Raw genomic sequence first — 72,089 nt, 5'->3', positions numbered from 1 at the left:
CCAGATGTTGACACCCTAGTTGGGTCTGGCGCAGGCTTACCTGGCTCCTCAATGTAGGCATTCTATACTCTTCCACACTAATGCTGACAATTAACCCATGGCTCCCCATCACTAAAAAAAAAGCTGGTCCAACGCACGTTGAATAACCCGGACACCTGCACACCTCTAGTTGGCAGAGGTATACACCCTTGTCCAAGTAGGCACCACAATTCTAGTCAGGGTAAGTCACAACACAATCCAAATTATCCTGTGCCCACCCTCTGGTAGCTTGGCACTGAGCAGTCAGGCTTAACTTAGAAGGCAATGTGTAAAGTATTTGTGCAATAAATCATACGGTAACACAGTGAAAACACCACAAAAATACACCACACAGGTTCAGAAAAATAGATGATGTTTATCTGAATTATATAAAGTCAAGCCGACAAAGATCCCATAAGCAAAAGTTCAATTATCACTTTTAAAAGTTTAAAAGAGTCTCAATCTTTAGAAATCAACATTTGTCTCTTTGTTATACACAGTACCTGGTATGCGTCCAAAATAATGACGCACGGAGACCACAGAGGAGGAGATGCGTGGAATAATAAGGTGTTGTGTTGGATTTTTTGGCGTGGCACAGACGATGCGTTGTTTCTTTCCATGCTGCAAGGGATTTGCATTGTTTTTGGGCATGCACTTAGTTCCTCACTGCGATGCAGCGATATTTTGACACCCAGGGACGATGTGTTGAAAATCCTTGATACGCTGAAAGGAGGAACAGGCTATTCATCGAATTTTCCATCACAAGGTAGGTGCTGCATGAATTTCTAGTCAGGAAGTCAGGGCTGCGTCGTTCCAGTCGGCTGTGCAGCGATTTCTCGGCCGCAATGCAGACTTTGCGTCAATTTCTGCAGGCGTTTCATCGATTCTTGACACACAAGGAAGTTCTTGAAGAGGTGAAGTCTTTGTTGGCCTTGAGGCTTCAGAAACAGGAGGCGAGCTCAATCCAAGCTCTTGAACAGCACTTTCGTGGAAGGCAGAGTCCTTCCAGGAAAAGTCAGAGGCCAGCAGGGGAGCTGGGCATCCGCAAGGCAGCAGTCCTTTCCAGCAAAGCAGTCCAGATGAGTTCTTTGGGCAGCCAGGCAGCTCCAGAATGTGGAGGTCCAGAAGTCAAAGACCCAGTTTATATACCCAAAAATGCCTTTGAAGTGGGGGAGACTTCAAAGAGTGGTAAAAGTTCCCTTTTAGCCCAGTCCTCTCTGCCAGGGTCCCAGTGGTTTTAGTGAACCATGCCACCCGCTACCCAGAGGCAATCCCTCTTAGGCGCTGACTGCACTGGTGGTGACCAGAACTCTGATGGGGATCTTTACCCGTGTGGGATTCCCAAAGGAGATTGTGTCTGACCGAGGCACAAACTTGATGGCTGCATACATGAAGTCCATGTGGGATGTGTGTGGGGTGACCTAGAAGTTCACCACACCCTATCATCCTGAATCCAATGGTCTTGTGGAGAGATTCAACAAGACTTTGAAAGGCATGATCACAGGTCTCCCTGAGGCTATGAGGCGTAAGTGGGACATCCTCATGCCATGCCTTCTCTTTGCTTATAGAGAGGTACCTCAGAAGGGGGTAGGGTTCAGTCCCTTTGAGCTTCTCTATGGTTACCCTGTCACTGTACCCCTATGCATTGTGAAAGAGGGGTGGGAGAAAGCTTCCAAGGCACCCCCTCAGGATGTGGTCATCTACATGCTTGCCCTTTGCAACCAGATGCACCGCTTCCGAAAGAAGGCCAAGAGCAACCTCAAGGCCAGTGTAGAGTTTATGAAACACTGGTATGACCAGACGACCACCCTTGTGGAGGTTCAGCCTGGAGACAAAGTATGGGTGATGGAGCCAGTAGAGCCTCAGAGCTCTCCAGGACCACTGGACTGGCCCATATGAGACAAAGGAGCGTAAAGGGGAGGCCACTTACTTAGTGGATCTCCAGTCCCTTAGTAACCCCCTAAAGGTGCTCCATGTGAATTGACCGAAGCCAAATTTTGAGAGGAGTGAAGTCAACATGCTCCTGGAACAGATGAGAATGTGGAGGAAGAGACTGATCCCCTCCCCTACCTCCTCTCTGCCTAAGAAGGTGATGGGTCAGTGGAGGATGTCAATCTCTCCGACTCCATGACCCTGGACCAGCGAGGGGACTGCTACCAGCTGCCGGAGGAATACTCTTCCCTGTTTTCCCTCACCCTGGAACTCACATACTTGTGTCCATGATATTGACACAGGAGACAGTCCCCCTGTAAAGAATAACATTTACAGATTAACAGACATGGTGAAGGCCAGTAGCAAGGATGAAGTTGCCAAGATGCTGGCTCTGGGGGTAATTGAGAAATCCAGCAGTCCCTGGTCCAGCCTTGTGGTGCTGATACCAAAGGCTGCCCCACCGGGTGCCAAGCCAGAAGTTAGGTTCTGCGTGGATTACCGGGGTCTCAATTGTCACTAAAACTGACGCTTACCCCATCCCTTGAGCTGATGAGCTCATAGACAGGCTAGGTGCTGCCGAATTTCACAGTACTTTTGATCTCACATCATGGTACTGGCCGATTACCTTGACAGAGGGAGCCAAAGAGAGATCCGCATTCTCCTGAGGGACAGTACCAGTTCAGAGTGATGCCTTTTGGTTTGAAAAATACCCCTGTTCCCTTCCAGTGGTTCGTTAACAGGGTCCTGGCTGGTAAGGATTCGTTCTGCGCTGCCTATCTAGACGACATTGCCGTCTACAGTTCCAGCTGGGAGGAACACCTGCTTTACCTCCAAGAGGTGCTCCAGGCCCTGCAACAGGGAGGCCTGACCATCAAGGCTAGTAAGTGCCAGATTGGGCAGGGTTCTGTGGTGTACTTGGGGCACCTAATAGGTGGTGGCAAGGTGCAGCCCCTCCAGGCCAAGTCTGAGACAATCATAGCCTGGCAACCACCTGGAACCCAAAAAGAGGTGAGAGCCTTCCTCGGCCTCACTCGGTACTACTGTAGGTTTGTTAAGGGTTATGGCACAATGATGGACCCCTTAACAGAACTAACTTCAAAAAAGCAACTTAGATTGGTGATTTTAACAGAGTTGTGTCAGAAAGCCTTTGACTCCCTAAAGGAAGCCATGTGCACGACACCCATGCTCAGGGCCCCTGACTACTCGAAGGAGTTTATCGTGCAGTCAGATGCTTCAGAGCAAAGCATAGGGACGGTTCTAGCACAGCTGAATGAGGAGGGCCTAGACCAACCTGTAGCCTTTATTTGCAGAAGGCTATTACCATGGGTACAGAGATGGAGTGCTATTGAGAGAGAAGCATTTGCTGTGGTATGGGCACCGAAGAAGCTAAAACCATACCTGTTTTGGACTCATTTCCGGGTGCAGACAGACCAAAGGCCCCTCAAATGGCTCATGCAGATGAGGGGTGAAAATCCTGAATTCTTGAGGTGGTCCATCTCCCTAAGTGGGAAGGGTATGCCCAGACGTGGGTCCCGTGCTTCCCATGCCACTGGATTCAAGCTAGCCTGGCTGATGAGGGGTGAAACCCCGAAACCGGTCCCAGGATGCTTGTTTCCGGTCCAGTGAGGACCTGGCTTGGCAGTTCGGTCTGGACTGTTCCCATGGGGAACAGGGTCAAGACTGATTTGCATATGGCTGGGTCCAAACTGGAATGGCATGGGCAGCAAAAAAACGATGGATTAAACCCAGATCTATGACTGGGGGTGAATGTTTGACAATGTTCAGCATTCCGTCCATCACTTGTTGTTTTTGCATTTGTTGCCCTAAGTGGGAAGGGTATGCCCAGACGTGGGTCCCGTGCTTCCCATGCCTCTGGATTCAAGCTAGCCTGGCTGATGAGGGGTGAAACCCCGAAACCGGTCCCAGGATGCTTGTTTCCAGTCCAGGGAAGACCTGGCCTAGCAGTTCGGGCTGGACTGTTCCCATGGGGAACAGGGTCAAGACTGATTTGCATATGGCTGGGTCCAAACTGGAATGGCATGGGCAGCACAAAAACGATGGATTAAACCCAGCTCTATGACTGGGGATGAATGTTTGACAATGTTCAGCATTCCGTCCATCACTTGTTGTTTTTGCATTTGTCGCCCTAAGTGGGAAGGGTATGCCCAGACGTGGGTCCCGTGCTTCCCATGCCACTGGATTCAAGCTAGCCTGGCTGATGAGGGGTGAAACCCCGAAACCGGTCCCAGGATGCTTTTTTCCAGTCCAGGGAAGACCTGGCCTAGCAGTTCGGGCTGGACTGTTCCCATGGGGAACAGGGTCAAGACTGATTTGCATATGGCTGGGTCCAAACTGGAATGGCATGGGAAGCAAAAAAACGATGGATTAAACCCAGATCTATGACTGGGGGTGAATGTTTGACAATGTTCAGCATTCCGTCCATCACTTGTTGTTTTTGCATTTGTTGCCCTAAGTGGGAAGGGTATGCCCAGACGTGGGTCCCGTGCTTCCCATGCCACTGGATTCAAGCTAGCCTGGCTGATGAGGGGTGAAACCCCGAAACCGGTCCCAGGATGCTTGTTTCCAGTCCAGGGAAGACCTCGCCTAGCAGTTCGGGCTGGACTGTTCCCATGGGGAACAGGGTCAAGACTGATTTGCATATGGCTGGGTCCAAACTGGAATGGCATGGGCAGCAAAAAAACGATGGATTAAACCCAGATCTATGACTGGGGGTGAATGTTTGACAATGTTCAGCATTCCGTCCATCATTTGTTGTTTTTACATCTATCATCAAGGCTAGGCGGCCAAAAATGTCCCTCCAATATTGGGCAATGGTGGAACACGTACATGTTCCGTGGGTGAAAAAAAACAGTGACATGTGGCATTTAGGGCAGCTTGGAGAACAGGTGTGGTCAAGCTTTGCCAGTGAAACAGGGGTGGTGTTTTGGCAACGTAGGAATTTATAGTGTGTTAGAACTGTCGGCCTTAGAGTGGTCATCCCCCAACTTTTTGCCTGCCTCCCTCCACTTTTCTGATACTGTCTGTGCTGGTTTTAGGACTCTGCACATTTTACCACTGCTAAAGCGCATATGCTGTCTCTCTTAAACATGGTAACATTGGTTCATCCCCAATTGGCATATTTGATTTACTGATAAGTCCCTAGTAGAGTGCACTATGTGGGTCCAGGGCCTGTAAGTCAAAAGCTACTAGTGGGCCTGCAGCACTGGTTAGGCCACCCACTACAGTAGCCTTTCAAACATGTTTCAGGCCTGCCACTGCAGAGCCTGTGTGTGCAGTTTTACCCACCACTTCAACCTGGCAAGTGTACCAACTTGCCTGGCCCAAACCTCCCTTTTTATTACATGTAAGTCACCCCCAAGGTAGGCCCTGGTTAGCCCAGAGGGCAGGGTGCAGTGTATTTAAGAACTGGGAGATGTACTTTTGAGTTTAAAGTGTCCAGATAGTGAAAAACTCTTAAATTCGTTTTTCACTATTACAAGGACTATCTCTCCCATAGGCTAACGTTGGGATTACCTTGAAACATCTTTTAAATGTGATTTCCATTGGGAGAGTTTGAAAAAGTGAGTTTGGTGTCTCTGGACTCACAATTCAAAAATACATCTTTTGGTAAAGGTGGTTTTTAAATTGCTGTTCTGAATAGACCACTCTTAGGGCCAGATGTAGGTAAGTACAGGTTTGCGACTCGCAAATTGCGAGTCTTAGCGACTCGCAATTTGCGAGTTGCAAACCCATATGCAGAATGGTGTCCCTGACACCATCTGCGAATCGCAAGGGGGTCGCAAAGACCCTCTTCATTACTATTAAGGAGGTGGGTCGCAATTTGCGACCCCCTTGCGATTCGCTGCACTCACAGGGATGGTGGCCTGCTGGAGACAGCAGACCACCATGTCTGTGACTGCTTTTTAAGAAAGCTGGTTTTTTTTTTGTATTGCAGCTCGTTTTCTTTCAAGGAAAACGAGTTGCAATACACTCGAGAAAATTAAACTTTTTTGTTTCATTTTTTCAGAGTAGGTAGTGCTCCATAGGGCCACTGCCTGCTCTGAAAAATATTTTCAGAGCCACTCACAAAGGGGAAAGGGTCCCATTGGGACTCCTTCGCTTTTGCAAATGGGTTAGCACCCACTTCACATGGGTGCTAACTGCAAATTGCTTTGCGACCGCGTTCGCGGTCACAAAGCAATTCTGCATCGCAATGCGAATTGCAAATAGGAAGGGGAACACCCCTTCCTATTTGCGAGTCACATTCCCATTTTGCGAGTCGGTAACCAAGTTACCAACTCGCAAAATGGGAATGAGCATCGTCCCAGGGGCCCGCGATTCCCCTTTCCGCCAGCCTTTTCATGGCGGTTCATACCGCCATGAAAAGGCTGCCGGGAGGGGGACTCGTAATCCCCAGGGCAGCGCTGCCCTGGGGGATTACAACCGCCGGGAAAAAAAGTGTCGGGAAACCGCCGGTCCCAGCATTGCGACCGCGACACCTCCGCCGCGGTTGTAATGTCCAAGTTTGTACCGCCAGCCTGTTGGCGGTACAAACTCCAAAACAGCCCTGGCGGTCTCTGACAGCCAGGGTTGTAATGAGGGCCTTAATTACTCAAAACTGGAAGAATTCTCTATGAAACGAAGCGTCTCAGGAACACTGCTCATTCTCCTCAGGATGACAGTTGAAGCGCACAACTCCCAGAGAGAAACAGCTGGAGGGAAGCTTCAGCACAAGACTAAGGTAGAAACACTAAAGTGCTGACCTCACAAAGATTTGAGGCCACCATCTTGAGTGGCAGTTAAACCTGAAGAAGCTAGTTCTAACAATAGCCTCCGCAAGAGCCACCGGGAGTGAGGACGCCGCTGAACCAGTGTGGGTACAAGGAAAAGGGGAATCGTTTTTGCTGAGGGAAGAACTTCACAGCACTGGCAATAGTTTTCCTGACAGCGTTCCCCTGTTGGAGACCTGGCCAAGAGCAGGCCCGTCTTCACCTGTCATCGACTGGAAGAGGCTGGGCCATCCCTCTTGGTTCTAGGTTTTTATATTAGCGCATGGTGAGTCCCTTGTGTTGGTGTGCTGTTTTATGTGCTTTCTGTCTGGGCTTGTCAAGGGGAGCAATGGGCAAGTACAAGCTAACTGGGATAAAGACAATGCCAATGCAAAACCAGCTGGCGGCACTAAGCTTGACTCTTTTCTGGCCCAAGCAGTTGGAGTTTTAGCTAAAGAAATTGACCTTGCGGAGAGATGCTTATCCTTAAATATGGAGGAGCGCCATAGCAATTCTTCATCTGGACAGCCAGTGCATCATTTGAATGTGGGAAGTGAGGACCCCCTGCAAACTGTTGCCCACCCTCCAATGTTTCTGTTATGCAAGCTCACTCACCAACAATTGACTTGCACAATAACTTTGATTTCATGAATGTTAGTGACAACGAGGCGTCAGCCAAAGGAAAACGCAAACCCAACCAAAGGGGTTTACCTAGGGCATCTAGAGCTCAAAGGAAAAATAATAGGATTATAAAGCCCACTCCACTGCTGCCCAACCCAGCTCCATCGTCTGCTAATGATATAACCAATGAAGCTTGAAACATCAACTAAGACTGGGTTCTTGAGAATTTCATACAAAAATAAACTCTTACCAGGAACAGCATTTAAAAGAGGAAGTGTGTTGTATGAGTGGACTATTTATGGACTATGGTGTTCTAGTTCTAGAGTTAGGTTTATTGTTTGTAACGTTCTTTAAGGTGCTGTAGGAGTGGCCAATAATAGATCAATTCATAATGGTAGCCTCCGGTCTTGAAATGAAAATTTAAATTCATGGTGGTTGCATGCGCTACTCCATTGGTGGTTAGGATACGTAGCCTGGAAGATGCCATTACCCAGTTAACTATGTCCCATACAAACTTGTTGGCCCAGCGGGCCTCTACCCAGCCATCCATGTCTGACCTAGTTAGGCCTTTGGCTCTGAGCTCTGCCAAGGAGTCATGTCTGTCATTGACACCCAGCCCCCATCCTCACAAGCTGTGGATGAAACATGTTAGCACGACAATACTAACAGACTGTTAACATAACAGTTATTAGGATGTTGAGAACTGTAAATGAAAAGATGATCTTAATTTCCACGCCTTTAAGATATATGCTGAGACAGTCATCACAATGTCTTTTTCATCCGAGCGCATGCAGAGCGCTTCAGCTTCCTTACATTTCCTAACACCATGTTTTTAAAAAAGTGGTTGTGGATACAGTTTTCGAAGTTGAATCACAAAATGACATAATAAGAGAAAATTAGCTAATGTTTCTTGACCATCAAAGGGACAGGGGCAGCAGTCAAGTCTCCCTGATGGAGCTGGATTCCACCTTTTGGTCACTGAGATCACCGGTAACGTGCCTATGCGAAATATAAGATAAAGAGATCTTTTTTCCTCAGGATAGCTACTATCCAAGAAGGTAGCTGGTTTAAGTTCTTGGTTGAATATAAAGTAGTGCTTTAACAAGGGACTGGATGAGTTACAAATCCTCAGAATCTTATAGTCCCAATATGCATTTATGACTGCAGCGAGGCTAAGTTTCGTGATTTTTTCTGGGTAGAACCAGAGTTCTTCTAGGGCTTGGCGGCCAGAGTAGTTGAAACATGATTGAACCAAGGCAACTTTTGATCCTTTTGTAAGTTCATGATGTCAATCATTGCAGCTTTGTATGATTTCAGTTCCTCTTTGGACCAAATACGAATCCAGTATCTTATTGGAGCCAATGTTACATAATCTCAAATTTTTCCCATTAGGAAATCTGTTCTTATTGCATCCATAGGTATACCCTAACCTAGACAGAGCAGTCGTCGTATGAATTTGTTTTCAATTATTTGTGTTGCTGGGACCTTTTTAAATCCCCAGATCTCTGCATCATACAATGCAGCAGCCCTCACTTTCATTTTGTACGCAAGCAGTGCGGATCTTACAGAATGGTTCTCCGTGGATTTTGCAAATCTAAGTACAGCACTGGTTTGTTGCGCCAAGGAGACTTTGCTTTCGTATACCTGTGGGTTCCAAAGCCAACTTATCATCCAAACTGCATTCCAAGTAGTCATAGGTCGCTACTTGGTCCAGAAACATTTTATTAGCCTTAAAGGTAGCTCACAACTTCTGTTTTTGGTTGAGAATCATAAATTTTGTTTTACTTGCATTAATCATTAAATTCCTTGTTGCACAAAAAGACTCAAAGCCTTTTAATAGACGATGCATCAATATCTCTGTTCTTGCCAGTAACACAGCATCATCTGCAAAGAGCAAAACGGGTATACTTTCATTAGCTAATTTCGGCACATCAAGGTTTAAATCCTTCAGTTTTTGACCTACTTTGTTTATGTAACAGTTAAATAGGATTGGAGCCGGAATACACCCTTGTTTAACACCTCGCTGGATTGAAATCTCTGCCATGTATTCATTTCTCGTGCTGTATCTGACCCTCGTGGTGTTTCCTGTGTGTAGTAAAATTAGCAACCTTAGAATCTTTCCTGGGATACCCATTTCCATCAGAAGTTGCCAATAATATTTGGCGAGCCACACTGTCAAATGCTGCTTGAAAATCAACAAATACGAGATACAACAGGGAATTTTTTAAGAAGATATATTTGGAACAGATTATATTCAGCTTGAAGACTTGATCTATTGTGCTTTGGCCCCTCCTAAAACCAGCTTGATATGTCCATAGTAAGTCTCCTTCTCCTATCCACTGATCTAGCCGAGATTGTATCAGTTTGGGAAAAAAAATCCCGACACTGTCAAGCAGTGAAATTGGCCTGTAGTTGCACACCATGTCCCTTGGTTCCTTTTTATATATTGGAACAATTATTGATTTTTTCCATGAGGGCAATATTTCCTCGAAGGACCAAACACTATTATATAAGTGAGTTAAAACTGGTAGCCATAGGACTAGATAATTACGATAGACATCCAAGGGAATTCTATCTGGGCCTGCAGCCTTATTCGGTTTTTGTGAGAGGATGGCTTGCACAATTTCTTTCTCACTAAATTCTTGCACTAACACCCTACTTCAGGGTGTAACGTAGACCGTTTGTTGTGACTTAATCCGAGGGGTGCTGTTGAGAACTGACTGAACCGTTGTTTCATATTCAGGCACCTTGGACCACTGGGTCTTTACCACACAGTTCTCAAGTAGCCGCATTAACTCGCTTAAGTTGTGGTCACTACCTTCCATCACTTGATTGTGACCTTTTAGATCATTAATACTTTCATGTGTAATCTTATTCTCTCCTCAGTACAGAGAGGTGAAGTGATCTACCCAGAGTTGAGGGTTGATGTTCAATTCCAATTTTTTTTGCGGTCCATCACATCCCCACCTGATTATTTCCCATAATATGTTTGAGTTTTTCGCCTAAATTGCATTTAGGAGGTGTCCCCAGAGCTTTTGTAGAAAAGTCATCTTTTTGTATCTTAGTAATTTCTTATATTGTTGCCTGCAATATAGGAACTGGTGTTCATTGATATTACTTGAATGCCAATTCCTTAATGCTTGTGATAGTGCCTTTTTTTAATTTTGGGTACTCGTCATCAAACCACCCTTGAGTGACCATTGGAATGTTTTTGACATTCTTAGCTCTTTCCTTCGAAGATTGTTAAATTTGGCAGGAAGAGGGAAACTCTTAGCTCTTTCCTTCAAAGATTGTTAAATGTTTGCAGGAAGAGGAAAACCTCATTGCCTGATAGATCTAAAATTGTGGAGAATGATGACATCCAGATTTCACTAGGAGTGCTGATGTAAGGTTCGCACTCAGCTGCCATTGCGATATTTTTCCTATTTGGTCTCAAGGCTATTATTGGGAAATGTATTTTCTATAAAGGAGCAGGTTTCCAGGAGCACATTTCAGTTGGACCGTCTCTATTAACAGTGGGTCATGATCACTTTCGATACTATCCACTACTTCCATATCCATGATATAGTGCCAAGCTTCAATGTTTATTGCCATGTAGTCAATGATGCTTTGACTTTTTCCAACTCAGAAGGTGGGTTTCGATACTTTATCTGATTTAGTTCTTCCATTTAAAATATGAATCCCACCTTCATTTAAGACTTTGAAAATGTGTTCTTCTTTCTTTGAACCTTGGCATCATTCGATTGGGAGGATCGGAATATTCCAGACATTATCTTCTTCTAATAATGATTCATCCCCTAAGATAGGATGCGGATTGGTGTTGAAATCACCACATATTATCAGAAAGTTATTACAAAACTGGAAAAGGTAGCCGTCCATGGATCCAATTGTAGATTTCCACTGATCTCCAGTTCTTCTCTTTAGAATATGCTCCTTGAGCAGATGAACTACTGGCTTAACTTGAACCCAGCTAATAGGTGAAAAATACACATTCACTATTTTACTGTAATTGTGTGGCTATCTTTGCATAGTACAGTATGGGTTGCTACAGAGTTTTCAAGTAGCGATGTTCCAATCCAAATGGTCAAACCCCCTATTGGTCTACCTTTATTTTGTTTGATTGCAGGTAAGTGAAAGTTGGAATACCCATCTAGATCGATGGTGTTGCTAGAACACGTTTCCTGGAAGCAACTAACATCTTGTTGTTTAATAAATTCTAACCAGTCTTTGCCTTTAGGCCTGCAATATTCCAATTTAAGATTTTTAGGGGTGGTCTAGTTCCATCTTTTATTTTTGGAAAGTCCTTTTTTGCTACACGCTTCTATACGGCTGTTTTTCGTATGTGTGTTAAATATGCTTTTGTTGTTCCTTGGGGTTTTGACTGATAAATCTGTTACTCAGATTCATCCATTTCGGTAGTTGTCGATTGGAACTAATTGCTCCCTGCAATATCAAGCCGAAGTTATCTTTAGGCTCGTACCTACTTTGTAAATTTTGTGTTTGTGCTTTTTCAAGAAATATGGATAGATACAGTTCCTTTGGTGGGATGTCAATTGTTATACCCCAAATCTTCATCAAACTGGACTGATTTAGGATCTCATTTGCTATCCATGATGAAGCCCAGACTGTTTCTGATGATTCCCCACTGTTTGACTCTTTTCTTTGTATACATCTTACTGAAAGAAAATCATTAGTTGTTACATTATGCAAGCCTGGCAGGGACTTGACAGGGTATAAGATATTACTCTGGTTTCGAATAGCTTGGCTCCCTCTTAAAAAATACTCAGGGGAGAACATGATCGTGACTTCCTGGTCATTGTTCCCTCCAAAGTGCGACTCAGTATGCTTGCAGCCTTTCTGTGTCTGGCTTCCTCGATGCTAGCATTTGTCTCTCTCTTTATTGTTAACATCAAGTGCAGGCCGCATGGGTGCTGGCCCTTCCTGGTCTTTGCTCCGTCTGTGGTGCATCTCAGTATACTTACAGCCTTCTCATATTTGAGATATTTTGAGCCAAACTTCATCTTTTACTTTACTTTTAGCATCTGCGGTCTATGGTCATTAACGTTGCTGTAAATTGCTTGGTCAGCTCAAGTTGACTGTCAAGTTTGAGAGACTGGGCCATAAGCCCATTTGCAACTGAGTCCAATGTTACACACATGATTTTCATAATGCTGAGAATTGGTTGGTCTAGGGGAAAGTAATTTCCATTCTTTTGGCTTTGCCCATATTGATCATTGGCTGTATTTCCTTCCAAATGCTCGTCCTCCTCATCCCTGGGGACTTTTAGGTTATTACCATCCAAGAAAGGTAGGTCTTCCAATGTTATACTCTCCAGTTGGAGATCTGCATTTTCGATTACAAAGTTGTCAAATGAGGAAAGCTCTGAGCTAAATGAGGCAAAGTTCTGTCTACACAATGTGGGGTTGTCTTTTCCTACTCGGCCTGTGGGACAGGACTGTGACGCAAGGGGCTTTGAAGACTGGATGGTTGATGATTGATCTAATTCAAGCCCTTTCACATTTGTATTTTGAATTACTACTGTCTCTGTTTGAGTGCTTTCTGATTGGGTTGTTTGGAGGAAGTTACCAGGCTCTTGTGATTCTGATTGAGCCAGAGGATAGTTCCTAAGTAATTCCTGACTCCTAGTTTGTTCACCTGGTAATAGATGCTCTTGGGCTGCCACTTCCCGTACTGGTAATGTGCTTCCGATACGCAATCCTTAATTAATAAATGATGCATTCATTGGAAAGATTGCGGTAAGGATGTTTCTATTTGCCGGGCCCCTAGTTGCTCCAGTTTGGCCCCAGTCAGGTTAGTGTCATCATTTTGCCCCTGTAGCTGCACTGAGGCAGCACGAGACATTGGATACTGCGCCTGCGACCAGTCAGCACTTGAATTAAGATAGTTGTAGTAATTTGTTATAGTATTTGCCTGGCAAGTATGTCTATTCGAAAGAGGCAGACAAGCCTTTAAACTCTGTTTATGCAGTACTTGGTTGATTTTTCTTATCTCCTTATTTCCAACCGGGTGTGCTGTTATATTCTGCTGTTGTCTGCTTGATGCATTTAGGAGGTAGCCCAGGGTTATAGTACTTCCCTCAGTTTTTCCACCGGCCAGTATTACAAATCCAGTATCATCGACCCCGCCCTGGCCTGTTTTTCCAGTAGACACAGTGTCATCGGTGTCGTCAGTAACAACACGGGTTGGCAGAAAGAGTTTCAGACTGGACGTCCCAGCCTCCATCTCCACTACCTCCTTGCTTTAAACACCTAGGCTTCTGAATTTAGGCCCCCTTCCAGCAGTCTCTGTTTGTCATGCAGGTTTTACTGGGGTTGGATACATGATTCCAGGTTCCTGCTCTAATTCCTGCACAGGTTCCTGTGTGGTTCGCATATGGCCTTTATTATGTGCACTAGCGCTTCCTTATCCCTCTTTAATTTTCCCTTGTTCCATAAATAATGGAGGACCGTGACCTTTTTTTTTCCTATGGCAGTTCTTGGTGAGTTCTTTGTTAATTTCACATAACTTTTTGATAGTTTTTAACAGCTTTTCAACAGCTTTTTAACAGCTTAACAGTTTTTAACAGTTTTTAACACATAAGTGACTAAGGGACGTATGTACGAAAGCTTTTTTCCATAGACACAGAATGGGTAAAATCCTTTGGTACATCTGGCCCTAATTTTCTTGGTCTGTCACTCCTCCTCCTCATTCCCTTGCAGTCACTCTCTTACTTGCTTACTTTACTTTACTTAGCTTGCTTGGACCTGTCTCCTACTCTCTGCCTCAGCAGCTTCAGTGACACAACACTTCCCTTACGAGTGGCAGAACCAGACCACAGAGCTGTCAGGTGCAGCAGTCAGGCAAGCAGATCCTCAATCCTCGCCCCACCAGGCCGGGCTGCCAATGTCAAGACCTGGCTGGCTACCTAGCTGACTGGCTAGCCATACACAAGGCTGCAACACATGCCACCACCACAGCAGGAACAAGGGGAAAGCTGAGAAAACCTCCATAGGCGTGCAGACGGGCCAATGGACTGAAGGGTGGAGGTGGCGTGCGGAGCAGAGGGGCACAAGCAGCAACCTCACCGCCCAACCCAATGCCTGCTCTGAATAGCGCTGCACTCCTTGTTTCACTTTTGCTGCGGAAACACTGGCCACGGCAACACCAGTGGCAGCAACCCCTGCAGCAGCAGCACTCCCCCTGTGGCTTTCTTGCTCCTCGTCTCCTTGCCGGGAGCCACCCGGCACCAACATCCGCAGCATTCAATGCCCAACACGTCTTGATTCTGTGTCTCTTTGTACTCGGCACCTCCCTAACCATGTGCTTTGCATGGAGAGCATACGCAAGCAAACATTAAGAGCTTATGGTAATGCCTTTGGCTGCAGCTGTGTTCCACTTTTATGTCTGTATAGCCTAATAAAAGATTTATATGATTAAGAGTGCAGGTTCAAGGAGCAATAATACACTGTAAAAAAAATGGTATGCTATCCAAGAAACAAAGATATATGTATTGAGATATGCCACAAGGCCGGGGTTTATGAAAAATCCAGTCTTCAGGCAGAAAATCATTCTGACCATCACAAAGTCCTACTTGGATCCAGAATGAAAGTCAATTTCTGAATATTGTCCAAGAGGCTGGAAGTCGGTACAGTACAATATAAGAAAACTTAGTCCACTATTGTAAAGCCAACCAGACCCTGCTGTCTAGGTCTCTCAGTAAGAGGCACAAGAAAGCAAGTAGCAAATCGCAACAGCACCATGTTATCAGTGAATACACACATATAAATGTAAAAAGGTCACTTGAAGTGTTAGAAGCAGATTTGTGCAAAACCTATCCGTACCCGGTGTATGACATGCTTGGTGTGTAAAACTGGATTTAGAGGGAAAATGTAAGAAATGCTGCATTAAGGAATTGCTTCTGGAGGATATTGTGGGCTATATGTAGACTACTGAAGCACAAGCACGAAAAGGATTAGAAGGCATACAATCTGAAAAAAAGAAATGCAAGTAGGACAAAATTATTACATTTAACCAAAAAGTAGGCTTTGGTTGTAGAAAATTAGGACAGCCCAAATAAGGCAAAAACTTAAGGGGACCCATATTACGATGGGTCGTATTACCGCCCACACATCACACATTTGCCTGCAACATTACTGCGCACATGCCACAGAGCCTACATGTGATTATAAAGAATAACGATTTCACAGAGTACCAATACTCAGAAACCGTGTCACCTTAACTATTTAATTGAATTTCCCAAGATTGAATGCATAGAAACCAATCATAGAATGGCATTTTTTTTATAAATTGCATTTTGCATTCTTATTTTTGGTGTGAATGCCATAAACTTGAAAATAGTTCTCTCCGTTATTTTTTTTTTCTGCAAGTTGTACATACATCATTCGTTCCTACAATTGCTATATATAGTCATATTTAGCTTTAAGGTTAGTTTTGGTTATTACACATTATTGTTTCAAAACATTAGGATTTTTTTTAAAAGTTAAAGTTGTTAAACGAAAACCTAAAAAACATTGACATTCGCCAGTTATGGTTAAGTAAACTCACTGTCATGCACTGCTCGCACCTCCCTTCCCCCTCGCCCCCAACCGGCACCTCTTATGACCTCATACAGGGTATTACGCACAATATATTTTACAAAATCAGCATTATTTATTCCCGATTTTATGAAAAATCTGGTTATAATGTAAACTAAACAGCATTTTGAAGAACGTATCAAAGGGCAGAGGTTATTTAAGGTCCTAATGTGCAATCCCCAGGAATAGTTAAAGCGTCAGTGCTCTTGGAGTACATCCCAGAAATTCCTCGGACTATCAGAGGTTCTGGAACAGCTGGCCGACAAGAGACTACAGTCCAAGTCCCTGCCCATTCAGCAAGTGCTACGAAGAGCGGAGGGTTTGCTGGCCAGTTGGAGTGAACAGTGCCCCAGCCACATTTGACCTCTGTTGTAGAGGAATGTGGGCCATATTGGGTCAAACATATTTAATGGTAGGCCATACTGGAATTCAGACAAACGTTTTCTCTTTTACATGGTAAAAATTCCCATAGGAAATACTGAATTCAAATTACTTTTTTCCGGGGGTTTCACTAGCCCTCTGGTAAACATGTTTTTAAAGATAAAGCCGCATCTAGTGTGTGAGAACGTGGCCCCGCTCGCTAAAATAGTTAAATGGTTGTGCGTAAATAGTGGGTCAATAATACCTCAAATTGAAATCCCGAGAAAATAGACTACCCATAAGATGTCCAGCTCGATTTTGGGAAGACAGACACTAAAATATTTTTAACTGATAGAAGAAAAGTGAAATCTTCGAAACAGATACAGAAAAAGGTCTTCATGTGTGATTCGTGATTAAATATGTGGAAGCCCCTCATTCTCAGGGCTTAAAGTGCGTGGGTTCATTTTTCATTTTCAGTCAGAAACATGTGAGTTCCCGGTTTTTTTCCAGTCAGGATAACAGTTATTCACTAGGTGTTCAGGCATGAATTGTGGGCATAGAATATGCGACTATGTGGTCCTTTGGGCCTGGTGTTTCTTGCAACGCATTTGAGAAGGGCTGGGATGTTTACATTTCACTGTCACAGCCGGTGAGAAAACTGCTCGCATCAGCCAGAATCCCCTGAACTAATTGTGCTTGTTACTTTGTGACACATTTTTTTTAACTGGTGCACATTTGCTACCCGCATACAAAGCTATTCAAAGGTGGATGCCTTCTACTGCTCTGCTCTAGAATTCGTCCTGAAACCGTCTGGAAAGTGTACGTCCCGGCACGTGTTTCTAACAGGCTAGTGTCTAATGTTACTCTGATCTGTGTTTGACTATCATTGGCCACAGGTTCAAATCTCACCGGACCCACTCAGCCATTCATCCTTCGAAGATCAAATAATGTGTACAAATGGGTTGGGAAGCAAAAAAACACCCATGCTCGTCTACAACATCAAGAGGCCCCTTTGGAGACATCAGGAGAAAAACACTAACCTAGAAGGTCACAGGAGGAACCACAAATATGTGGTGAAAATTGGACACCTAGGGCCAGATGTATGAGAAAAACCCTTAGCGAATCGCAAATAGCAATTTTTAAGAAATCACTATTTCTGAGTCGCAAAATGCAATGTAACAAAATTGCGATTCGGAAATAGCGATTTCTTAAAAATCGCTAATGCAAATTGCGCGGCCCAAATACCAAATCGCTAAAATATTAGCGATTCGGTATTTGAAAATCGCAAATTGCGAAAACTGACACCTGGCCTAGCCTGATGACATGAGTACAAGCAAGAAGAAAATGAGCTACAACCAATGTTCAACATTATCAAACAAATACAAAACACAAGAATTTTTATAACAATAAATTCAAAAAATTATATTTATTAAGTGTGTATGTACAACAAAACAGAAATATCTTAACTATATGGATATACAGATATGGCACAGGGAAGAAAACAAATGTAAGCCTAAATCATACATAAATATTAAAAAACAATTCAATACAATGATTACAGATACACAAATGACTCACAAAGACAAAGTGCCACACAAGACAGGACAACACAATAGTTATAGCACAACAGTTAACACATAAATCTATAAAACCTCAAAAGTATGTTTAATTACAAATTAATATAAGTATTTCCTCTATCGGCAATAACCCTGACACTACTCAAAATAACATAATCTTGTTATTTCAATCAACAATTGTCACTCAGTCTTGTCTAATAATCACCAAAATATAATTTCTCTACATCAGCAACAGTAGGAACCAAGACTACGCGCGTTTCGGCGGTAATCCTCTCATCTAGGAGGCCGCCTTCATCAGGGCAGTTCCTTAAGTATTATTTTATGAGTCAGAAATCGCAGGCTTCGTCAATTTTGTAATCGTTCCCAACCATCAATGACCTGCAACCAAGGTGAAGATATGGGTAAAATCCAAATGAAGTTGGAAAATATCAAACTTTCTGGGTCCAATGCCGGTTCAACAAATACTCTGATATGGGCAATTGCCTTCCGCTACACTAAGGGTGGTAGATTTTACGATAAAGTTTAACCCAAGGCATCTTCTCCATTACTTTTATTTATCAAAGCTCTTCCATCTTTTGTTGGCAGGCTCTTTTGTTTACAATGTTTATTATCAGACACTAGGCAGGATTCATTGGTAGATATTTGCTTCATTGATCAACCTTCAAGGAAAGCTTGCCAGGTCTGCTGATTAATGCTCCGACAGCAGCACTGTCATTGTGAACGTTTTTTTTTTTCAGCTCGTCCTTCGATGTCGGTTCCCTGCTCTCAATCGGGAACCCCTCTCAGGCTGTGACAGCTTTGGAGTTTGAACAGAGAACCATCCCCACCTTCCCCCCTTCACTTCTGGAGAAAGCACGGCGGTGGCACTAATCTGCCGTAATTGGATTTACGGGATGTGCTGAATCCAATTACACAATCTTAATGAAAGGGATGACATCACAAGCAGGAAGTGAGTCAGCCCAGGCTGTTTCCAGGTGTCACACCAAAAGGAGCAGTGAGAGAGACGGAGCCCAGCCCCAGGGAGCAAGTCTGTAAGCAAGACAGGACTTCACATCAAAATGGCCAGTGCTGCTAATGGGAAGGAGAAGGGAGAGAGGAAGAAGAAGCTGAACTTCAGTGAGCAAGAATTGGAGGTGCTCACTGAGGAGGTGGTGAGGAGCCATGACCGGCTATTTGGGAAGAGCTCACACCAGGTCCCAGAGAGTGAGAAGCAAAAACTCTGGGCTGACTTCCAGACCAAAATCTGCGCAGTGGGGGTTGCGCAGCGCTCAGTGGAGGAGATAAGAAAGAGGTGGTACGACCTGCGTTCCCGTGCCAAGGAGAGGGTGGCCAGCAGGCTAGAGGAGGCAAGGAGCACAGGAGGTGGACCAGCCACCCAGACACCCTCCACCGCTATGGAAGACCTGGTGGAGTCGACACTGCTCCCCAAAGCAGTCAGTGGGGTTACTGACATAGACACGTCCGGCACACCCAGTACCAGTAAAGGTAAGTCCAATAATGATGTGTATCCCCATATGTGTATGTACAAATGCCTCTTAGGAAATAGCAAGTAGTACAAACCATTGTGATAAGTACTCCATTCCACATCTTAGATGTGGCACAACAATGCCTTATGGGAGTGGTAGTCCACAACCCAGAGCTGAAATTAGCACATAGAATGCAATAAAGTAGAGCGACACCCAGAAGAACACAACACCCACTACATAGTGATACGATGTAAGTGTACATTTATTACCATTGTGCAACATTAGGTGATACATACATAAATGACATGCTGCACATTGTCGTTGCAGATGGCCCAGCAGCAGCAGATTGTGCCATTGTGGGGGATGCAGAAACACAGCCTCCATCGGACTCCAACACCAGCGAGTCATTGAGTATTGCGCCAATCAGACGCAGGGCAAGGGTGTTACCTCTCCCAGATTTGAGCCTGGACTCGGATGACATGCGGGATGAAGGCCACACTCCATCCCCAGAAACCAGATCCACCGTAAGGCAGCAGTCCCTGCCCCAGCGTTACTCAACTCCCTGCAGGAGGCCTCACGATGCAGGCCCACAGCACACAGAAGTAGGTGAGGGCCCATCATTCTTCGGTGACCTGGAAGCATCAATGCTCAAAGTGCAGCGCCTGCAAAACAAAAACATGAGGGCAATGCACAGGCAGATGCAGGCACACAATGCCAACATTGGGGGGCTGCAGAAGCAGTTGGAGTGTCTAAATACAAACATTTGCAAGCTGCATAAGGGACAGCTAACAGCTGCGGAGAACACCAGGGAACCGACCAATGCAGTAAAGGAATTCTGTACAGAGATCAGGCATGAGCGAGTCAGCCACCGCAGGCATGAAAGGCGATTCATGGGGATGTTCAGTGGCTTTTGTAGATCAGTGAATCGCCTAGCTATATCTACTGCCCTCTTATCACAGCGTGCTGTGGCCGCACAGGTGGAGGCAGCACATAGCAGTCGGGATGTTGTTCAGGGACTGGTCCAGATTACGAACATTCTGGATACTATGCTGGCAAATCGTAGTGCTACACCCAGTGATCTTGGAGTTGGGGATACTGAGGAGTCATCTAGCCTCAGCAGCCTTGCAGTGCCCATGATGGATCCCAGGCGTCGCAGTGCCAGGCACAGCACTGCCACTAAGGCTGATACAAGAGGTGCCGGGGAGGCCACTGCACACTCAAGTGGAATGCGTGGCCGTAAAAAGTGACACTGATGGCCCCAGGGGACTAAATTCACATGTTGAATTACAGTAAACTATGAAGACAATAGTGCGACACTGTAAATGGCTCATTTATAACACATGTGTATTGCTTTGTCCTAGTGACACATGTTACCTGAAGTCAAGGTAATAAAGGTGCTAACTAAAAGAATACATGTCAGTGACGTTGTGTTGTCATGACTTACATCTGAAATGGTTGTGCGTGATGTCAGCATGCCTTTGCCTGCCCTCTGCTACACTGGTCCTGTCTGCTGGCTGTAGGGGTGGTATGGGATCATCATCTGAGTCTGGCTCTGATATTTCCACAGGTATGCCTCTGGTGGTAGCTATATTGTGCAAGATCGCACATGTGGCCACTATTCTACAGGTCATGTCCGGGTTGTACTGTAGTGCCCCTCCACTTTTGTGGATGCACCGGAAGCTCCACCACATTATGGGTTGCCCTGTGTGCTTAATTGTATCTCCGCTTTGCTGGTGTTGAAGAATTTAGGTAGGGCGTCATTCATGTAGGTGCGCACTGTGTAGGCACTGTCTCCTGGAAGGGACAGAGGGTATAATGAGTAGCTGAGCAATCTGACATCACACTGCCATCAGTGCACCATTGTAAAGAGGGAAAATACCTAGTAGATATCCTTCACCAAGTTCCCCAGCTAGCAGTCTTGTGTGAATCCTGCTGCGGCAAAAGATGTACGAATCATGTGTGCTCCCTGGGTACCTGTCCACGAGATCAGTTATAATATAGGAGGCATTGCATATTACCTGTATATTCATGGAATGTTGGTATTTACGATTGTGGTACACATACTCTGTGGCCGATGGTGGACAGATTGCAACATGTGTCCCATCTATGGCACCTAGGACGTGGGGGAACTGTGCTATCTGGTAGAAATCTATTTTTGTCTGCTGTAATTCCTGTGGGGTGTTGGGGAATCTGATGTACTGGTATATCCTGCTCAGCATGGCGTTTAGAAATGCATTGAAAAATCTAGAGAGGGTACTCTGTGATACCCCTCCAGCTGCTGCTATGACCTCTTGTTGGTCCCTGAGGCAAGTAGGTGCATGGAGCATAATACGTGCACAAGGGTGGGTATGCTATTAGTCCTGTGTGTTGTGCGCTGCAGTATGGGTTGCAGCTCAGCTATCAGGTCAAGTATCATGGCTGAGCTCAACCTGTACTTCTCAAATATTTCCTCCTCAGTCTGGTCAAAAAGGGTAATGCACACCCTGAAAATGCGCTCCTGTCTCCTCCTCCCTCTCCTCAAACCTGCCAAGATCCTCATTCTCCTCGCCATGACATAGAGTGCAGCCATTGTGGAAAAGAGTCTGAGGCATTCTGGGCCTCTTTATTTAGGTTGCATCTGGTTACCACCTGGTTTCAATCTGTGGTAATTTGCATGTGCAAAAGGCCATTCTGCAAAAATCCGCATTTTGCGAATTTTTGATGCATCGAATTCCAACATGGTTTTGCGTGTCGCATTTTGTAACTCGCAATTTCCGACGTGAAATACCGATTCTGTATTTGCGAGTCGCTATTCGGACTCGCAATTTGCAAAATGCTAATAGCGATTCGGTATTTCATGTCGCAAATTGCGAGGTGCAAAATGCGACACGCAAAAACATGTGGCTTTGCAAAAAATCGCAAATATTGCGATTCCTTGTTTTTGACCTGTGAATGCCTTTCATGCATCGCAGACCACATTTTTGCATTCGCAAACGGCCAATTTCTGCGATTCGCACCGTTTGCGTTAGTGCATGGTGTGCGAATTAGCAGATGTACAATTTACTCCAGATTACGAGCTGTGCGCCTCGGAATGGGGAATAACACACCAATAGTGTCTGCAATATCCCAAGCAGCAGAAATAGCACGAAATTGCTGTGAATTGTAATCCCGTTTTGGTTGGAAGAAGAAAATTGCACACAAAACAGCTTTACCTACAACAGCATTATCACGGCCGTAAATCCCCATCACAATAGGTCTGTAAATATTAGGAATAACTGTGCACCTGATTAATTGCAGCAGAGGGGTGTATGCACGCTAGCATGTGCACAGTGTGTCACCAATTATGAGTTGGGATCCTCGGAATGGAGAATAATGCACAAACAACACATGTTATTCCCCCGTCATTGGTGTATAAACAGCGCAAGTATGCTCTGGTTTGAAAGGAGAAATGGTGTGGTAGCCAATTACTAAATGTTAAGAATTTCTATTTCAACTGTAGGTATGAAAAGAGCTTCTTCCAAAATAATAGGCCTTTGTCTCTGAAACTATTGCAGAATTTATAGGCAATCATCTGCCTTTCGCTGTACAGTACTAAATAAGCAAGGCTAGTCCTTTTACTTTCGAGTCTGTCCTTATAAAAGTCGATGGATTAAAGTGTGTTAACATTTTGGTTCTTCTTGAGTAGTTTTATCCCTCCACTTGAGTTTATGAGTAAATTATTTTGTTAGCTCCAGCAAGAAAAATATTTTAATAGTGAATTTAGCATTTGACAAGAGCCCCAATCACAAGACCCTGTTGAATGTACAGTGTTTACAATTAAGAAAAACCTGTTTTATCAGGTAAATATTTCCTTGAGTTTGTGTGTTAAGAACCACCTCCAAAACCTGGCTGCGGCTATAACCCCAGTACGTTAAGAATTGCCTACTTTTAGGATTTCCCTGTTTTTTTACCTTTATTAATTAAGCAAAGGTTGGCGCTCCCGATATTCTCAGTTATTTATGATTTTGGTGGCCTCCTGTGCCCTAAGAGACAGGGAAAGAAAGAGGAGAAGGGTGCTGTCATAAAAAGCAGTCAGTCAGGCAAGTGTTACTGTGGAATATAGGGGACCTCATCTAGACTTAAGAAACATGAAGGAGGAAGCACTTTTGGTGAAACATCTGAGTTGAACGGATCGGGGTCGCCAAATGGGGCACCAAAGTTTGGGTCAGAGCTGGCTCTAGGGTGGTGTGAGCGGTGCCACCACACCAGGAGCTGACTTTCTGTGGGGATGCCATGTCTGCAAGTATACTACTCCGGTGAGGATCAAAGTTTTGACTCATGGTACGGTAGCGCAGAGGGTTAATATGCCTGCTGCAAAGAATGTGTACCATGCAGATCACAAAGCACATATAGGCCCTCATTACAACCCTGGCGTTCGGTGATAAAGCGGCGGTAATACCACCAACAGGCCAGCAGTAACAAAAATGGAATTATGACGACGGTGGAACCTGCTTAGAGAGACAGCCACTTTAACAAACCGACCGCCATGGCGGTAGCAGCAAGCACCACAGAGGTAACCAGCCAGGCAGAAGACAATGTACCACTCACTGCATTATGACCAGCCTAATCGCCACCTTTTCCAGGGTGGTACCAACGACATCAAAAGCATGGCGGAAACAGAACACAGAAGTCAAAGGACTCACCTCTGGAGACTCAGGGAACAACCACGACGCCATGGAGCCTGAGTTGCACATATTTCCCATGCTCGTCTACCTTTTCCTGCTTTAAGAACACCAACACCGGCGAAGACGACCTCAGTGAGTACAAGGGAGCCCTTGCAGTCTCAGACGGCTGCCCACTGGGGCTGCTGCTGCTGGCAGTGGTGCTGGTGGCAGTGCTGCCAGTGGTGGGGGAGGCTCCAGCCCGGCTGAACCACCATGGTTGGTGGTGAGGCTCAGAATGAGTCTCAGCACCAGGCCTCTTGTCCTTCCTGCCTGCTGGTGCAGGCCCCTTGCCCTTCCTGTCAGCAGCCAGGGATTGCCCCTTGCCCTTCACACCTGCAGCTGGTGTTGCCTCCTTGCCCTTTCTAGTCGCAGCTGGTGGTGCCTCCTTGCCCTTCCTGGTTGCAGCTGGTGGTGCCTCCTTGCCCTTCCTTGATGCACCTGGTGCAGGCACCCTGTCAGTGTTGCTGCCTGGGATCCTCTCCCTCCTGCAGTAGCTGTCAACACTACTGTGTCCCTGGACTGGGTGGCTGAGGTGCTTACCTGGGATTTCTATACTCTTTTTTCACCCAAAGTGTTACTCTAGACAGAGTCCACCTAATGGAAATCAATACCTAACCTGTTCCTCATGGAAACAGCCCATCCCAAACCTTAGTTAACCCACCCCTCCGCCTGCAGCCCACTGAGTTTTTAGGTATGAAATTTGAAATTGACAGCCCCCAACTCTCACTGACTGAGCTAGGGCCCTGTGTCTGGACTAATGGGAAACAGGGATCGGGAGGCATGGTGCTAGCAAAGGCAGGGGGAAACACTACCTTGCTAGCAGCTCATTAATACACAACCATGCAAAAGAAACAGCACACTCCAACACTTAAGGCAACTCTACACACTGATATGCAAATCAGGCATCATAGAAGAGTCCACCCTCCTTAAAACAAAAGTCCAAAACATCTAAACTAGATGGAAAATACATGAAGTTTATATTGAAATCCTGCCTTCCATACCCTTAGGGGTGCAACTGAAGGAATCATTTTAAGAACTCAACCAGAATGAGAAACTTCCAAATGTTTGGTTTTAAAAAGGTGCCCCATAAACAGAGTGAGTTATTGAATTGGACAGTTCTGATGTCAGGGGGAATACAGAATTACATAATGAAGAAGGTGCGTGGCTCAGAGATACAGAGATTGACAGCAGGGTTTGGGATTAGGGAGCACAGATCTAGGGGTATCATATAGAGAAACCACAGGGTAGACTTTCAGCACATGGAGTTATTTAGACTAGGGAAGCAGTTCCCAACCTCCAACCTATGGTCCATGGACCCCCAGGGGCCCGTGACACATTCCCGGGGGTTCCCAGGTCTGGGCCAGCATGAAGGCACATCTTCAGTTGGGTCCTCTGGAAAGAAACATGTACATGTTTTTATATTTATTATTTCCTTTGTGTAGCAGTTTTAAAAGCATTGCAAAGTTCCTTGTACATCCAGCAGCATTTTGGCAAAAATAAAAGTGCCAAGATAACTCTGGTGATTAATGTATCTGTTAGAGAGAGATTGGAGTTTGTCTAGTGGATGTTTTGACTCATCTAAGGTAGCACAGATAGTTGATATGCCTGCTGCAAAGAACGTGTACCATGCAAAGAACATTATTTTGTGTGTATAGCACAGTGGGTTACAGCTTTTCAGAGATTCTTTTGTTACTGTGCAGTTTATAAATTACAATTATAATCTAGCACAGTGAGCTATGAACTGACATCAAAGAGCTGCATGCAAACTGCATGGCACAAATTAGAAAGTTATGTTATTTCCCCAGTCTTTCTTATGCTTATGCTGCTAAAAAAGGTTTGTTAGTACAGAAATACATTGGCCCTCATTACGACTTTGGCGGTCTTTCAAAAAGACTGCCAAAGCCACGGGCACCACTATACCGCCAGTGCTGGCGGTATTGGTGGCTCCCTATTTTGACATTTCCGCTGGGCCAGTGGATGGAAACAGCATTTCCGTCCGCTAGCCCAGTGGAAAAGTCACATCAACATTGCCGCCGGCTCATAATAGAGCCAGCGGCAATGTTGATGTGCAGCAGGTGCAGCAGCACCCGTCGCGCATTTCAATGCCCGATATTCGGGCAGTGAAATGCGCGATGGGGCTGTGCCTGGGGGCCCCTGCACTGCCCAAGCAAAGTGCATGGGCAGTGCAGGGGCCCTCAGGGGCACCCTGAGTCCCCCGTAACCACAAGTCTTTCCATGGCGGTGTGTACCGCCATGGACAGGCTGGCGGAAGGCGACTCATAATTATGACCGCCTGGCAGAAGCTGGCGGTCTACTGGAGGGGCCGGCGGTATGGCTGTGCTAATGCGCCATGGTCATAATACACTGGCGGAACACCGCCAGCCTGTTGGCGGTGTTACCGCCAGTGTACCACAGGCCACCAGGGTCGTAATGACCCCCATTGTTATTATTAAAGTCAACACTAACCACTGTGTTATGTTCTCAATCCTGAGCTTGTGCTTCTGCAGACCAAACACTTACAAAATGCCTACCAGAGTGGATGACATGTGAACCCTACACCTTGTAATCCCCTGTCAAGTGCTCTGACACCCTAAACTGGTATGAGAGTTGCTATAAAACAAATATATTACATGTGACACAGAGGCTAAGGCAGAGGTCTTCAAACTGGGGGGTGGGGCCCCCTAGGGGGGAATCAAGTGATTCCACGGGGGGCGGCAGACTCTAGCCAAAAAAAGCATTATATAAATAATAGGCCTTTGGTTTAAGCAGAAGCATATTTTTGCATTTCTAAAAAGGTAAAAGTACTTCACTGCAATGTTTAAATATGTCTCGACATATTTAAACATTGCCATCTTTATAAAATAATTGTGAACAATTCTGAGGGGGAGCCCAATAATTTCCCTTGGGGGCGCGGCATTAAAAAGTTTGGAGACCACTGGGCTAAGAAGAGATGAGAGGCCCTTATGGTTTTACTTCCTTCCCCACCACATATTTATATGAAAAAGCTTTCTCAGATCTTAGTTCCCTAAAACTAAAAACAGAAATTGCTTGGGAAATGTAGGATCTGACCTCAGGATTAGGCTTTCCTAAAAAAACAATTAAAAAATGAGCGGCTGAGATGCAGCACCAGCCTTCCCTTTAAAATATTTTCAATGTTTGCATATTTTTTCAATATAAAATAAATATATCTTTAGTAAGTTGTGTATTTGTTTGGTATCTACCTGTTTGTGTATTTTTTGAAAATTACTGTTTTAACGTTTGAAATTTAAATCGCACAAGTTACTTGGGGTGTCCCTGGCTTCCAGTAGTGATTTCGTGGGGGTCCTCAGGAGTCAAAAGGTTGGGAATCACTGGACTATGGTGAGAAAGATGCAACCAGCACATGAATGAACAGAAAGACGTTGTAAATAAATGTAATGGTGTATTTGTAGAACACAGGATGAGTTGGGCTCGGCCAATGCTGGAGGACGCCACGCACGGTAGTACAGTAATCAATCATTCTAAGTTAAGAAGTTATCTGTGTAATGAATGTAAGGCTGAACTGGAACTTCAAATGGACAGGACGGGAAATGGGTTTCAGGGTGGAAAGAGTGCACTTCAGCTAGAGGAGTTTTAATAACCTAGGCGGGAGAACTGCGATATGAGTAATGTGAGCAGGGGGCGAAGGTAGGCAGGAAATTAGAAAATATTGTTTGTGTCTTTAAGGATAGTGAACATACATTGAGGCAAAGAGCGCGGAGGTAGCCCTAAGGAAAATACTGTGATTTATTTTTAAACATCATCAGGATAAACACAATAGGTAACACAATTCATTTTCCAGTTGGAAAAAGGAGCTACAAACAAAGCATTAATATTTCAGCCATGCACAAAATAGCCAAACTTGTCTGTAAAATATTTTGGGTTTAATGCAAGCAATTACTATGCAGTAAACTGAAAAATATTTAATAAAGGACACTTACTTCAAACATTATAGCCCCAGACTGTTCAGGGTTAGTTCAACAGAATGTAAAGTGAGCGGGGGATCAATGAACCTTATTACATGGAGGAAACTAATATCATTCCAATTGCCTGAATCTAAGGGCTAATTGCATTGTAATGCTCCCTGAAGATATGGTTCTTTCCAATGATCTCATCCTGTCACTTCTTTACTGCCCATGCAAATGTGTAGACTAAATGTCACAGCAAGAAACCTGGGGAAAAACACCGATGTCCCCGATTTCTGTGGCAATGAGCTTTCACGCGGAGAACAATTGAACATTAACTATGGCAATATGTGACGGAGAACTGGGAGACGGGGAAAAATAATCGAACCCTAGGCGCAATGATTATGTATATAGTGCTGACCTGTTCACCACTAATCCAGTAAAGGCACTCCTATGAGCTATCTCTATTCTTCCTACAATTGTTTAAATTGTTAATGTAGAGAATCTGCAGTTTTAGGTTCCAGAACATACTTACTGCCGCATTGCTCTATCAGGCCTAGATTAAGAGTCACTGCTATAGGGGGCTGAGACCAGGAGCTGGTGTTTTGCATTGCTTTTGTAACTCACGAGGGTCCTATTGCCATGTAATCTCTATCCACTACTTGTAATGGCAGCAGACTCAATGCAGCCCCTTTACCTACACATAAGGAGTACTTCTATAGAAGGTCCATTCTCTGAAAGGTCTTTCTGCTGTAGCTGAAGTGGTGGTCACCCATGCAAAAAAGGGGTTTTAGGCAATGAGACTGTCAATGACGTTGATGGATGAAGCTGCTAAGAAGCTTATTGGTGGTTGTATAGTACAGGTGCATAGCCTCAGAGAGTGCCTAACTGCACAAACATGTGGTTAATTAAGACATAGTGCCCCACAGTGACTGAGAGAACACATTTCTATGATTTTAAAAGATCTCAGCTGACTCCAAACTAAGTTGTCCTTTTAGTTCAAAATTGTTGCATCATGCACAAATATTTTCATAGTCAAGCAGCAACCTAACTGAATCATAAACAATGTTTACCCTCCATCATGATTAATTCTTCTACACAAGCACCACACTTCATCCCACAGGCACTCACACAAACACCATACTGTTGCAGACATGACAAAATCCACAGCCTCCACTGTCTCCCCTCCTACTCCTCCTCCACCTCCCTCCTAGTTAAGTCCACACTCACACCTGCATGCACAACATCTACATCCACTATGAGCATCACCACACCAAACACAATACACACCACACTGGCAGACACCTCCACAACATCAATGCATGCTTCCCCTGTGTCCTCTCCCACCATGTCTTCCCCCCCCCCCCAAAGGACATAAACGCAAACACTCAGACACCCAACAGCCATCCACCTCACATCAGCATACAGCCCACGAACCTGCACCCAAATCCAGCAGACATACACCTCCAACAACCACTCCCTCATCTTCCACTCCCATTACTCCTCCCTCCTCCCGCCCCAACATCCCTAAAGAGTTTTTTCTTGCCCAACTTGACCTCTTTCCTACCCCTCCCCTCCATCCACGTATGGGCAGGGTTCCAAGGACACAGCCCAGCACCTCAGCCAAACAGTCCATGGGGACAGTGGTAGCACCACCTACTCATGCTGGTAAGGATACCAGACCTACGACACTGAAGGTGAAGGAGCCAGCACCACCAGGGATGAAAGGGAAGAGTCCCGCACCAGCTGTGAGGAAGGGGCCTGCACCAGCTGTTAGGAAGGGGAAGGAGCCAGCACCAGCTGTGAGGAAGGGGAAGGAGCCTGCACCAGCTGTGAAAAAGGGGAAGGAGCCTGCACCACCATGAAGAGAGAGGAAGAGCCCATCCACCCCTGCCAGGAAGGGTAAGGGATCCCCCACCCATGAAAAGGAGTAGGCAAGGCACTCTACGCCAGCGGAAACTGTCAGGCAAACACCACCACCAGCTGTCACGGGACCCCCACTTCCAGCTGTGGATGTGCAGCCATCAGTGAGTGCAGGGGTTGCCCAAGAGCCTCCTCCTGCAACAACCGCCATGCAGCCATCAGTGAGTGCAGGGGCTGCCCAGGAGCCTTCTCCAACAAACACCACCATGCAGCCATCAATGAGTGCAGGGACTGCCCAGGAGCCATCTTCCTACCACCACCACAGTGAAGCCATCACAGCTGGCAGACGCCTTGTAGTCTACCCTCCAGGGGCTACTGTGCATGTTGACCCCTCCAGAACCAGTGGGAAAGACACCCACTTCAGAGACTGTGGCCTTGCACTCCCCAGGACAAAGCAATGGGCATTTTGCCCCCTCCAGAACCAGTGGGAAAGACACCCACTCCAGTGACTGTGGCCTTTCACTCCCCAGGACAAAGCAATGGGCATTTTGTTCCCCTCCAGAACCAGTGGGAAAGAACACCACTCCAGAGACTGTAGCCTTGCACTCCCCAGGACAAAACAATGGGCATGTTGCCCCCCTCCGGCTGAGGTGCCCCCTCCACCTGAGGTGCTTGCCTATTTTCAAACTGATGCCCCTGCAGTGTACTATCCGGATGTGGTCAGGACTCGAGTTGGGCCTTAGACTGTGCCCTGTGGCCATGTGGGCCCTTTGAACATTGGATTGGGCAGTGTCCCTTTGTGTACATGTATACATATCTGTTTCATTGACAAATCGAATTATTAATTTTGAAGTTGATCTGATAACAATCACTTTCGTCAATTACTGTTTTCTTTGCATTATTTTCCCGTTTTTCTGGGATGAATTGATTTTCGTGTGCAGCTAATTGTGTGTGTGGTATGTGTGTGTCGGGTGTGTGTGGTGCGTGTGTTTGTCACTGTTGTTTTCCTCCCACCCTCCCTTGTGTGCTAGGCGGCTGTTCTCATCGTCATCATCTTCGTCGGTGTTGGTGTTCCAGGTGTGGCATAACATAGAAGATCATTGGGAAAACATGCAGTTCGGGTTCCATGGTGGCATGGTTCTTCCCTGTGTCTCCAATGGTGAGTCCTTTCACTTCTGAGCTCTGTTTCCACCAGGGGTTTGTTGACATTGGTACCACCCCGGAAAAGGGGGAGATTTCCTGTGTCTTAATATGGTGGGCGGTACTTTGTCTCCGGACTGGCTGTTGGCGGCTACTGCCGAGGTGGCTGTTGTTTCCGCTGTGGCGGTTGGTGTGGTACATTGGCTGCCTGTGGGAGTTATCACCACCATGGTCATAATTTGGCTGTAGTTACCACTAGTCTGTTGATGGTATCACCACCACTTTATCACCCACCACCAGGGTCGTAATGATGGCCATAAACTTTAAAAGTAAAAAGAGTCTTAATCCATTAAAATCAATGGCGAGTGTGCATCGGAAAAGCAAGCGATGCATCAATTCCTTACACAGGAGTGAGGCTGTGCATCGATTCTTTCTCCGCTGGGCAAGGGATGCATCGATTCTTTCCTCACAGGGAAGGGATGCGTCAGTTTCCGGACAAGCAGCCTCGGGTCTGTGTGGTGATGTTGAAGATTTTGATGCCCAGGGTCCATGGGTGGAAATTTCTGACATGCTGTGTGAAGGGTCGGCGTTGAATCTTCAAGCACAGCAAAGCAACACGCAGAGTGGCAGGTCCTTCTCAAGCATCAAGCTCTTCTCCTTGGCAGAGGATCCTCTTGAAACAGAAGTAATCTAAAAAGCTGGGGTTTGGGGTCTACTACCTATACTCATTTCTGCCTTTGAAGTAGGCAAATTCAAAGGAAAGTCTCTGTTGTTCACAAGACGCTGCCTTGCCCAGGCATGGCCCCTGACATACACCAGAGGGTTGGAGACTGCATTGTGTGAGGACAGGCACAGCCCTTTGAGATGCTGGTGACAGCTCCTTCCTCCCACTCTAGCTCAGGTTGACTCATCAGGATATGCAAGACACACCTCAGCTCCCTTTGTGTCACTGTCTAGAGGGAATTCACAAACAGCCCAAGTGTCAGTCTGACCCAGACATGGAATCCACAGCAAGGGAGAGGCACAGAATGGTTAAGCAAGAATCTAAAAAACAACCTTCCAAAAGGTGTATTTTTTAATTTTGAGTTCAGAGACCCCAAACTTCAATTCACTATCTGATCCAAATGGGAAACTGCACTTAAAAGATATTTAAAGACAATCCCCATGTTAACCTATGGGAGAGATAGGCCTTGCAATAGTGAAAACCGAATTCAGCAGTCTTTCACGATCAGGACATGTAGAGCACATCGGTACCTGTCCTACCTCTTAACATACACTGCACCCTGCCCATGGAGCTACCTAGGGCCTACCTTAGCAGTGACTTACTTGTAGTAAAAGGGAATGTTTGGACCTGATAAGTGGGTACACTTGCCAGGTCGACTTGACAGTATAAAACTGCACACACAGACACTGCAGTGGCATGTCTGAGACAGGTTACAGGGCTACTCATGTGGGTGGCACAATCAGTGCTGCAAGCCCAGAAGTAGCATTTGATTTACATGACCTGGGCACCTCTGGGACTTTATGGTAAATCAAATATGCCAATCAGGGATAAACCAATCACCAATACAATTTGGACAGAGAGTATTTGCACTTTAGCTAGCACTGATTAGCAGTGGTAAAGTGCCCAGAGTTTTAAAGCCAACAAAAACAGGTCAGAAAAAATAGGATGAAGGAGGCAGAAAGCTTGGGGATGACCCTGCAAAAAGGGCCAGGTCCAACAACTATGGTCTGGGACATGGGCAGTACTTCACTGAGCCTCTCAAGGAAGTTATACGCAATTTCTGTTCAGCGCAGCATTAGTTAGTTCCTTGGCCTATTGGCACCTTTGGTTATTGGGACAGAATGATGTCCTTGTGAGTGTACCCATCCCAGGGTGCTGCTGGTTTCTCCTGGCCTGAGTATATATGTGTCACTTGCTTTGTAGGATAAATGTCACCCCTATTGTGATGTTCCATGTAGGGCTGGGGCCCTGGAGGTCATATTGTGCAATTCCCCAGCATTACCTCTGCGAGTGACAGTTATCTCATAGGTTTCCCTAAAGAATGCTCTTATGCTGTTAAGAATGCTGCTATAGTTGCACTAACCTAGTAATTCAGATCCAACTGAAGCAGTGCTTGTATCCACACTTCCCTGAACCCACTGACAACCATGCAGAAGATACCTATATGGTCCTGCAGTAGATCTGTTGAAAGTTGAATGGGACAAGAGAGAGGGAGACAGACAATATCCTCACCTAACCTGCTCGTAATATCAATCTGCACTGTAGAGGTATTGACATCTGATATCTACAACAAGTAATAATTCCTCTATTATTTGGTCAATGATTGCAGTTCACTATTTCTACTATGACTTCTGATAAACCTTATATTACCCACTTCTTGTGGTTAATGAATAATCTAAGGCTTCTTAGAACTGAAATATATAATCTATATAATATTACATGAATAACCTGAATTGGAATACATGCTCTCATTGCTAGGGCTTCTTCAATTGAGTCAGAAATCAAATCTGCAATATGAATGATTCTCCATTACATAATCATTAGCTGTAACATAGGGGGTCATTCTGACCCCGGCGGTCAGAGACCGCCGGGGCCAGGGTCGGCGGGAGCACCGCCGACAGGCTGGCGGTGCCCCGCTGGGCATTCTGACCGCGGCGGTTCGGCCGCGGTCAGATGCGGAAAACCGGCGGTCTCCCGCCGGTTTTCCGCTGCCCTTGTGAATCCTCCATGGCGGCGGAGCGCGCTCCGCCGCCATGGGGATTCTGACCCCCCCTACCGCCATCCTGTGAACAGGATGGCGGTAGGGGGTGCCGTGGGGCCCCTGGGGGCCCCTGCAGTGCCCATGCCAATGGCATGGGCACTGCAGGGGCCCCCGTAAGAGGGCCCCACTTTGTATTTCAGTGTCTGCTATGCAGACACTGAAATACGCGACGGGTGCCACTGCACCCGTCGCACATACCCACTCCGCCGGCTCCATTCGGAGCCGGCTTCCTCGTGGGGAGGGGTTTCCCGCTGGGCTGGCGGGCGGCCTTCTGGCGGTCGCCCGCCAGCCCAGCGGGAAAGCCTGAATGGCCATATGGCGGTTCCCGCGAGGCGGGCGGCGGTAGAATCACCCCCATAATACTCATTAGTATTGTGCTTCACTACTGCAACATATAGGTGGTCATTATGACATTGGCGGTGACTGTTAAAGTGGCAGTAATACCCCAACAGCATGGTGGTAATTACTGCCAAATTATGACCATGGCGGTGATACTTACCATAGACAGCCAATGTACCACACCAACCGCCAGGGCGTTAACACCACTGACCACAGTGGAAGTCAAGGTACCTCCCACCATATTATTACATAGCAAACCACCAGGATTTCTGGGGCAGTACCAACGGCATCAAAAGCCTAGCAGAAACACTTCACAAAAAAAGAAAGACTCACCATCAGGGACGCAGAGGATTCCACTGCCACCATGGAACCGGAACTCCAATCTTCCCAATGCTCTACCATGCCATAGTCATCCTGGAGCACCAACGCCGACGAAGACGGCAACAGTGAGTACAGCTGCCTAGCACACAAAGGAGAGAGGGAGAAAAATTAGAGTGACACACACTCACAACACACACTATTCACCAGACACCATACACAGAACCAGCTGTAGAGTAAAACAGGACCCATGAGCAAATAATGCAAGGACTACAATTCGAACACTGTAATTTTCTGCCAACAGCCACCATAAAGAAAAAGGAAATGAAAATGCAGGCGTTAAAGTCCAGATTGGGACAATAGCCAGTCCAAAGTTCCCAAGGGCCACATGACCAAAAGGCATAGTCCAAGGCCCAACTTGAATCCTGACAACTTCCGGACTCCACTGTTCAGGGGCATCACGTTGGAAATAGGCAGGCACCACAGGGGGAAGTGGGGGGAGGGGGACACCTCAGCTTGAGTGAGTAACATGCCCACTGGTTCTGGAGGGGGCTCCTTGCTCAATTGTCACTGGAGGGGAATGAAAGGCCACAGTCTCTGGAGTGGGTAACATGCCCACTGGTTCTGGAGGGGACTCCTGGCCCAAAAGTCTTTGGAGGGGAGTGAAAGGCCACAGTCTCTGGAGTGGGTAACATGCCCACTGGTTCTGGGGAGGGGGGGGCTTCTTACCCAACAGTCTCTGGAGGGTGGACTACATGCCCTCAGCTGGTGGAGGGAGTTCTTTGGGTTCCAGTGCTGGTTGTGGGTGCTCCAAGGGTTCCACTGCTGGTTGTGGAGGCTCCTTGCGCTCAGCTGGTGGACGGGGTACTTTGGGTTCCACTGCTGGTTGTGGGGGCTCCTTGCCCTCAGCTGGTGGAGGGGGTTCCTTAGGTTCCACTGCTGGTTGTGGGGGCTCCTTGCACTCAGCTGGTGGGCGGGGTTCTTTGGGTTCCACCTCTGCTTTTGGGGGCTCCTTACCCTATGCTGATGGAGGGGGCTCCTTGGCTTTCTTTGGTGGTGGAGGGGTATCCTTGGCCTATTTTGGTGGTGAAGGGGTATTGTTGGCCTTCTTTGGTGGTGGAGGGGATCCTTGGCTTTCTTTGGTGGTGGAGGGGGATCCTTCTTATGATGGGCCCACTTGGCCTTTGTCCTATGACTTGCGTCCTTGCCTCCAGGTCTGGGAGGTGCCTCCACTGATCCCGTTCTCTGTCCCTTAAGTTTCGCCACCCTAGTCCTCCCTTTCTGAGGCGGAGGTGTGGACTTACTACGAGTGGCTGCCGTCACACTCAGGGGCTCCTTTGTGCCAGCAGCTGATTTTCTGGTGGGAGCAGTGGCAGACTGTTTGGCTGAGGTGCTGGGCTGAGTCGCTGGGACCCTGCTCTTACGGGCAGGATGAGGAGGTGGAGGGGAAGGGAAGAGGTCAAGTTGGGCACAGTAAAATGTCTTAGGGATGTTGGGGCGGCATGTGGGAAGAGGGATGGGAGTGGAGGTAGAGGGAGTGGTTGGAGGAGGTGTACGTCTGCTGGACTTGGGTGCAGGTGCATGGACAGTGTGTGTGTGTGTGTGAGGTGGATGGCTGTTGGGTGTCTGAGTGTGATCATTTGTGTCTCTTAGGAGGGGGCAGACAGGATGGGAGAGGACAAACAGGACATGTGGATGTATGTTGTGGAGGTGTCTGCAAGTGAGGTGGGTGTGCTGCATGATGTGGTGATGGTGGTGGTGGCTGTTGATGCAGTGCATGCAGGTATGAATGCGGATGTGACTGTGAGGGAGGAGGAGGTGGGGGAGACATAGGAGGCAGCAGATGTTGTTGTATGTGCAACTATCTTGGTTGTGTGAGTGCCTGTGGGATGAAGTGTGGTGCCTCTGTTTGTCTGTGCCGCTCTTGTGTGATGTTTTGTGTGCATGCTTGTCTGTATGTATGCATGGGATGGGTTGGGGTTGAGGAGACTGGGACTGGGAAGTGGTAGTTGGAGGGGGGATGGTAGGACCAGGGATACTGGCTGCCATCAGAGAGGAGGCCAGAGCATGAAACAATCTCTGTAGGGCCACCAACCGACCATGGATGCCCTCCAGGAAGGCATAGCATTGCTGCATCTGGGATGCCAGCCCCTGGATGGCATTCACTATTGTTGACTGCCCTACAGAGATGGATCTCAAGAGGTCAATAGCCTCCACACTGATGGCAGCAGGGCTCACTGGGGCAGGGCCTGGGGTGAAGGAGATGCCCACCCTCCTGGGTGAGCGGGCACGGGCAACTCGGTGGGGGGTTACTGGGAGGGCAGTGCTGGTACAGGGTGGCGGCTGTACCTGTTGCTGAGATGGTACTAGAGGTGTGAGCCACCACCAGGGAATGCCCATCGGAGGAGGAATCAGAGTCAGGGTTGTCACCTCCTGTCCCTGCCATGGTGCTCCCCTCGCCCTCCATCCCACTGGTCCACTCAGCTTTTGTGGACTCTGCCTCCTGGGTCCCATGGGCTGCAGCTCCCTCAGTTGCCAGTGCCCCTGCTCCTCTGCCAGTGCCCCTGCTCCTCCGCCAGTGCACACATGGACAGGATGACAGAAGAAAATATGGGGGAGAGAGAAAGGGAGCACTGGTTCAATTACAGCACCAACACCACAGATGACATACACATTACCATCACACACAAGGATCAAGATTGAGCACTATGCACCACACTGGCATTCCATTGGCTGGGTACCACAGCAAGATGGGAGCCAACCACCGCCTTCTGCACCCCTCCTGGGACCTACTGAGCCCTGTCTGACATGGAATGCCACCTAGTTAGCTAACAAGATTTTGCCATTCACCTATTTACCCTGAACTGGACCACGCAGCAATGTACGAGCTGGCATTAAGGGGCACCCACTTACTGAAACCCACCACCAGCATCCTATTCCAGGCAACAAAGATGGGTGTTACACACACTGTACTCACCCCCTTATGGGTGTTGTGCTGCCCTCAAGCGCCCATCCAATTCTGGGTAGGCCCCCGCCAGTATGCGGGCCATCGGGGGGTCAGGTTCTGACGGGCACCCCTCCCGCGTTTGGTAGGCCATCTCGAGATGGGCCTCTGCAGTCTTCCGGGCCCAGTGTCTCATGTCCTCCCACTGTTTCCTACAGTGGGTGCTCCACCTGCTATAGACCCCAGGGTCCGCACGTCCTTGGCGATGGCACTCCATAATCCCTTCTTCTGATGGGCATTGACCTGCAGAGGAAACACAGACAGGAGGACACCATTAACCATACAATCCAGCCTGTCACACATATGGCCCACAAAGACCATATCCCCTCAAATGGCACACACATCACCCGGACCCCTGCATGTACTCTACCACCAGCCATACCCTCCACTCAAATGACACACTGCTAGCACACACACATCTCCATTCAACCTTGTTGCATGCATCGTCCCCATTGTGTACTCACCTGTTGGTCTGGAGGCCCATACAGCTCTCCATACAGATGTAGGACCCCATCCACCAGGTGTTCCAACTCCTCTGCAGTGACGGCAGTGGCCCTTTCCCCTGTCACACGGGCCATGGCAGGTTCCAGACTCAGGTCACAGCAGCACACACAGTGGAGGTGTTGTCCTGTGGAAAGTCAGGAATCAAGTGAGGTTATAGTCAGAAAATGGCGATCACGTCCACGGTGATGTACACCATCACCGCTGCTGGTGATCCTCATTGGACACCACACTCCATAGAGCCCCATGTAGGCCAATGAGGAATAGCACGCCGGTGCAAGACCGCCTTCCGCCATGACGCTCCACGCGGGCGTAGTTACATCACTTCCACCTGTCCCTATCTACAGGACAGGTGGTCGCCATTTTATGGTGCAGGTCGACATTCTTAAATTGAAAACTGTGTTATTACTGTCAATTGTACATACATTGCCATTTATATATTCCAGTAACATACATGGTCAATGTACACTGAAGTGGTGGTTTCATTGTTTTGTCACTTCCTTCTCACTCTTGTGTCCCTGAGGTACCTACCACTGCAGAGGGATAGGAGGAGGAGGCAAGAACCCATGTACAGACCCCTTGTGGACTTGGCTACAATGGAGGGAAGACACATAGGCCCTCATTCTGACCCTGGCGGTTCTCTACCGCTAGGGCCAACGGGGGCGGGAGCACCGCCGACAGGCCAAGCGGTGCTCCCTTGGTCATTCTGACCGCGGCGCTTTGGCCGCGGTCAGAACGGGAAAACCGGCGGTCTCCCGCCGGTTTTCCACTGACCTTAGAATCCTCCGAGGGGATTCTGACCCCCCCTACCGCCATCCTGTTCATGGCGGGAAAGCCGCCATGAACAGGATGGCGGTAGGGGGGGTCGCGGGGCCCCTGGGGGCCCCTGCCGTGCCCATGCCAATGGCATGGGCACGGCAGGGGCCCCCGTAAGAGGGCCCCGCAAAGTATTTCAGTGTCTGCCTTGCAGACACTGAAATACGCGACGGGTGCCACTGCACCCGTCGCACCTTCCCACTCCGCCGGCTCGATTACGAGCCGGCATCCTCGTGGGAAGGGAGTTTTTCCCTGGGCTGGCGGGCGGTCTTTTGGAAACCGCCCGCCAGCCCAGGGAAAAACTCATAATACCCTCCGTGGTCTTCTGACCGCGGAGCGGTATAATGGAGGGCGGGATCCTGGCGGGCGGCCTCCGCCGCCCGCCAGTGTCATAATGAGGCCCATAGTACTAACTTGTAGACTGGACAGGGCCACAGTCACAGAGCTGTGTGCTCATTTGGAGCCTGATCTGAAATCTGCTATCTGTCATCCCACTGGGATTCCCCCCTCTTGTGCAAGTCCTATCAGTGCTCCATTTCCTGGCAACTGGCTCTTTCCAAGTGACAGTGGGCTTGGCTGCTGAAATGTCACAGCCAATGTTCTCAATAGCCATTGCAAGGAAGATGGAGCTATGGCGGAGAATCGTCGACAGAGTCAACGCTGTGGTACAGCACCCCAGGACAAGGGATGACATCAGGAAGAGGTGGAACGACCTATGGGGGAAGGTACGTTCTGTAGTATCAAGACACCAGATTGCTGTACAGAGGACTGGCGGTGGACCCCCACCTCCTCCCCCACAACTAACAATATGGGAGGAGCAAGTCTTGGCGATCATACATCCTGAGGGCCTGGCAGGAGAAGCAGGAGGACTGGACTCTGGTAAGTCAAATCTTTACTACCTAATCCCACCACCCTACCTGCATGCCATCACAAACTCCTACCCCTACCCTCACCACTCCAACACCTCACATATACCCCACTATCACAACCCACCCATCCCAATACCAAGGCCTGCATGCAACAACAATGCATGGACACCCATCACAGACCTGTATGGACACCCATCACCACAGCATGCCCAGTAGAGAGACTCACCCAGCCCACCTAATCAGCAATCACACAAGGCCAAGGCGACAGTACAAGCACATTTATACAAGGAAACACATCCATTGCACAGGATGTCACACACAGATACAAAAACAATGCATTTGCATCCCAACAGGACCCCTACCCAACGTCACTGGACAGGAAGTGCCAGTTATATCCAGTCCCCCCACAGAAGAGGCCCACAGTGATGACAGCAGCTCTGCACGCCTGGATCGGGATGACCAGCCTGGCCCATCTGGGACCTCTAGAAAGTCAGTTCCCCTGCCACAGTCCCAAACCACCACAGAACCTCCCCCCTGAGGAAACACCAGCACAGCACCCACCCAGCGGGCCCATGCCACAGTCCCCAGGACACATCAATCAGCAGTGTGTCCACCACTACAGGGACCTCAGGCAACCCCACTAAGTCAGGACGATCAGGGACCTGGGGCAGTGGCAGTGGGCACACGGTTCAGGGGACAGAGGCACAGGACAACAGGGAAGCTGGGAGGACTGCTGTGTGACAGGGGGAGGACAGGCCCAGGGAACCCACTCTCCACAAGGCACTCTCCAACATCATGGGAGCATACCACCATTCCCAGGAAACCATGGGCATGGTACTGGCCAAGTTTCAGGCGACCCAGCGGCTGCAGGAGGGACACTACATGGGGATCAGGGATGACCTCACCAAAATAAACACCATCCTGGTCACCTTAGCAGGGGTGCTGGCTGATATGGACAAGACTATGAGGGAGGCAGTGGCTCAACAAAGGGCCCATGACACTAGCCAAACCGAGTAACAGCCTTCCACCTCCACCGGCGGTAGTGGACAGGAGGCCTCGCTACAGGACCAACAGGCCACCAGCACCCCACCCACTGCAGAAGGAAAACCACCCCGCAAACGGTCCCTGCTATCCAGGCAGAAGCCAGAGAACATTGCCAAGACCCCCACCAGGAAATAGGACCCTCTTGATTGTCACCCTTCTGTCCCACTCTGTTACCCTGTCCACCTTGAACTGCCATTGCTCCCCTTCCCATGTCCCCTTGGACAATGCACCTGTGATACCAAGAGACTAGACTCTACCATGGACCTTCCTCCACCATCACCCCAGCCCCTTGCACATACCCCTATACCCATTAGCACCTAAATAAACACCCTTTAATCAAAAAACAATCTGGAGTCAGTCTGATCTTTCTCAAATGTATTATCACAACATTAGTAACAAATTGCAATGTAAATGTTCATTTACTCATACCAATGTATGACAGTTGCTGGGCAGCAGTACACATAGCAAAAGGGTATGGGTACCCAGATCTGCAAAAAGGAAATCCAAAGGGAACAGTCAGTGTCCATAGACAGAGGTTAAGAGGCTGCCATGTACAATGTCATAAAGTATACTGAAATGTGAAGAGGAGTTACAGTCTCTTACCTGTGTGTCACTGGAAGTACTGCATGATGATGTTCGTTCTGTTGTCAATATCTTCTTCCTCTAGCTCCTCTTCGTCACTGTCCACAGGCTCTACCGCTGCCACAAGATCATCACCAGGCTCATCATCCAGCAAATTAGGCACCTGGCGTCTCAGTGCCAGGTTGTGCAACATACTGCATGCCACGATGATCTGGCACACCTTCTTCGGTGAGTAGTACAGGGATCCACCTGTTAGATGAAGGCACCTGAATCTGGCCTTCGAGAGGCCGAACGTCCTCTCAATAATACACCTAGTTCGCCCATGTGCCTCATTATAGCATTCCTCTGCCATTGTCCTGGCATTCCTCACTGGGGTCAGTAGCCATGAGAGGTTGGGGTAACCAGAGTCACCTGCAAATTTCGAGGGATACCTGTTAAACACACACTAACCCTTAGGGATTACCCCATACCCAGACACCTACTCATACTGTGTGGGGCCCTTGGGCTCACCTATTAGCCACACTCTGGAGTTTGCCCATCACATAAGGGATACTGCTATTCCTCAAGATATAGGCATCATGCACAGAGGCAGGATTCTTGGCATTCAAATGGGAGATGTACTGGTCCACCAAACACACCATTTGCATATTCAACGAATAGTAGCCTTTTCTATTTCTGTACACTTGTTCATTTCTGCAGGGGGTACAAATGCCACATGTGTACCATCAATGGCACCAATGATGTTGGGGATATGTCCCAGGGCATAGAAGCCAGCTTTCACTGTGGCCAAATCACCCACCTGGTGGAACACGATGTAGCTGCACATGTGTTTCAGCAGGGCAGACAACACCCTGCTCAACACGTTAGAAAACATTGGCTGCGCCATCCCAGATGCCACGGCCACTGTAGTTTGGAAGGAGCCACTTGCCAGGAAATGGACCACTGACAGGACCTGCACTAGAGGGTGCATACCTGTGGGTTGGTGGATAGCTGAGATCAGGTCTGGCTTCAATTGGGCACACAGTTCTTGGACTGTGGCACGATCAAATCTGTATGTGATTATGATGTGTCTGTCTTCCATTGTCAACAGGTCCACCAGGGGTCTGTACAGCGGAGGATGCCGCCATCTCATCATCTGCCACCGGGGGTTGTAGCCTATGGATTAGAACGGTGAGCAGAGGTTCATTTACCACAGAGGTAGCACAACTGTGTCTGAAGTAATGTTAGAGAATCCGTGTGTGAAATTGTGATTCTGTATAAGTGCCAAAATGTGCTGTGACGCAGTCAGGTGCCATACCATGTGCACCCCTAAAATGGCGGCTGCCTGACTTGTGAGGAGGAAAAAGGGGAAATTAGGTAACTGTGCTGGCTTTGTGCAGCGTCGCAGTGGGCAGTCGAAGACCTCCGTGCAACTCCGCATTGGTTATCATTGGGCCCTATGGGTTTCAGGAGCCAATGGCGATGTACGCCAGCAGTGAAGGTACGCACCACCGCGGACGTGACCGCCATTTTCTATCTGTTCACTCACTTGATACCTGACCATCAACAGGAGAGGACCAATACTGCAATTGCTGCTGTGACCTCAGTCTGGAAGCGACAATGGCTACAGTGTCTGGGCAAAGGGCCCCTGCCTTCACTGTGGAGGAGTTGGACAAAATGGTGGATGGGGTCCTCCCCCAGTACACGCTACTCTACAGTCCTACAGACAAACAGGTGAGTACGCTGTGAGCATGATGCGTTAGCAATGGCTGTTTGGAGTAGTGTGGATGTAAGGCACATGTTGGGGAGGTGGGCTGAGTGCTGCATGTGTGAATGGTCAGTGGATGTGCGTCAGGGCATGGGTGGGAACTGGTGGGCAATGAGTATGACGGTCCGGAAGGGCGAGTAATTTCCTATCCTCCTGTACCTTCCCTCTAGGTCAGCGCCAACCAGAAGAAGGGTATTTGGCGTGCCGTTGCCAAGGAAGTGGAGACCCTGGGGGTCTATCACAGATGGAGCACCCACTGCTGCAAAGATGGGAGGTCCTGCGCCGCTGGAGCAAGAAGACAGCGGAGACCCAGCTGGGGCTAGCCTCCCAACGTGAAAGGCATGCCCGTCGCACCATGACCCCCCTGATGTTCTGCATCCTGGCGGTGGCCTATCCGGAGTTGGATGGGCGCTTGAGGGCATCACAGCAGCCACAAGGGGGTGAGTACAGTGTCATAAAGCTGACTCTGTGCGGTTTAGGAACTAGCTGTGTGCAGGGTGTGGGCTGTGGGTGCCCCTAGGCCAGGGCGGTCATGCTAGGATATGTCCCTTGTTTGCAGGCTCAGAAGCACCCCTACCCCAGTGGTACAATTGGGCAGCTACTAGTGTGCAGGATCCTGTGGGTGTCAGGTGTGCATGTGCTGGCGTTAGGCATTGTACCCCATGGGCTGGTGACTACCATAGTGAGTGGTTGGGCAAGGCCTAGTGCATAGGGCAGCGCAGTGTGTGTTGTGTCCGCCAATGGTAGTGGTGTTGCTGGCATTGACCATGTGTGTCCTCTGTCTTTCCCCCCCTTCTTGTTTTGTCACCCTGTCCTTGTGTGCATTAGCATCATCTGGCGGAGGAGCAGAGGCACCGGCGACGGAGGGAGCAGCATCCCACATGGCCCATAAGTGTGAATCCATGGAGGGCGAAGGCTCCTGTGGGACGGAGGGCGAGGGGAGCTCCATGACGGGGACAGGATGGGATACCAGCGACAGCGACTCCTCCTCTGATGGAAGCTCCCTGGCGGTGGCGGACACCTCTGTGCCCACCCCAACTACAGGTACAGCCGCCACCCCCCTACCAGTCATCTCCACTCACACCTGCATGCACTACATCATCAGCCACTGCCTCCACCACCAGCACGCCAATCACAATACACCGCTTACGTGCAATCACAACCCTTACTACCATTCACACGTCCCCTGTGTCCTCTCCCAGTGTGTCTGTGAGCCCTCCTCCCAAAGTACACAAACGCAGGCACACACCCACTCAACAGCCATCCACTTCACAACAGCCTCCAGCCCATGCACCTTCACCCAAACTTAGCAGACGTGCACCTCCTACAACCACTACCTTTTCCTCCACTCCCACACCCCCTCCATCTTCCCGTCCTAGTGTGTCTAAAAAACATTTCCTAGCTAACCTCTTCCCTACACGTCCCCACGTCCATCTTCTAAGGCCAGGATGTCTAGGTCCCAGCCCAGCATCTCAGCCACCACATCTGCGTCTGCTGTGAGCCGTGCAAGTCAGGGTGGATCGAAGGGGGCACCCGTCAGAGCTGCTAGTGTGCCACCTACAGATGTGAAGGACCACCTGATCCCGCCACCTGCCATGGTCAAAAAGGGTCCGGCTTCCAGCAGGGGAAAGTCGCACCACCCACCCATCAGGGCCTCACCCAAACACAGAGAGGACAGTGCCAAGGTCCCAGCAGTGACTGCCAAGGTGGGGAAGGGACACAAGAAAAAGGGCAAGTCACCTCAGGGCACGATGCCTCCTAGTGAGGGGCAGGTGACCACCATTTCCTCAGGAATGCCAGCGACCTGTACCACCGCCGCATGCACGCCACCGCCACCTGCACCTCCACCTGCACCGCTGCTGCCACAACGTCATTCTGCAGCATCCTCCCCAAGGATCAGCCATCCGAGGCTGCTGGAGACGGTATGGTATCTCCCTCCAACACAACAGACACCTGCACCACGGCCAGCACCGGCAGCATCTCATCCGCAGCCACCGCCACAGCCACTGCCACCTGCACCACCATCTGCACTGCCACGTGCCCAGTAGGTACCACTATATCAGACGTCAGCAGCATCCCCAGTGGGCAGCCGTTTGAGGCTGCAGGTGGCATCCTGGACCCTGGACACGCCACTTGAGGCACCACCACCAGCACTGGCACGAGCAGCATTCGGCATCATAAGTCACCACAGGATGGAGTACCATGCTACCTGTTCCATGTACATCTCGTGGCTCATACACCCAGGTGACAGGAGGGTAACTGCCACACCCCAGGTGCAGCATCACTGGGGACAATGCCCCCTCCAGAAACAGTGGATAGATGCATCCACTCCCCCTATCCTTGGCAGGATCAAGCACTCTGGGCACAATGCCCCCTCCCGAACCAGTGGATAGATGCATCCACTGCCACAATCCTTTGCAGGATCAAGCACTCTGGGCACAATGCACCCTCCAGAACATGTCACCGACTTGAGAGACTGTGGCTTTGCACTCCCCAGGACCAAGCAGTGGTCAAACCATCCACTTGAGAGACTGTGGCTTTGCACTCCCCAGGACCAAGCAGTGGGCAAACCACCCACTTGAGAAACTGTGGCTTTGCACTCCCCAGGACCAAGCAGTGGGCATGGAGGCCCCTCGAGGGGCAGTGGCATCGTACCATCTTCCGGCTGAGGTGCCTCCTTCCCCTCCCCCTGAGGTGCCTGTGTTTTTTTCGACCTGATGCCCCTGCAGTGTTCTCTCCGTTTTGAGGCAGGTGGCATGTGTGGGCTTCACCCATGCTTTCTTGGACCACTGGTCCACGGACATTTACAAGGGACAGTGTACGGCCTTGTGTATATAATGTGAACTTTTGTATATACTGTTATTTGATTTTCTCTTGCCATATCTGAATGTTCCAGTATAACTCTCGTTAGACTCATTTCCTTTTGTCCTTGTGTTCTTCCAGGGGGGGCAGGGTATGTCAGTATTGTTGTTGGATGTGTTTGTGTGTATGTTGTTGTGGGTGAAGGTGGGGGGTGGGGGTGTTGCATGCTGCATGTGTGTCACTCTCTTTTCCCTCCTCCCCTCCCTGTGTGCTAGGTGCAGTACTCACCGTCGTCACCGCCACCGCCACCGCCTTCTTTCTACTTTGTGGTGTAAAAAAAGATACACCAACATGGGAAGGATCTGCAATTCGGGCTCCATGGCGTCCTGGTTCTTCGTGGAGTGTCGAAAAGTGAGTGGTTCCCCTTCGATGTACTGTTTCCGCCGTCCTTTTGATGGTGTTGGTACCACCCCAGAAAAGTTGGCAGATTGGCATCCGATAATAGGGTGGGTGGTACATTGTCTTCTGCCTGTCTGTTGGCCGTGACTGCTGCGGTGTTTGTTGCTACCGCTGTGGCAGTCTGAGTGTTAGAGTGGCTGTCAATGTTGGCGGTTTCCACCGTGGTCATGATCTCATTTTTTTACTGCCGGCCTGTTGTGGTGTTACCGCTGCTTTAACACCGACCGCCAGGGTTGTAATGAGGGCCTCAGTTTGCAAATGGTGTGCCTGGCTGACCAGTACACCTCCCACATCACTGCCAAGTCTCCTGGGTCGGTGCATGACGCCTTCATTTTGAGGAATAGCGGCATCCCACATGTGATGTCACAACTACAGAGGCAAAGGGTTTGGCTAATAGATGAGCCTGAGTCCCTACCTAATGCATGCAGTGTGTGGCTTCAGGAGTCATCCCCTATATCATTGTGCAAGCCTAATGTTTGTCCCTCACTTCTTGCACGTGACTCTGGCTACCCAAACCTATTGTGGCTCTTGACCCCTGTAAGGAATGCCAGGACAGGGGCTGAGAATAGATAGAATGATGATCATGGGTGAACCAGGAGAATAATTGAGAGGACCTTTGGCCCCCTGAAGGCCAGAGTCAGATGCTTTCATCTGACAGGTGGATCACTCTGCTACTCCCCTGAGAAGGTCTGCCAGATAGTTGTTGAATGCTGCATGTTACACAACCTGGCCATCAGACAACATGTGCCCTAGCTGCAGAAGGAGGAGGATGGAAATGCTCCTGTGGCAGCAGTGGACTCTGAGGACAGTGAGGATGAGGAGGCAGAGGATGAGGATGTGGACAACAGGGCATCAGTACTTCGAATGACACACAGGTAAGACAGTGGAACTGGCCATTCCTCCAATTATTTAACTTTCTGTATGGCTGTAACATGATGGCAGTCACTTCCTTAGCATCTCAACTGACTGTCACCTATGCCTTCCCATTTTGCAGATGTTGGTGTGGTTACAACTGTGCACTAAAGTGATGGCTACAGACAGCTACAGGCCATTGTTTGTATGGAATCACAAAGTTCTGGACAGTTGCACAGGATGTAACTGTTAAAATGATTGCACATCTTTGTCACATAAAGCACTATCGTTCAAGTTGTGCTTAAGGGTGGTCATTGAAGTGAAAAATATAGGAGGAATAGTGCAATGGAATGGGGTGACTGTAAGGAAATGCCTCCTTGGCATGGTTACACCCCTGACTTTTTGCCTTTTGTTAATGCCAGTTATGATTTAAAGTGTGCGGGGACCCTGCTAACCAGGACCCAGCACCAGTGTTCTTTCTTTCCCTAATCTGTACCTTTGTTCCCACAATTGGCACAGCCCTGGCACCCAGATAAGTCCCTTGTAAATGGTACCCCTGGTACCAAGGGCCCTGATGCCAGGGAGGGTCTCTAAGGGCTGCAGCATGTCTTATGCCACCCTGGGGACTCCTCACTCAGCACATGCACACTGCCTCACACATTGTGTGTGCTAGAGGGGAGAAAATGACTAAGTCGACATGGCACTCCCCTCAGAGTGCCATGCCCACCTTACACTGCCTGTGGCATAGGTAGGTCACCCCTCTAGAAGGCCTTACAGCCCTAAGGCAGGGTGCACTATACCACAGGTGAGGGCATATGTGCATGAGCACTATACCTCTACAGTGTTTAAGCAAAACCTTAGACATTGTAAGTGCAGGGTAGCCATAAAGAGTATATGGTCTGGGAGTTTGTCAAACACGAACTCCACAGTTCCATAATGGCTTAACTGAAATCTGGGAAGTTTGGTATCAAACTTCTAAGCACAATAAATGCACACTGATGCCAGTGTGGGATTTATTGTAAAATGCACCCAGAGGCCATCTTAGAGATGCCCCCTGAATACCAGTCCGACTCCTAGTGTTAGGCTGACCAGTTTCTGCCAGCCTGCCACAACCAGACGGGTTTCTGGCCACATGGGGAGAGTGCCTTTGTCACTCTGTGGCCAGGAACAAAGCCTGTACTGGGTGGAGGTGAGTCTCACCTCCCCCTGCAGGAACTGTAACACCTGGTGGCGAGCCTCAAAGGCTCATGCCTTTTGTTACAGCACCCCAGGGCATCCCAGCTAATGGAGATGCCCGCCCCTCCGGCCACTGCCCCCACTTTTGGCAGCAAGGCTGGAGGAGATAATGAGAAAAGCAAGGAGTAGTCACCCACCAGTCAGGACAGGCCCTAAGGTGTCCTGAGCTGAGGTGATCCCTGCCTTTAGAAATCTTCCATCTTGAGACTGGAGGATTCCCCCAATAGGATTAGTGATGTGCCCCCTCCCCTCAGGGAGGAGGCACAAAGAGGGTGTAGCCACCCTCCAGGACAGTAGCCATTGGCTACTGCCCTCCTGACCTAAACACACCCCTAAATTCAGTATTTAGGGGCACCCTCGAACCCAGGAAATCAGATTCCTGCAACCTACACAAAGAAGAAGGACTGCTGACCTGAAAGCCCTGCAGAGACGATGGAGACGACAACTGCTTTGGCCCCAGCCCTACTGACCTTTCTCCAGACTCAAAGAAGCTGCACAGTAACACATCAGACAGGGAGCAGCGACCTCTGAAGCCTCAGAGGACTGCCCTGAACCCAAAGGACCAGGAAACTCCTGTGAACAGCTGCACTGTTCAAAAACAGCAACAACTTTGCAACTTTCTTGCAACTTTTAAAGAACTCACTCTTCCCGCCAGAAGCGTGAGACTTCACCCTGTGCACCTGACGCCCCCGGCTCAAGCTCCAGAGAACCAACACCTCAGGGAGGACTCCCAGGCAACTGTGACCTTGTGAGTTGCCCGAGACAACCCCCTTGACCCCCACAGTGACGCATGCAGAGAGAATCCAGAGGCTCCCCCTGACCGCGACTGCCTGTAACAAGGAACCCGACTCCTGGACCAAGCACTGTACCCGCAGCCCCCAGGACCAGAAGGAACCGAACTCCAGTGCAGGAGGTACCATCAGGTGACCCTCTGCCTAGCCCAGTTGGTGGCTGGCCCGAGAAAACCCCCTGTGCCCTGCCTGCACCGCTAGAGTGACCTCCGGGTCCCTCCATTGATTCCTATTGAAAACCCAACGCCTGCTAAGCACACTGCACCCAGCCGTCCCTGTGCAGCTGAGGGTGTGTTTTGTATGCCTACTTGTGTCACCCCCAGTGCTCTACAAAACCCCTCTTGTCTGCCCTCCAAAGACGCAGGTACTTACCTGTTGGCAGACTGGAACCGGAGCACCCCTGTTCTTCATAGGCGCCTATGTGTTTTGGGCCCTCCTTTGACCTATGCACCTGACCGGCCCTGTGTTGCTGGTGCAGTGACTTTGGGGTTGCCTTGAACCCCCAACAGTGGGCTGCCTTTGCCCAGGAACTTGAACTTGTAAGTGCCTTACTGACCTGAAAAACTAACCATTACTTACCTCCCCCCAGGAACTGTTGATTTTTGCACTGTGTCCACTTTTAAAATTGCTTATTGCCATTTTAACTAAAAGTATGTGTGTTACCATTCTAATTCTAAGTTCCTAACTTACCTGTGTGGAATACGTTGCATTTTATGTATTTACTTCAAATCTTGAATCTTGTGGTTCTAAAATAAATTAGGAAAAGATATTTTTCTACATAAAAACTATTGGCCTGGAGTTAAGTCTTTGAGTGTGTTCCTCATTTATTGCCTGTGTATACAACAAACGCTTAACACTACCCTCTGATAAGCATACTGTTCGACCACACTACCACATAATAGAGTATTAGAAGTATCTAATTTTGCCACTATCTTACCTCTAAGGGGAACCCTTGGACTCTGTGCACACTATCTCTTACTTTGAGATAACATATACAGAGCCGACTTCCCACAGTGATGGTAGAGGAACATCCAGGGTATAGGTCTAGTCTGTTTGTAGCACAGGTCCAGTGTGCAAGGGGCCATAGGAAAGGGAGCAATGGCAGTTCAAAATGGAGAAGGTGAAAGAGTGGAACACAAGGGGAACATTCAGGAGGGTTTCATTTCCTGGCAGTGGTCTTGGTCTTGGCAAGTGTCTCCGGCTTCTATCTGGGTTGCAGGGAATGTTTGGGGGGTGGTTCACCTTCTGCCGGGGGAGGGGTGCTGTTGGCCAGTGGGTCAAGTGGCAGAGCCACCTGTCCACTAGCTGTAGCAGATGTGGAGGGCTGTTCAATTGAATGGCTAGTGGAAGGGGCCCGCTGGTGTGCTGTGTAGTCCCTCATGATGCTGGCCATATCACCCAGCACCCCTGCTATGGAGACCATGGTGGTGTTGAGGGCCTGCAATTCTTTCCTGATCTGCTGGTGGTGTTCCTCCTACAGCCGCTGGTTCTCCTGCATGCTGTTTAACATCTGACCCATCTTGTGTTGGGATTGTTAGTAAGCCCCGAGGACGTTAGTGAGTGCCTCCTAGACAGTCGGTTCCCTGGGCCTGTCCTCCCCCTGGTGCACAGCTGTCCTCCGATTGTCCCTGGGCCCCTGTGCCTGTGTCCCCTGAATGGTGTGCCACTGCCACTGACCTCAGGACCGTGATTGTCGTGTCCTGGGGACCGAGGTGTGGGGACGTTGAGTGGCTGCTGTGGTGTTGGATACTGATGGGGGAGGCTCTGTGGTGGACTGGGTGTGGGCTGGGATATCCGACTGACCAGTGGTCCCTGATGGGCCATGTAGTTCATCCAGATCCAGAAGTCCAGAGTTACTGTCATCACTGGGGACATCTTCTGGTGGGGAACTGGGTAGCCGTGGCACCTCCTCGTGCTGGGATTGGCAGGGGCACCTGTGGGGATGTGAGTGATGTATTATGCTTCATGTCTGTGACATAGTCTACATCCCTAGCTTCCCCTATATCATTGCTGTTGCCCTGCCGCCTTTGTTTGTGTATGGTGATGTATTGTGGGATTGTTAGTTCTCCATGCTGTGCATGCATTGGTGGTGGGTGTACATGCAAGACTGGGAGGAATGTTCATGCAGTGCGTATGGCATGCAGGGCTTAGCATTCAGGTAAGTATATTGTGGTGGTACACTGTGGAGGGGAATTGAGGGGAGTGATGGGTGTCAGGGTGAGGGGTGGTGGTGGCATGCAGGTATGTGGGGAGATAGGTAGTAAATATTCACTCACCAGTGTCCAGTCCTCCAGCAACTCCTGTGAGTCCCTCAGGATGCAGTATGGCCAAGACTTGCTCCTCCCATGCTGTCAGCTGTGGGGGAGGTGGTGGGGGTCCACCACCAGTCTTCTGGATGGTGAGCTGGTGCCTTGCTGCCATGGAACGTACCTTCCCCTGTAGGTCATTCCACCTCTTCCTGATGTCGTCCCATGTTCTTGGATGCTGTATCACGGCGTTCACCCAGTCCACGATTCTCCGCCATAGCTCCATCTTCCTTGCAATGGAAATTTGCTGTACCTGTGCTCCAAACAGCTGTGGCTGTATCCTGACTATTTCCTCCACCATGACCCGCAACTCCTCATCAGTGAAAAGGGGGTGCCTTTGTGGGGACATGGGTGTTGTGTGGTGTGTGTTGTGCACTTGGTGTTGAGTAATGTGGTGCAGTGTGAGGTGCATGACGGATGAATGGGTGGCTATCTCTTGGCTATTTTTCATGTTCGTAAAGGGTTGTGGGTAATGTGGGTGTGTGTTCTATAGTGCTGTGGGTGGGTGATTTTAGTTTTGGCCAATGTTGTGTTGTTTGTATTTGGGTGACCATCCTGACCGTGCCAGTGTCTACCGCCAATGTTTTACCGCCATTGAATTTCCGCTGTGGTGATTCCTGGGTCATAATGTGGAGGGCGTTGTTTTGTTTTGTTGGTGTGACAGTATGGGTGTTCGTACCTACAGCTTAACACTTACCTTTGGTCTGGCGAAAATGTGTTTGTGGAAGTATTCTTTTGGTTTAGTGTGTGTCACAGTATGGCGAACGGATTGTATGTTGGGGGCCCTCACCGTGGCGGTAAGCAGGATTTACCACCAATGTAATTATGAGGACCATATTCTCTTTCCCAAAACTAGCAATACCTAAATAGCTTACCTGATTTAAGTGGTATAAACAAAGTCTTCACATTATAAATGATTGATTTGCTAGCTCCTTTCAGGAATAGGTGCAATAGAGTTTGTAATATGTAGAGTTTTTAAGTCTTGAAAGAATGACTGCAATACTGAATTTGAAATCAAAGTCTAAATCCCCTACTCTATAATGTTTATCTAACATGCTCCTCCTATAACTATTTCCTTCACAATTCTCGATGAAAGCACAATAAATTCCAGTGTCCTGTAAACAAGAATAGTCTAGCAAAGAACCCTATAAATCACAAGGAATTTATACTCAATGGATCTGGTTGCTGCCACCATTGCAAATCTCAAGAGAGTCCTGTGGCGCTCTGGTAAACGCAGCTTGTCTGGATTCCATTTGCAAATTTCACGCAGCATAGGCATCGCCGGCGCACCTACACTCTTGATGTACAGCTGTCCTTCTCTGCTGTGGAAGATTCGAGCACCATTGAATTTCAGAGCACTGCGTCTCGTTGCCCGCCCAGCATGCAGAGGAAAGCACAGTCAATCCGATCATGACAGAGGGATATGGCTTCCTCCAGGCTTTTTCACTGGATGCTTTATTATGATACAGATCTTGTAGCTTTGCACATGATTTATACCTGTGCATGTCAGATTTTTTGTGTTGTGCACCAGGCACAGCATATGGGGGAGGGTACAGAACCAAGAATGGAATTGGTAGACACACTAGTATATATACTAAACAGAAGTGTTTTTTACATCTGATTTTATAAGGTACTCAAAATTAGGAACCTCTAAGCTGAAAAAGTGTGTGAGGTTGGCAGAGTGCCAGATAAAATTGTCAAATGCGGAGGTGGAATAGCAAAAATTCAAGTTTATTTTGTTGAGTTTCATGCAATAACAAATGTGTATAATATGTTTGGAAATTATTTGAATTTTGATGGAAAAAAGATAAGAAGTGAGTAACATCCAACAATATTTGAGTGAAAAACTTTATAAAGATGTTCATTTTCTTTAAAACTTTAAAATTAGTTTTTAGAGTGAAAGGCTTTCCCTTGGGTACATGTGCGGCTAAGGCACGGAGACTCATAAAATAATTATTTAGAGATTCTACCTGCTCGCTGGCGATCTCTGCACTGTCAAGCCACCATTGTAGTGGCTCCCTTTCAAGCATTGCAGGTTATCCAAGCAGACACCATGTTTAACCCCTTTGCTGCCAGGCCTTTTCCCCCTCCGTGCCAGGCTTTTTTTTGGGCTATTTGGGGCAGTTTGTGCTTAGGCCTTCATAACTTTTTGTCCATATAAGCTACCCATGCCAAATTTGCGTCTTTTTTTCCAACATCCTAGGGATTCTAGAGGTACCCGGAGTTTGTGGGTTCCCCTGGAGGAGACCAAAAAATTAGCCAAAGTACAGAAAAAAGTTCATTTTAAAAAAAAAAGGAAAAAAAGGCTGCAGAAGAAGGTTTGTGTTTTTTCCCCTGAAAATGGCACCAGCAAAGGGTTTGTGGTGCTACAATCACCATTTTCCCAGCTTTCAGGAACAGGCAGACTTGAATCAGAAAATTACATTTTTCAGCACAATTTTGGCATTTTACTGGGACATACCCCATTTTTAATATTTTTCGTACTTTTAGCCTCCTTCCAGTTAGTGACAGAAATGGGTGTGAAACTAATGCTAGATCCCTGAAAGCTAAACATTTCTGAAAAGTAGACAAAATTCATGAAGGGGTTTTTTTGTGTAGATCCTACAAGGTTTTCCTACAGAAAATAACAGCTGAAATAAAAAAATATTGGAATTGAGGTGAAAAAAAGCCATCTTTCTCCACGTTTTACTCTGTAACTTTTTCCTGCCATGTCAGATTTTCAAAAGTAATATACCGTTACGTCTGGTGGACTCTTCTGGTTGTGGGGACATATTGAGCTTGTAAGTTCATCAAGAACCCTAGGTACCGAGAGGCCATAAATGAGCTGCACCTTGCAATGGTTTTTCAGTGTATACCGTGTATACAGCAATTAATTTGGTGATGTATAAAGAGTGAAAAATAGGCATCAAGGAAACCTTTGTATATCCAAAATGGGCACAAAATAAGGTGTTGAGAAGCAGTGGTTATTTGCACATCTCTGAATTCCAGGGTGCCCATACTAGCATGTGAATTACAGGGCATTTCTCAAATAGATGTCTTTTTTACAGGAAAAAATGTAGAGAAAGTCAAGGGGCAATAACACTTGTTCTGCTATTCTCTGTTCCCCAAAGTCTCCCGATAAAAATGGTACCTCACTTGTGTGGGTAGGTCAAATGCTCGCAACAGGAAACGCAACATGGGCACATCACATTTTTACATTGAAATCTGACATGTTTTTTGGAAATGGATAGCTGTGGATTTTGGCCTCTAGCTCATCCAGCACCTAGGGAAACCTAACAAACCTGTGCATTTATTAAAGCTAGACACCCAGGGGAATCCAGGATGGGATGACTTATTGTGCTCTCACCAGGTTCTGTTACCCAGAATCCTTTGCAAACCTCAATATTTGGCCAAAAAATACTTTTTCCTCACATTTTTCTGAAATCTGCGAGGAGCCACACATTTCCTTCCACGCAGCGTTCCCCCAAGTCCCCCGATAAAAATGCTACCTCACTTGTGTGGGTAAGCCTAGTGCCGGTGACAAGAAATGCCACAAAACACAACATGGACACATCACATTTTCCCAAAGAAAACAGACCTTTTTTTTGCAAAGTGCCTAGCTATGAACTTTGGCCTCTAGCTCAGCCGGCACCTAGGGAAACCTACCAAACCTGTGCATTTTTGAAAACTAGACATGTAGGGGAACCAAGATGGGGTGACTTGTGGGGCTCTCACCAGGTTCTGTTACACAGAATCCTTTGCAAACCTCAAAATTTGGCAAAAAAACACTTTTTCCACACATTTCGCTAACAGAACGTTCCGGAATCTGAGAGGAGCCAGTAATTTCCTTCTACCCAGCTTTCACCCAAGTCTTCTGATAAAATGCTACCTCACTTGTGTGGGTAGGCTTAGTGCCCGAGACAGAAAATGCCCCAAAACACAACGTGGACACATCACATTTTCCCAAAGAAAACATACCTGTTTTTTTCAAAATGCCTAGCTGTGGATTTTGGCCTCTAGCTCAGTTGGCACCTAGGAAAACCTACCAAACCTGTGCATTTTTGAGAACTAGACACCTAGGGGAATCCACAATAGGGTGACTTGTGGTGCTCGCACCAAGTTCTGTTACCCAGAATCCTTTGCAAACCTCAAAATTTTGATTTCAGTGACAGAACGTTCTGGAATCTGAGATGCTCCACATATTTCCTTCCACCCAGCGTTCCCCGAAGTCTCCCAATAAAAATGGCACCTCACTTGTGTGGGTAGACCTAGTGCCCCCGACAGGAAATGCCCCAAAACACAACGTGGACACATCACATTTTCCCAAAGAAAACAGACCTGTTTTTTGCAACCTGTGGATTGTGGCCTGTAGCTCAGCTGGCACATAGGAAAACCTTCAAAACCTGTGCATTTTTTAAAACTAGACACTAGGGGAGTCCAAGATGGGGAGACCTATGGGGCTCTCACCAGGTTCTGTTACCCAGAATCCTTTGCAAACCTCAAAATCTGGCAAAACAAAACACTTTTTCCTCACATTTTGGTGATAGAAAGTTCTAGAATCTGAGGCGAGCCATAAATGTCCTTCCACCCAGCACTCCCCAAAGTCTCACAATAAAAATGGTACCTCACTTGTGTGGGTAGGCCTAGTGCCTGCAAAAGGAAATACCCCAAAACACTATATGGACAAATCAAATTTATCAAATACAAAACTACCTGTTTTTAAGGGGGGCACCTGTGTTTTTGGTCCTGGGCTCAGCAGCCATATAGGGAAACATACCAAACCCAAACATTTCTGAAAACTAGACACCCGAAGGAGTCCAGGGAGGTGTGACTTGCTTGGATCCCCCAGTGTTTTCTTACCCAGAATCTCAGCAAACCTCAAACTTAGCTAAAAAAACAAATTTTTCCCACATTTCTGTGTGGGATCATCGCACCGGTGCAAATTTTCTACCACCCAACGTTCCTTTCAGTCTCCCAGTAAAAATGATACCTCACTTGTGTAGGTGGGCCAAGTGCCTGTGACAAGGAAGGATCCATAAACAAGTAAAAAATGGTGGGGAACCAAAGCGTGTCCAAAAGGGCAGTTTGGAAAAAATTGTTTTTCGGCTGACAAGTGGGGCAGAATGTTTATCGGTATAGATGCAACAATGCTGGGTGGTAGGAATTGTGTGGATTCCTGCAGATTCCAGAAGGTTCCATCACAAAAATGAGGGGGAAATGTGTGATTTCCAGCAAAGTTGGAGGTTTGCAGGGCATTGTGGGTAAGAAAATGGTGCAGGGTGCATGGAAGCACACCACCCTCGACTCACCCAGATGTTTAGTTTTCAGATGTGTCTAGGTCTCATAGATGTTTCTATATGGCAGTGTCCCAAAGTCCAAAAAGTGCAGCCCTCACCATTCAAAGTGGGATAAGATGTTTTAGTGTGCGAAGAGAGCTGAAAGACTGTTATCCCCTCAGCTGGGGTGGGGGCATAACCATGCGCATACGGGTTGGTAACCACTGCCCCACTATTTTTTTTTTATTCACTGGCATCTAGTAGGCTTTCTGCTCCCTCGGAGAGTGCATTGGGGGTAATTGCCCCATCTGCCCACTGGGGGAGGCAGAACAACTATGTCCCCATTTATGTGAGGTGGGGGTATGGCCGTACCCCCACCCTCTTTTTTTTTAAATAAATCTTCCCTGGTGTCTGGTGGGCTTTCTGCCCCCTTGGGGGCAGATGAGCCTTACAAAAATAGGACAATCTGCCCCCAAGGGAGGTTGAAATAGCCTAAAATAAATTTGCCCCCCAGAGGAGCGACCCTTGCCTAAGGGGCGTTCTCCTATTTTTTAATTGTCTAAAAAAAAAAAAATCCCTTGTGTCTAGTAGTTTCTGCCCCCCTTGGGGGCAAATTGGCCTAATAAAAATAGGCCAATCTGCCGCCAAGGGGGGGCAGAAATGGTTTAAAACAATTGCCCCCCCCAGGGGAGTGACCCTTGCCTAAGGGGCCGCTCCTTTATCAATGTACACAGCAAAAAAAAATGACTGGTGTCTAGGGGCTTCTACCTCCTGGGGGCAGATCGGCCTAATTGACATAGGCCAATCTGCCCCCAGGGAGGGCAGAAAAGACCTTATAAAGAAATTGCCCCCAGGGGAGCAACCCTTGCCAAAGGGCCCGCTCCTCTTATGCCAATTTCATTAATAAAAAATCCCTGGTGTCTAGTGGCTTCTGCCCCCCCGGGGCAGATTGGCCTAAATAATATAGGCTGATTCCCCGCCGGGGGGCAGAAAAGGCCTAATAAAATAATTGCCCCCCGGGGAGCGACCCCTTAGGCAGGAGGTCGCTCCCCTTATGAGTGTAAACAAAAAAAAAATCCCTGGTATCTAGTGGCTTCTGCAACCCCGAGGGCAGATCGGCCTAATTAATGTAGGCTGATCTGCCCCCGGGGGGGGCAGAAGAGGCCTAATTAAAAAATTGCCCCCTGGGTAGCGACGTTTGCCAGACGGGTCGCTCTCCTTATAACATTAGACACAAAAAAAAATCACTGGTGTCTAGTGGCATTCTTTCAGCACGATCGCTGTGCGATCGTGCTGCAGGAATGCGCAGAGAGACATGAAAAGGGAAAGAAAAGCCTTTCCTTCCCTTTTCATGCCTGTCTGAACTCCCCTGCCCCCGTACCGAGGAGAAACTAATCTTCCAGCGCGACGGGAGGCGACCTCTGATGAGGTCAGCGTGCGATCGCACGCTGACATCATCAGACTTCACTGGGGTGTAATGGAGGGCAGGGGTGGAAGGGGAAGTGATTCCCCTTCCATCCCTGCCCATTGGAGGGAGGTGGGAGGCCCCTGGGGCAGAGCACTAGCGCTTTCCCTGGGGGCCCACGCCTGAGCGCCACGGCAACAGACATAACCACCTTGTCCACGGCACCCGAGGGGTTAATAATGTGAAAGGTACAGAAACATGCATGACGTGTGTCCTGAATCGGTCGCTGCTCTGTTTGTTGTGAAAGTTGTAATAGTTCTGTATCGTAGTCTGGGAACATTACCCAGAAAGGTGAAGACCCTGAACCTGCTTGCCAAACTTTTTTGTTGAGGAAAAGAGAAAGTTTGTATTCTCAAGGTAAAGAACAAATGGCCTGACGTTCTTGGATTTTTCTCGAAGACCATGCTACATTTTCCTTGGTTGTGTCTTCTATGGCAGGCACCAACAGGAATTAATCAATAATTGTCATCTGCCTTAAAAAGGCCATGGCCACCACTACTATGCCTCAGTGGTCTAGTGGAGGACGGATTAGAAGGTTGGTGGTTAACATTGGCAGAGTCAGCTGAAGTTATTCCAGTGGTAACTACGTGGTTTCTCCACCTCTAAATGAGGGGATACACCATGAGTTTAGTGTGCCGAAAGGTTTGCTGTTTTACAGCAGTATTCCTATTCTGCCAAATCCAAAAAGTGTACAAAAAGAACAATAGTCCTGTTAATTAGAACAACTGTTACAATTGCAGTTGTTTAGTAACTGTATATGTGGGGAATAAATCGCCTTAAGTGCAAAAAATATTTTTAAGAACATTTTTTAAACCTTATACACAAAAACTGTTTAAATTACAATATTTTCCAAATATTTGAACAACTGCAAATTAAAGTATTTACATAATGGATGACGGAGACTGCTTCATAAGTGCAAGTTGAGAGTGTTCATGCAGTGTAACAAGTGAAAAAGTGTGACTAAGAACACAAAATTCAAGTTCAGTATAACAGTTTCCTCATTTGCTCGCTTAGTTCCATATAACTCAGGCAAGACGTAGTTATTCAAGGTCGCCTTACAGCAGAGGTCTTGAAACTTTTTGATGCCAAGACGCCCTGTCAAATTTTTTTAGGCATAAGGACCTCCTCCTGACAAGAATTTCTAAAACCTGGTACTTCTCATCATCGAGAACCAGAAGCGCCCCCAGTTCCCACGGCAAATCATTTTTATGGTGGGGAAGTAATATTAAACAGTGTTTAACAAACAAAAGGTTAGGGGGTGACTGTGGTTCGGTGTTAGAGGCTTACTACACAGCTCAAACAAAAAGTCTCCAAAAATAATTACCCAAAAATTCACAATGGTACTTTATTTTTCACAAGCAAAACAAACAAAACATAATTTGACATAACTTATTTGAATGATAACACCTTTCTGAACTAATGTGATTGGTGTGCCTGTTTTTCTCCAGAGAGATGGCCAATCTGTGATTGCACCTCATTAGTACCAGTTTAACACCCAAATATAGCAATAAGCAACAAAAAGGTGTCCAGTTCAGCTTTGCAAAGAGTCTTCTACTGCATGTTCATCAGGTGTCACTGTATTTTTTTAACTTTTCAACCCTTTGAGCTATAAGCATATATTTTTTGTTAAAATCAGCAGATTATGCAGCAGAATATGGATTCTGGCAAGTGTGGCAAATCTATATACATGCAAAAATTGCCACGGCCGCACAATCACATAATTCTATTGGTCCTGGGTATAATGGCTGTGATGTATAGGCTGCAACCTTAGTGCACAAGATCCGAGGAGAACTATACTATTTTTCATGGGATACTGATGGTTTGACTTTTACAGCTGTATGGAACTGGAGGTTGCCGAACATCATTCATCATAATTAAAACATACCAATTGTAATCATTAATGATGAACTGTAAGGTCCAAATAAAATGCTTTCTTTAATACCAGAGGATGAAGTGGTCCCTTAATCTTCGTTTCCACTGTTTTTCTACAAAGGTTGTAATTTTTAACATTATGAGAACAGACACTTCTATTTTAGCAAAAACCTACTCCTGGTTATATCAGTTTGCTGCTGTTGGTGACTTCAGTTTTTAAGTCTTTCACAATCAGCTAGCTACATAAAAAATAACGGGCAGCCTAAATGAAAAATAAATACAAAATGTTGTTGTTACTCAGTGGGAAATGCACTATAGTACATTATGAAACCTCTATTAGGTAATGCACTGCAACGGTCTGCGTGTAACCAGAGAGCCACATAATTAAATCTTGGTTGGTGCTGTGAAGAATAGTGACTTTTGTATTCTTAGTGCTACTAGTTCACAGCCTGTGACAGAAAGCACTGTGGATATGTAAGTCATTCAGGTATATTTGCATCACACACAGTATAAAATAGCCTGCTACAAAATGTGCAGTTTTACGTTAAATGGTGCTTCCAAAATATAGATTTTAGAAATACCCAGACCATATGTAATACAATATTTGTTACATAACTGTGCCTTCAACACCTCCTCAGGGGTAGTAAGCACTACATAAATACAAATAAAGTCACACACTTCACAGCTCACTTGTTAAATCTTTTCACTACCACTCAAAAAGAATAACTATTTGTCATCACAAAGCTTCCAGTGATTCTATCAATTAAAGCCTGTTCCGGCTCCCAAGCATCCTTTATATTTGCAGATTACCCTTTACATTGGCAGATTAACTCGTAGCTCACATTTGCATTTTTTCACCCAGGTAGGAATGTTTTTTTAGCTGTCTGTCCCTCCCTTGGTTTCACTGAACAGGATACTCACTGAATGACAATTCAGCGGAAGCATTTTAAACTATCAAATTAACCATCACAGGACGAGTTTCCTTTTCCAAAACGAAGATATTTTGGATCCCAGGCAGAAGTCAGGCTGGGGAATGTGTGCCTCCCTTCCCATGACTCTAAAGCCCCCCTGGGGGTCGCGCCCCACAGATTGAAGACCTCTGCCCTACAGGGATATGGAATTAGTACAGTGAAATACTAGGTAAGTCATTGATGTTTCGACCCAAAGTCTTGGGATTAATCAGAAACATCTGTGCGGGTCTTTATCAGGACAAGTAAAATAAGTGTACAGCTGAAGCACTCATTAGGAAGCTGTAGTCCTCTCAACCTTCAGATGATGAGAGAACTACGGTCAACAAGTCCTCCAAACAACTTCAGGAATAAGCTCTTTCGGGCTGGTCAACTCACAGCTTGCTAAGTTGTTGGAGCCTTATGATATCACTGGTTCACTCATGTGAAATCTCACTTTTATTTTTGTAAGTAATTAATTTGTTTGTTTAATGATACAGTTATAGTGCTATATTGTGACCTTATGGCTACTTCACTGCACTGGGAAGAGGGATAATCAGCAACTAACAGAGGTAGTTAGAGTTGAACTGCATGTGTGGGCAGCCCTCTTTCTAATATTCTAAATTCATTGCCTACTAACCTGAAAGGATATCATTTGGATGCCAACCATAATAGCTTGAAATGCAGGAAGATGGGTCTGGGGCCTCATACTTCAACTATTCTGCTTCCATGCTTTAGTCATTTAAAAAAAAATTGTTTAATGCCATTTGCAGAGGTGGAATGGAAGGGTCTACAGGCAGAGTAAGATGAAGATTTTCTTTGAAGTAGCCTTGACTTTTACCTCAGTATACCTTGCCCATGGTACAGAGTGATTCAATTCAAATCTGAATCTACAACAAGCAAGTGAAGCATTATGAAAGCTGGTTTTACATGATTCCATTGCCTAACGTTAAGATGTTCCATGATTCGCCACCCTTTGCCGTTAACCGATCAATTTTATTAACAGTCCAGAAGAGATGAAAGAGGACTGTGACCAAGGTAAGTTCAACCTTTTAATGTAGTTGGAAAGGGGGCATTTACCAAAGAAAGGACAATACTGTAATAATTTTAGGGTTAAGGGAAAGACCTTTGTCCAAGGCAATTTACTTTTTATTTTTACTTGCTGTAACATGATTGGTGAAAGACTTAGGGTCAGAGGCTAGCCAGATGGGATGGAGGATGTGGTCATTATTGTTGGACCTGGCCCATTTTGCAGGGTCATCCCCAAAGTTATTTGCCTCCTTCCTCCTATTTTTTCAGGCCTGTTTTTGTTGGCTTTAGGACTCTGGCCACTTTACCAATGCTAAAGTGAAAGTGCTTTCTGTCTAAATTGCATTGGTGATTAGCTTATCCATGATTGGCATATTTGATTTACTAGTAAGTCCCTAGTAAAGTGCACCATATGTGCCCAGGGTCTGTAAATCAAACGCTACTAATGGGCTTGCAGCACTGATTGTGCCAACCACATGAGGAGCCCTATAAACATGTCTCAGACCTGCCATGGCAGTATCTGTGTGGGCAGTTTTAAACTGTCAGTTCGACCTGGCAAGTTCACCCACTTGCCCAGCCCAAACCTTCCCTTTTACTACAAGTAAGTCATCCAGGCCTAAGGCAGCCCCATGGGCAGAGCGCAGTGCATTTAAAAAGTAGGACATGTACTGATGTGTTTCACATGTCCTGATAGTGAAATACTGCTACATTCAGGTTTCACTATTGTAAGGCCAATCTCTCCTATAGGTTAACATGGGAATTCCCTTGAAATATCTTTTAAGTGTAATTTCCCATTAGGAGCAGATAGAGATATGGAGTTCGGGGTCTCTGAACTCACATTTTAAAACAACATATTTTGGTGAAGTCGGGTTTTAGATTGTAAGTTTGAAAATGCCACTTTAAGCATTTTCTGGCTTAACCATTCTGTGCTTCTGCCTGTCTGCTGGAATAAACATCTGGGTCAGGATGACAGTTGGGCTGTATGTGGATTTACTCTAGACAGTCACACAAAGGGAGCTGAGGTGTACCCACATATTCTAATGGGTCTTCCTGGGATAGAGTGGTGAGAGGACCTGACACTTGCACCTGAATAGGGCAGTGCCTGTCCTTACACAAAGCAGTCTCCAACCCCCTGGAGTGTGTCTAGGGCCATGGCAGGAAAAGCATGGTCTTGAGCACTACAAGGACTTTCCTTTGAAGTCTGACTACTTCAAAGGCAGAAATGAGTATCAATATTGGACCTCTAAGACCACAACTTTAGAATCCAGAAGATCTTGATGCTGCAGGAGGCACTGCCACTTTGCCTGTTGCTTTGCTGTGCTGGCCTGCTGCTTGCTGCTTCTGTCCTGGGAGTGAAAGGACTGAACTTTGCTTTCCACATCCTGCATCCAAGGGTTCTCTAATGGCTTGGACTGAGCTTACCTTCTGTTAGAAGTCTCAGGGACATCAAAGACTTCATCTGACAACACCTGGGCTTTCTTGCTCAGAATCCTGACTTGCCAAGTGGTGCCAATTCCAGTCCCTGGGCCCTTGGAAGTGAGTTCTAGTGAAACCAAGAAGAAACCAAGTACATTGATTCCGGAGAGACTTTGGAACTGGTGCCTTTGTTCGACCCAGCACGCTGCCCGCACCGGAATCGTGATCCCCGCAGAGTACAACAACCTTGACCAATGCCGCAGATCCAATGCCGCTGCATTGCCTATGTGTGACCAAGGCTTATAAATATAAATTAAATGCTACTAGTGGGCCTGTGACACTGATTGTGCCGCCCACTACACTAGCCCTTTAAACATGTCTAAGGCCTGCCACCGCAGAGCCTGTGTGTGCAGTTTTAAACTGTTGTTTCGACCTGGCAGGTTCACCCACTTGCCAGGCCCAAACCTTCCTTTTTATTACATATACGTCACTCCTAAATAAGGTCTTAGTAAGCCCAGAGGGCACTGTGCACTGTTTTCAAAAAGTTGGATATGTACATTTAAGTTTAACGTGTCCTGGTAGTGAAAAACCACTGAATTCATTTTTTCACTACTGCACGACCCATCTCTCCCATGGGTTAACATTGGAGTTACCTTGAAGCATCCTTTAAGTGTCGCTTCCTATTGAAAAATATAGAAATGTGGATTTTTGTGTCTCTGGACTCGCAATTTAAAATCACAACTTATGGTGAAATCGGATTTTAATTTGTAAGTCTGAAAAAGGCACTTTTAGAAAGTTGCCATTGTCTTACTTTATCAATTCTATGTCTCTGCCTGTCTCTGAATACACGTCTGGGGTAGATGTCAGCTGGGCTTTGTGCATTCTCTCTAGACAGTCACACACAAAGGAGGCTTGTGTGTGACATTTGCATTCTGATGGCCATCGCCAAGCTGATGGGTCTTCCTGGGCTAGATGAGAGAGAGGAGCTGACACACCTGAATAGAGATGCGCCTCTCCCCACACAAAGGGCTGCATAGCCCCCTGTTGAGTATCTGGAGCCAGGTAAGGAAGGACAGTGACCTTGTGCACTTTAAATGCCTCTCTTTGAAGTCTTTCCCACTTCAAAGGGTCAAAGGCTAGGTACTGGACCCCAAACTGCACCAAGCTAGAACTTTGCTTGAGTCAAGGACATTCTGCCTGGAAGAAAACTGTTGTGCTGCAAGAAGGACTACAACTTTGCTAACTGCTCTTCTGTGTTGGCCTGCTGATTGCTGTGCTGTTGGAAGGACTGTCCCTTTACTACCTGTATTGCTGTGTTGGCCTGCTGCTTCTTGCCTAGAAGTGAGAAGGACTGGACCTACTCTCTATATCCTTGAACCCAAGTTTCTCCAAGGACATGCTGGCTTGCCCCTGTTCTCCTGCAGTCTCAGGGGCATCAAAGACTGCCTGCAACTCTCCAGGTGCTGCTGGACTCTTGCCATCTGTGAGTGCTACCCCTGCCCGAAGTGCCCCCCCACCTCCAGCCCAGGGCCTCAGAAGTGAGTTCTGCATCTGTTTCTGCTAAAACCGATGCATTGTTACCACTGTGCTAGTCAGAACGGAAACACATTGCCCATCTACGCCGATGCAGGAGCTGTTCAATGATAGCAGATCCACAGCCTGCGCATCCTTAACGCCGCCTTAGCATAAAAAAATGTACGCTATGGTGGCGCAAAGTGGAGCTAGGAATCTGTGAGCCTTCAAAATTGTGTTTAAGGGTTCTGGCAGCTCATTTTTCCAGGGCAGGAGTTGAGAAGTGGGCATTAATGTTAGAGGACAGAGGTTGAGTGGGTTGTTGTTTGGCGAAGGGAAAGAAGTAACCTTTAAACTTGAAATAATTTACCAAGCTCACGTTGGTAACCAATGGTCCAGTTGCTGGCAATATCCAAAATGTGTTCTTTGTCTTCAAACAGGCTTAGGTCTGAGTTTGACACGGTGGGCCCATCAGGACAGTAGAACTTGATGCTAACAATACTTTCTAGCTAGTAGAAGGCACTACGAAATAACAAAGCAGGATACACAGCTTGGCCTATGAGTTACACAGTCAGTTTTCACAGGCTAAAATGTCTGGAACAATATTCTCTCAAGGACGAAGATTCAGGTTATCTGTGAAGGAGGTTCATCGGATAAGGCAGAAGGTGCTATCAGAATTTTAAAGCTGAAGTTATGCTGTTGCACAAAGCAGAGGCAAAGTATTCACCAGTGAGGTGGTCTGTCCCAATCTTTTTTTTCATGGATTTAGAGACAGCCTTTAACTGTGAAGCTGTAATCAAAATGTAATAAGTTGCTCTGTCCCTGGCTGGGTTCACCTTGTTCTGTCCTTGGTGGGTTCACCTTGTTACCATCATTTTTAATTACCACCTTTTAAAGTTATTTCTGATTTACATTTTCATAGGATATGCTACAAAAGTATAAACTTCGGCCCAGTTATTGTCCTGCAGTCAATGCAGGTGATGGCAACTTCAAGCTTCTTCAGTGTTTAAGGCACAGGACGTAGGAGGAGAGAGCTTATAAATTCAGACGATGCTGTGGTTTGGCTCAGAGCCCATGTGGACTACAAATGCTTAATTTCTCACTCAAGTAGTGAAACATTGCACCAAAGCCACTAGTGTTTAGGGCCTATACATGTGTTGGCTTTACCTGCTCGCAGGAAAAACACACAACTCCAATGAGAAATTGTAAGTATGCAACTGTTTTCGAGGGAGGTCAAGAGACATGTAATTATACCCTGGAAGTTATTTTCCCTTAGAAAGGTTTGGAAACTCAGATGTTTCCCCAGCTGGAAAGAAGACTTTGACATCAAAGATGCTGCAAGTGAGTGGCTGACAACTTCACATATAAATGGCATCCCAACACTCACTGTTTCCAGTAGGAATTTCCCTGAAAATTAGTCACCATCTCAGCAAGTTTATTTACAGTACAGGTACAATCCAAACTGACTGCCTAACCGGGAATGAGGCTGGAGCAACAACTAACTCAGTTTCTATGCCATTGCTAGCACAGGTGTTTTAATGAAAACTATTAATGAGTGTTCATGCATTTTGAGTAATACGTTTATGCAGAAAATAAAATAACGTAGAAAAAAATGCATGCATTTGAATATGTGATCACGAAGAATGGCCACCAATGTTAACAAAAGGAACTAATCAATGATTTAATACTTATGAAATGTTGAATATGTGTTAGACTAATGCAGTAATATGTCATATTAAGGGTTATGAATTAAGCTGTACCTTTATTAATTTGTTGGCCTTAACTTAGGGAGTGTCTCGGCCTACTTGCCAGGCCTCATGTAAAAGCTGTATTTCTTAGCGTTTAATAAAATGGCTGTTCAAAGAAAGCTAAACTATTGTATTGTTTAAATCAGTTTATAATGGAAGCCTCTTGTGTGAACTGACTGCTAGGAGATGATGTTCCTGCTAATGCAACATTTTATATGTAATGTGTGTGATGCTGACTTTCCCAGGACAAGAACAATGAAGATACTGACTAGAGGAGAAGCTGCAACAAAATTGTTACCTGGCAAATCGGATGATGAGTACATCGCAAGGCAAAAAATCAACAACATGTGAACGGAGTAATATTAGAATCCATAGATTTGGGATTTAGTTTTATTGGACAAAGTGTGAACATACAATTAACTGACCAATAGGGATTTGGGGGTAGTTTTAACAGTTTTGACTTAACAAGAGTACACAGAGAGAAGATATTCATTGTGACCATAGCCCATTTTCGTCGTCAGAAATTCTGAGACATTCTGCCCTTTTGCGTCTTGACAAGAGACGTGCTTAACTTCAATGCTTAAAGACTTTGCCTTTCCTGACCTTTGATGCTGAATCCTGATGCCTTGCTGATGGACTGAGGTCCTTACGACAAAGACTGATTCTGCTTTGCTGATCTACTCTGAGGATAGGTATAACCTAAACTGTGATTATTATGCATATTTGCTTTTTCTTTCTAGGTACCAACTGCATTGTTTTGATAGAGCCAAAGTTAGATGTTTTTCCAAATTTGTGTTACTAAATTGTTTCCCTTGAAGCCCAACATGCTGATGCTAATCTGATGTTAGTTAATGATTCTCACTAATGGAATTATAACAGGGACTAATGCTTGATGAAATTCTCTGCTAAACTTCATGTACATTATCACATTGACACAGTTTACTTTGTTATTCATTTGCACCATAACCTTAGAATGTGTTGTAGTTCAAGCTTTGATTAGATTGCATTTCTTCTGCCGTTTTGGACAGCCATTGTTGTTTCTGTATGTGTTTCATTTAATATTGAGATTAATTTACATGACCTTAGCATTGTTAATATAGGGAAATAAACATTCTAAACTTTTACTAAAGGTGTGGTCATTTATGACTGAAAGGTCATGGTGCGTGAAAATTACTGATTCCATTGATTATTGATTGGTAATGATTATTGGTTATTGTGTATTGGTTATTATGTCCTGGAGCTATGGCAAGAATATCTTAATTGCGAGTCAAAAGACCTATTGGCATCCCTTGTAAGTTTACTTTCTAAGGTCAGACTCACTGACCCTATCCCTGAAAATATATAAAACCACCCTTGTGTGTCACACCATTTATTTTTAGGGCTTTAAAGACACGTGCGTAGCGTGAGCCCTCGCTCGTGCTCGCATTGCAGGCAACTAAAAGCTTGTCTTCATTACACGTTTAAAAACGTTACACTTTTGCTAAGACGCAGTCGCAGACCAGAGTCCTTACGACGTCGCAAAAAAGTGACTTGCAAACGTTTAGGACGGGGGATTCTTTAATCACCTTCTGACTTTTTTACCTTAACAAAACCGACATCAGCCACTGCTCTCTTTTCACTGATGTACGTCTGACAAGCAGACGTCAATATTTCAAGAGATTCCCTCAGACCGCATTTATTTTCATTGACTGACGCACCACTTTACTTCTTAGGAAATGTAATTAATTCAGTTGAGAAATAGATTTTAAGACCTTGTCTCCGGACGCATGAAGGTTTAATAATATAGTACAGCGAAGATTTATTACATCTTGAGATACCTAAGCACACAAGGGACAATGTTTGGATTCATTCCACTCATGATCGATCTTTCTGGCAATTGCTTTACCAATTTGTATGGCCGCATTCACATTTTATCAGCATGTCAATCACAGTACACATTTCCTAATACATGCAGAGTGCGCCATTTGAAACGGTGCCTCTTTTTTTCCCAATCATGTTTATCAATTTTGCCTGATATTTGCCGATGAAAAAGGCAGTTTGCCAGATAAATCGGCATTGACACTCTTGCCTCCGCGCCCTGTATCATTTGAGTTTATTTGCGCATTTCTTACACCTCTTAGTATTTTCTGATTGAGCTTGTTAATGTTATTGTGCAATAATGGTGACTGTGCTGCATATGCTTGCCACACCCTGTTTCCTATGACATCATTAAGAACATGGGAAAGGCCCTGTGGGTGCACGATTCTTTTGCAACACGCTTTACTGGAAGTGCTTGCTCAGACCCACAGCGATTGGTGCCGTGCCTGCTGTCTGTTAAAGTTATGTTGACTTAACATATCAAGGCGAGTTTCAATGATATTTATGTAGGAGATCAGGATCATTTAATATTATGCACAATTAACAGGGTCATCGGTCACTGTTACAATGTAAAGGCCTGATCGCATTACAAATTAGCCCATCGTCACTAGTTGTCATTACACCTAGAAAGTAGAGATCATCATTCCGGTGTGCTCTGTTAGCAGACACTGAACTCTTTCCATAATACTTAGTAAGCACATCATCGCTAGTTGTCATTGTGTCCACTCAACACAGTGTCACCAGTTTCCATTATGCTAATGAGAGAGCGTAGTTTAAATATTACATACTTTAGATGTGAAATGCTTATACTTAACAATGCTGCATTAATAATCATAAAATATTATTCGTTTGAAATGTATTCTAAACGTACTTATAAGAGTAGAGAATTATTGTACACATATACTAATGTCGACTATAAGAAATAATTGTTTGCATTAATTGAAATGTTAACACCTACGAAGATTGCATTTATTAGAATCCATAAGTCTTAACTTAGCATGAGCCGAAAAGTTAGCCGTGTAGCTCGCATATTAAAGCTTATTTTTCTGTTTCTCCAGTGTGCTGATTCGCAAAAGGCCATGACCCAGCATGTGTTCTTTTCTTTGTTTTATGTTGCAAGTGAGGATTTTTCTCCCTCGCATGCTAACTATTTTAGTATAAGTTTTATACGTTTTTGCAAAAAATTTTGAAACATCCAAGGACAATCAACCATGGAAAAGAGAACTATTGACCTGAAGAACGTGTCAAAGAATGAAGTAAACCCGGATGTGCCACCTACCAAAAACCTCAATTATGAAGACCAATCAAAGTGTTATAAATTATCGTGGGGTGACAAGTGCATTACTTAATGTATAATTTGATAGTTTAAAGATAGTGGGGTGTAGCGACTATCCAATAGAATTTTGGGGGAAGGTATTGCGAAAAAGGGATAAAAACCCATGACACAGAAGACTCGAGGGAACTAGGTAGGGAATGATATCGATTGCATCCAGAAACTCTGTCACTCTGTTTGGTGATTTGAGATTTGAAATAAACCATCCTTATTCATAGACTGCCCCATTACACTTCTCCTCCTTATGAGGAAAGTGTCCCCTGTTCCTTAGATGAGATAGACTGACGGCGATCTGACTGATGTCCTGAAGACGAAGACTGATCCTGTATGCTGACTCATTCCGAGGAGGGTAAATATGACAATTGCTATTGTGATTTGTCTACATGCTTTTCCTTTCTAGATACCAACTGCTGTATTTTTGGATAGAGACCCTAGTCAAATGTTTTCTAAATTAGTGTTCTAAATTGTTTTGCATGAAGTCCAACATGCTGATGCTAATTAGTGGCTAGATTAGGTATTCACCTTGACTGACGCAACGGACATGACTGACATTGTGCTATGCTGAACGTAGGCATATATGATGTTCTATGCATTCTGATCTGTGTATCTCTTAAATTAGTGTTTTTATGTTTGTGATCTTCGCGTTGTCAAAATCTTATCACAGTTGCCATATCGTGACTATGCTCTTTTGCTTCATGGTTTTGAGATTAATACTCTTGCTATTAGATTGTAATCAATAGGGAATACAATTCACAAAACTCCCATAAAGGTGTGGTTATTCATGACTGAAAGGTCATGGTTGCGCCGAGAGTTTAATCAATGTCTTAGGTGAAGTATATTGTGGTGATATATGTTGATGATATTATCGATATATTACTTGACATATTGATCAGTTATCTCGTTCTACAGTGTCTCACCACTGGGTCAAAAGATTCATCAGCCTAAAACGAGTCCTAATGTGTATAAATTAACATAGAGGGACGCGTTATCAGTTCTGGTAGCAGAGCAAGGGTTTGGCCCTTGGGGGCCCTAGGACGGAGATTCATTGTTTAATTTGTTTTTCTGTAATAATGCAATTTGGAAGTATGATGGGTTTCTAAGTTCACCATGGCTTTCCCGGGATCTCGGAGCCTGCCTAAATGAGTTGGGAATGTTCCCGGTGCCATAGAGTGTGTGGTTAGGGTTCTTGCGCTTGCCTAAGCTTATGCATTTTGCAGGTGATTGTGAAAAATCTGTGTGAATTAGGCCAAATTAAGTGTTGTTTAGCAGGAGTAGGCGTACTCCACAGTATGAGAGTAGGGAAGTCGGCGTACTTCATGTGAATGTAGCGCTTGTTGCTCAAAATTATCCACGTGGTTGGTTGTTGTGTACGGACCTGTCGAGGTCTAAGACTCCGGAGTATGAAGACAAATGTGATTTATGTTGTAATCTGTACGGTTTAATAGGTCAATCGGGCGTGGTTGACAAGTCAAGTTTGAGTCAGAATGTGCGTATGAAACCTTCGATGGAGATTTGACAAATTCTAAAGCACACTAGAAGGAGTCATTGACAAGTCGAGAGTAGAATTTGCGGGTCGAATTCTGCTTGCGTATTTGGGAACTGATAAGGAGAGAGTAGCGGCTGAGGCTTCAAGTGAAATCTCTGTAAAGTTCTGAAGCGAATGTGTTACCCTTCCTGTAGTAAACCGACAGATTTGTGTTGTCATTTTAAGGTGCTCACAATAATTTGCATTAGTTTGTGTGAGTTGTAGGGGTCAGTGAGGAGCGGACAAGCCGCAAGACTTTGTCAGCTGCAGTGTGTGTGAGTGTGACGTCAGTGGTGCCGAGCTGAGATAGGTCAGATGTCGAGAGGGGTTGCGCATGGATTGCAGGCCGTCCGTGAGACAATAGGTTGAGAAAGGCAGGTGAAGAGTGTCCTGGGAACTAAGCCATTTTTTATTGAAAACAAAATAAGAGAATCGCAAAAATGAATTTTGTCAAAGCATTTAAGAGCGCTCTAAAGGGAGATGTATATATTGTTGCAACCGATGGGGAACCCACACCACCTGAGGGTACTCCAGCTTATACGGTTATGGAAGAGAAAGGTGTCGCGCCTTGTTTATGGATGAAACAGTGGCGCAAATTAACAGAAAAAGAAGGGTGTTTAGCGTTCCCAGAGCATGGGACGTTTAATCCAAAGGTATTAGAAAATCTGAGGTGGATGTTAAGTACACAGAAACCACCTCCGAGACCGGCACAATATGAGGCTTTGGCGATTTGGGACTTGATGGCTCTTAAACA

At 46.7% G+C, this 72,089-nt stretch overlaps 1 protein-coding gene across 1 annotated transcript; it reads left to right on the top strand.

Moving 5' to 3' along the window:
- The first annotated feature begins 18,910 nt into the window (after positions 1 to 18,910).
- On the top strand, positions 18,911 to 41,415 carry LOC138283540 (myb-related transcription factor, partner of profilin-like). The gene is made up of 3 exons (XM_069221479.1): positions 18,911 to 19,356; positions 19,665 to 19,939; positions 41,269 to 41,415. The coding sequence occupies exons 1-3, from the start codon at positions 18,930 to 18,932 to the stop codon at positions 41,413 to 41,415; spliced, it is 849 nt and encodes a 282-aa protein (XP_069077580.1). The 5' UTR covers positions 18,911 to 18,929.
- The last annotated feature ends 30,674 nt before the right edge of the window (positions 41,416 to 72,089 follow it).

The sequence above is a fragment of the Pleurodeles waltl genome, chromosome 3_1, assembly GCF_031143425.1.
Source record: "Pleurodeles waltl isolate 20211129_DDA chromosome 3_1, aPleWal1.hap1.20221129, whole genome shotgun sequence".
NCBI lineage: Eukaryota > Metazoa > Chordata > Amphibia > Caudata > Salamandridae > Pleurodeles > Pleurodeles waltl.
Note: the sequence above shows the minus strand (reverse complement) of the source record. Positions and strands in the feature narration are given on the sequence as shown.

Excerpts from the sequence above, each read along its gene's own strand:
- LOC138283540 (XM_069221479.1), top strand. The coding sequence starts at position 18,930 with ATGGCCAGTGCTGCTAATGGGAAGGAGAAGGGAGAGAGGAAGAAGAAG. Across the intron at positions 19,357-19,664 it reads CACACCCAGTACCAGTAAAG|ATGGCCCAGCAGCAGCAGAT; the intron begins GTAAGTCCAATA and ends TTGTCGTTGCAG. Across the intron at positions 19,940-41,268 it reads CAGGCCCACAGCACACAGAA|CTCCTCTTCGTCACTGTCCA; the intron begins GTAGGTGAGGGC and ends TTCTTCCTCTAG.